A 72089-nucleotide genomic window follows, 5' to 3' on the forward strand; every position below is an offset into this window, starting at 1 on the left:
AACGATGATCTCCGAGCACAGCTGAGCTTGGCCGTCGTAGAAAGGGATGACCTCGGAAGAGAGTACGAGGCATTTAAGTCCAAATTGGACATAACCTCCACTGATGATGAGAAAATGATGGTCCAGTACAAGGCCGATGTGGAGGCATCCGAGACTCGCTTAAAGACAATGGTTGAATACATGAAGCGGCTGTCTCGAAGAGAGACCCTCAAATAGATTCACGCCCAAGGTTTTAACTTATCGGCCGAGATCGAGGAAGTTAAGAAGCTCGAGGCCGAGGCAAAGAAGCTCTACGAGCCGGAGGGTGCAAAAGGATCTGAGGGCTCCAATGGTTCCGGTGACGAGTCGGGCCCTAGTAAAGACTAGGCGTAGATGCCTTGGCATCTTTTCAATTTTTTGTTTTTCCGCGCGCGTGTGTGTGTGTATATATATAAATATATATATATATATATATATATTGTTATTTTTGTTTGTCTTGAGGCCGTTTTATCGAGCCTTTGTAAATATATTTTGGGATGAAATTTTCCCTTTCTGGCAACATTGCATATTCATTTTTTCAACGTATTTCTGCAATTTCTATTATTTTTTATGACTTAGCGTAAAATTAGATGTAGTTATGGGGCGGCTTTCTGGAGGTTCGAACGAAGCCCGACATCGCTTCAACTTCATTTTCTCATGGATTCGAAACCTCGGTGCGATCGGAAGTTTACAAGACGCTTAAGTGTTTTTAGATGATACTTCTGTCGAGGGTAACCTTTTAGCAGGTTTTGAGTTTTTGTAGAGGCCTTACTTTCAAGTTTCGAACTTCCGAAGTCTCCGAGCCATTTTCATGGTGGTCGTAGCCTTTGGGTATCACCTAATAAGTTTTGGTGCCTCCGGGATTCGATAGCCTGGGTCGTCCGAATTTTTTTTAGGCGGCAGTCCCCAAGTAGGAGTAGCTCGTGGGTTCGATAATCCCCGAATAGGGGTAGCCCATAGGCTTTTTGGATCCGGGATCAAAAAACGCGTAATGATAAAGTGTAAAGGAAGTGGAAATTTCTTTCATTTCTTGATATGCAAGGTACATGATTGAATATGGATAAAAACTTGTGGCATGCCTAGGACGAACTATGTGGGCACGGTTCAAACGACCATTTGACCCTTACAATAAATCATAATCGCCAAGCCTTAGCTTTTAGCACATTAAGTTTTCTTTTTCCCATGCTTAAGACCTTAATCCAAGGGTGATGGCCCCCAGTATTCGATTCAAACTCATGAGGGCTCGAATAATGTTGACCCGAATGCAAATAATCATCGATTTTGATTGTAAACCGATCTTAAAATCTATGTTAGCACGTTTTACTATTTCCTCATTAAAAATCTTGCTTAAAACCCATTTTGGGACAAAATCGGTTCAAGGGAAAAAGAGTGCAATGCGTGCTTTCATACCTATAGCCATATCCATCCTTGGTCGTTTACCTGCAAATGTTAGTTCGATTAATAACATGATTAAAGAATAATTGAGTTCGTACCTTAGTAGTAGTACCGCTTTAAGTGTGTCACATTCCAGTTGTTCGGTAGTTGCACACCGTTTCCTGCTTCGAGATTGTACGAGTCTTCGCCGGTAATTCTGATGACTCGATATGGTCCTTCCCAATTTGGTCCCAGATTCCCTTCGTTTGGGTTCCGAGTGTGTAATGTTTCTTTCCTCAACACCAAATCCCAAATTTAGAAATGTCGGAGGTTGGCTCTTCTGTTGTAATACCTTTCTATTTGCTGCTTATTCGCGGCCAACCAGACCAGGGAGGCCTCCAGCCTTTCATACAATAGTTCTAGGCTCGTCTCGCCGTTCGATATTCTATTGCATATTAGAACTGGAGGCTTGGTTCTCCCACTTTGATTGGTATTAAGGCTTCAGCGCCATAGATCAACAAAAATGAGGTGGCCCCAGTGCTAGACTTCGAGGTCGTACTGTATGCCCACAGAACTTTAGGCACGATTTCCTTCCATTTTCCTTTGGCATCGGTCGACCTATTTTTCATGTTTTGATGTATGGTCTTGTTTGCTAATTCTGCCTGCCAATTCCCAGTAGGGTGATAAGGCATCAATAGTATTTTCTTGATCTTGAGATCTTTGAAAAATTTATTTACCTTGTTGCCGATGAATTATTTCCCATTATGGCAAACGACCTCAGTCAGTATCTCAAATCGACATATTATGTGGTCTTATATGAAGTCAATGACTTATTTTTCCCGAACATTTTCGAACGCTTGAGCTTCGACCCATTTGGAAAAATAATCGGTCATGAACAGTATGAATTAAGCCTTACTCGGTGCCTATTGTAGGGGATCAACGATGTCTATTCCCCACTTCATAAATGGCCACGGAGACAAAATCGAGTGGAGTATTCCCCTCGGTTGATGTATCATCGGGGCATATTCCTGGCAGTCATCACACTTTTGTACGAAATCATTTGGATCTATCTCTATTTCTGTCAAGTAATAGCCGGCCCTAATTAATTTCCGAACCAAAGATTCTGCCCTTAAATGGTTCCCGCAAGTGCCTTAGTGAACTTCTCTCAAGGCATATTCGGTATCTCCCGACCCCAAGCATCTGGCTAGCGGGCTGTCGAATAATCTTCTGAAGAATGTCCCTTCGACCAAGCTAAATATGGTAGCCTTGGTACATAGGTCCCTCGATTTTGAGGATACGAGGGCAATTTTCTGGTCTTCAAGTAGTCTATATATTTTTTCCTCCAATCCTAAGTTAAACTTGTCGAATTTACTTCGGCGTGGACTTCTTTTATCACAGACTCATGAGTTGTACTACCATTCCTGAACTGAATTCATCGGCATCGACCGACGACCACAAGTTAGTCAGAGCATCGGCCTCACTATTCTGATCTCGGGGCACGTGCTGCAGGGTCCATTCCCTGAATTGATGCAGCGTTACTTGTAATTTGTCTAAGTATATTTGCATCCATTCCTCTTTCACTTTAAACGTCTTATTGACTTTATTTACCATAAGGAGGGAGTCGCACTTAGCTTCTGCAATCATGGCCTCATACTCGACCTCATTGTTAGTCAATTTTACAGTTCTAATACAATGCCTAACTACATTCCCTATAGGTTGTTTTATTACGATGTCGATCCCAGATCCCTTTGCGTTCAAGGCACCATCCATAAAAGGGGTCTAGATTCCCGAGGTAGTCCCCAAGGTTAACAATAATTCCCTTTCGACTTTGGGTATTAAGGCCCGCGTAAAGTCGGCCACGAAGTCTACCAAAATTTGAGATTTTATGGCGGTTCGTGGTCGATACTTGATATCGTACCTTACTGATTTTGACAGCCCATTTAGCCTACCGGCCCGAGAGCTCAGGTTTGTGCATGATGTTCCTTAGTGGTTAAGAGGTTACGACACATATGGGGTGATATTGAAAGTACGGTTTTCACTTTCTATAGGCGCTTAGCAAAGCGAGCGCCAATTTTTCCAGGTGAGGATACCTTATTTTGGCCTCGCCTAGAGTTCTACTGACATAGTAAATAGGAATTTGCATACCTTCCTCTTCCTTAACCAAGACTTCACTTACCGCTACGTCGGAAACTGTTAAGTAAAGGTATAGTTGTTCGTCCGCATTCGGAGTGTGCAGCTGGGGCATACTCGATAGGCATAGTTTGAGTTCTTCCAAAGATTATTGGCATTCAGGGGTACAAGAAAAGTTATTCTTCTTCTAGAAGAACCGACGCTTTTGTCCTAAGACCTTGATATGAACCGGCCTAGGGCGGTTATACGTCCGGTTAGCCTTTCAATGTCCTTGACGCTATCCACCACTGAGATATATTCTATGGATTTGATTTTGTCGAGATTGATATAGATCCCTCAATTTGTCACCATGAACCCAAGAAATTCTCCTGATCCGACCTTAAATGCGCACTTCTCCAAGTTCAGCTTCATATTGTATCTTTTCAATATGTCGAAGGTCTCCTGAAGATATTTCAAATGGTCTTCGACTCGTAGGGACTTGACTAACATGTTGTCAATATAAACTTCCATTGATTTCCCTATCTATTCTTCGAACATCCGGTTTCCTAGGCATTGATAGGTAGCGCCGACATTTTTTAATTCGAAAGACATTACATTGTAATAGTAAGTACCGAATTTAGTGATAAAATAACTCTTTTCTTGATCTGAATGACCTAGAAGGGGCTCCGAGTTGGTCATCCTCGACTCTGATTTTTGACTGGTATCTATGTTGGACGTCGGCCCAAGTTACTGTCGGGTACTTTACCAAATTTTGTTTTAGCTGCTGCGAATCCAAGGAGCTTCGGGGGTTATGTTCTTGAGTGAATTCCTGAACGACCCAATCATCGGCAACCGGAGGTAGGTCCATCTGTTCCATCTGGAACCTTGACACGAACTCCCTGAGCATCTCGTTATCTCTTTGTTCAACCTTGAAAAGGTCCGATTTTCTAGTTTCGACTTTGATGACCCTGGCATGGGCCTTCACAAAAACATCTACAAGCATATCAAACGAATCAATAGAATTTGGGGATAAGTTGTTTTACCATATGATTGCTCCTTTTGACAAAGTTTCCTCAAACTTCTTCAGCAACACTAACTTAATTTCGTCATCTTCCAAGTCATTCCCCTTGATGGCACATGTATACGAGGTTACATGCTCGTTTGGATCCATGGTTCCATTGTACTTTGGAATATCAGTCATACAAAACCTCTTCGGGGTCGTCTTTGGTGCCGCGCTCGGTGGGAAAGGCTTTTGGATAAAATTCTTGAAATCCGGTCCTTTCAAAATCGAGGGTGCTCCCAGTATTTGATCGACCCTAGAATTATATGACTCCACCTTCTTTTCGTTGGCCTCAATTTTCTTCTCACTTGATTCGGCCCGCTTCGTCAATGCTTCAAGCATTTTTATTATCTCAGGGTTGACCCCGGGCTCAGCTTCTCCCCATCACTCGGTGGTTTGTTCATTTTTTCGGGTGTTCTCTCGGGAACGTTCGGGCTCGACCCTGCTATGGGTTTGGCCATAACTCTATAACTACGCTATCGCCACCTGTTGAGTCTACAGCATTTTGAAAATTATCCGCAGGCTTACCCCATCACCTTCACCTTCGAGCATCTCTTGAAGTGTTGGTCGGGCACCTCCACGAACGTTGTTTTCGGGGTCAGTCGGCAGGTTGACGTCGATTGCAACCTGTGAATTGGTGTCGATTGGATCGGCAACTGGGACTTTGTTGGGATCAGCATGGGGCACCTTATTGCTAGGTACTAGATTGTTGTTTTTGCCATGATGGCCAGATTCAACCTCAATGTTCAAGTAGGCAGATTGAGAATTTGACATCTCTAAGATAATCTGAAATAGATACTTTAAACAACAAGCATAAAATAAAGTGTGTTATGAAGATTTTCAAACCACAACTATTATCTTTAGTCCCGCAGTGGGCACCAAACTATTTACTCTTAAAACGGATAACAATTAAATTTGTACATGATTTTAAGGATATGTTGATAGATTCAATACAAATAATCAAGAATGTTAGATAAATGAATTAAAGATACAATGAATAATCAAACCATTCATAACGTTATGGCCCGACTTGAACTTGGATTGGGCAATAGTTTCTGCCCTCGGTAGGGTCCTTGGTTCGAAGTCAATCAAGAACAAACAACAAAGGTAAAATAAGGACTTTGCAATAGCTAGAGAGCAAAGAAATGAATTTGTATTGCCTTGTTATGCGTTTTACCATCTCCCCTATTAAATAAAAAGATTTCCCTTATATAATACGAGAGTTTCATCTTTAGTACAATTCTAATAAAAGGTACAAATCCTCCTTTCTCGTTAATTACTGATATGTTACCTACATCGGGCGAGATCTGCACTGTGATATCCGGTTGGATGCGGATATCATGGTCCTCTGCTAGTCGTGTGCAGTCGTTCGCCATATTTTCCGAGGTCATGGAGCTTGTTCCGGGTTCGAGGAGTGTTGTCTTATCAGGCCCGATAGTGGGCACCCTGTGCGGGCATTGATACAAAGAGTTCCCAGCTTCGATTTCGATCTCATATATTCATACTCTTGCTTTGTTTGATCCACCGGGAAATCGGGGTGTGCGTTAGCCCCAATTCACCCTTATACAAATTTGATTGGCTATTTGTGTAACAATTGCAAAAGAAAAGGTGGATGTAACTGTCTATTTGTCTTATTTGACAGTGTCCTGAGATTCACAAAGTTTATCAAGAAGCGCCAAAGAGCAATTTTGGTGCTTTTTGCCTTTGAATGAAAGCACGAATTGACTAAAGTTGGCAGTCAGATACGTGGCACATTCAAGTGTATATCACAACTAATTAATATGGAGGTGAAAACGAAGCCTAGCTGCACCACTGAAAATATTAGTTGAGCTGAAGACCACTAGTGATCAAACATCAATATTCATTCATCCACCCAATGGTATAGACTTATTCCTAGATATATAATATTTACGGCTACAATATTTTTATTTAGATGTGATTAAGCAAATATAAGTATATATTTTTTTAAATTTAAATGATCACATAAGAATTAGGCTGAAACATGAGAGTACAGAATGCACCCCTCTAAAAGTAATGAGGTAATCATGTAATTCAACAATTTACGACAGCTTATACATGCTTTCGTGCAATTAAGTGCTTCGTAAGTAACAATATTACATTATCCAAATAATAGTGATAATAACAATAATCAAATACGCAATAATACTTAGGGTAATATATTGAACTAAAGAATATTAGCAAATATAACGGTAATAAATACAATAACAACACCAATAATAATGAGAATGCAACGATGGTTGTAATTGTAGATAGGGTTTGTCACAAGTATGCCTCATCAAGTCCATAACTTAAAATTTTGACAACGAAATCTAACAACGTTGCCGGTTATTAAATGCATCTAGTCGTTAGTTTTAAGAGGTAACGTACTTTGTGGCCAAAATGAAAAAAAATGTACGACTACTAAAATTGTACATTGATCTAGCTCCCATTCTCTAAAGTACCTTCAATATATGACTGTTGATGTTATAGACGTTCTTACAATTTTGACATTTATATGTTTAACTCACTTTTAAAATGCACGGGGATCACAAAAATGGATTGAGATGCAAAGGACCGTATATACAATGTACTTCAAAAATCCAAATAAGGAAAAAGAAATAGAAGATTAAATTAGCAAGGACCAGGTAATTATTTAACTCATTCACTTGTTACTACAGAAACATCTTGAAATTGATTAATTACGTAATGTCAGTGATGTACTTCACTTCTTATGTTGCACTTTGCTACTTTCTGTTCTATCTATTTCTTGAAATAGTCATTTATCGTTGTTATTCCTTCGGACCCTAACAGGCTCCGGCTTTAGTAATTAAACTGTGGGACGGTAAACCGATCAAAAAGGAAATGCAGTCACATCTCTCTCTATATATATAAAATTTAGTGAAGGATAGTTTAGTGTATGAAGAGAGGGTAATTTTATCATTTCACAGACCTTCTCCACTAACCACCGTGAAGTGGTTATATTAGTTAGCACTGTATATTCCTAAATACAGTTAATACATAGATTAGATCTTCTCCTCCTTCTCTCTACTTTCTCTCTCTACAATATTCTCCAATTTGTTAATTCTTCAATTGCATGTGTATGAATCTGAGTTTATGTGGATAGATCTCAGATTCTATCATGGTATCAGAACAATCGATCGAGATTTAGCACAAAAGATTCCAGCGTTTCAATAGAAAGCCATTGCTAAAGCTGAGCGGCCATGGGAGAAGTAGAAATTCCTCGAATTGATCACAATCTTTCTTTGTACTAGAGAATCAGATACACTTGGTGTGGAATTGATCAACGTAAAACTCATAGGTCCAGAAAATTATGGTATGTGGAGTCTAGCTATGCGAACAACAATGTTGGTGAAGAACAAATTAGGGTTCATAGAAGGAACTTGTGTAAAAGGCTCGTTCAAAGGTGGATAAGCAAATCAATGGGAAAGATGTAATGTTGTGGTGCTGTCGTGGATAGGAAAAATGTGGCAGTGGAATTGCAACCTAGCATCATTTATGCATCAAATGCGTCAAAGGTTTGGAGCGAGTTTAAGGAACGATTTAATAAATCAAATTTAATTCAAACATATTAGTTGTGGAAGATGATAGGATGATTAACTCAAGGCACAAATTCAGTCACAGTTCACTACTCCAAAATGAAGTATCTTTGGGATAAAATGGACTTGTCATTGGCAAGAGCTGGGTGTGATTGTGAGGAAATAAGGCCTTTCATTGAATAGTTCAAAAATCTGAGACTTTTACAGTTTTTAGTTGGCCTAAATGAAAGCTATACCATGTGAAGAGCCAGGTGTTACTCAATACACCTGTGTAGACAGTTAATCAGGCATATGCCTTGGTCATACAAGAAGAGAGCCAAAGAACCCTCAGAACAGGGGAATCTAATAGTGAGGTTTTGACCATGCTAGTTGGAAAAAATCAGGCATTCAATTAGGGATTCAAGGCAAATAAACCAGGATTGATTTGTGAATTTTACGGCTACAAAGGCCACTTGAAGAAGAACTGTTATAAGATCATAGGGTATCCCCCGAATTTCAAGAGTAAGAAGAAAATGCAAATACAAGGTATCAAACCTTATGCTATTGATGTTGATGCTGAGATCCAAAAAGGGAACATTGCTTAACCAAAGAAAGTATGCATTGGAGCTTATTTCTCACATTGGCTTGAGTGATGTAAACCTGCTAAGACACCTTTGGAACTTAATCAAAGGTTGATCAATGTTGATTATGACGCTCATGTAGGAAACACTATTGATTTATAACTTGAAGATGCCACAACATATCAACAATTAATTGGAAAGCTCATGTATCTCACCATCACTAGACTAGACATTAGCTTTGCAATTTAGAGCTTAATCCAATTCATGCAGAGACCTAAACAATCACACTTGGAGGCAACCTTTAGAGTGGTTCAATATATCAAAGGTTATCCTGGCTTGGGTGTGTTATTGACTACTGGTTCTATCACTAATTTGTCTTCCTATTGTGACTCAGAATGGGCCTCCTGCCCTAACACAAAGAGGTCAGTCACTGGATATGTTGTCAAGTTACGTGAGGCACTCATTTCTTGGAAGTCTAAGAAGCAGCATACTGTAAGGAGGAGCTCCACAAAAGCTGAATATTGGAGCATGGTAGCAGTAGTAGCTGAAGTTACTTGGGTAGTTGGTCTGTTACAGGAGTTGGGGTTCACTATATCCCAACCTATGTCCTTGTTCTGCGATAACAAGGCAGCTATCTAAATTGCTAGCAATCACATTTTTCATGAAGGCACTAAACACAATAAGCTTGATTGTCATTTTGTGCGTGAGAAAATCAAGTCTGGGCTCATTTTTCCTCATCATATTTCCTATGCTCAACAACTTGCTTACCTACTGACCAAAGGCTTACCTACTGCTCAACATCAACTTCTCTTATCCAAGCTTGGTGTGTTTGATATCTTTCACCCACCAGCTTGAGGGGGAGTATTGAGTGAGGGGTAGTTTAGTGTATAGTTTAGTGTATTAAGAGAGGGGTAATTTTGTCATTTCACAGACCTTCTCCACTAACCACCGTGAAGTGGTTATATTAGTTAGCACTGTATATTCCTAAATACAGTTAATACATAGATTAGATCTTCTCCTCCTTCTCTCTACTTTCTCTCTCTACAATATTCTCCAATTTGTTAATTCTTCAATTGCATGTGTATGAATCTGAGTTTATGTGGATAGATCTCAGATTCTATCATGGTATCAGAACAATCGATCGAGATTTAGCACAAAAGATTCCAGCGTTTCAATAGAAAGCCATTGCTAAAGCTGAGCGGCCATGGGAGAAGTAGAAATTCCTCGAATTGATCACAATCTTTCTTTGTACTAGAGTAAATGAAGAGCTCCACAAAATTAAGGTGGGAAAGACCTGGAGGCATGTTTAATATTGTCACGACCCCAAATACCCGGTCGTGATGGTGCCTATCACACTACTAGGCAAGCCAACCCAAACCATCAATCACATCAAATTTCTTCTATAAAACCATTTTTCCAACATAGGATTAAATACCAGTTTTCCTAAGAAGTGTTTAAAACAGCTAAATTAATGCGGAATCCAATAAAAACATAAGACAACACAGCCCCAAATATCTGGTGTCACGAGTCTAGAGTCTCTACTACATAACTGACTGTCTGATACAACAAAAGTCTAGCAAAAATGCGGAAGAAAAAAAGAACGAGATTAGAAGGAGATAATAGTGTTGCGCTGCCTAAACAACCTCCTCCAAACATTGCACAAACATCAAGGAACACAAATAACAACAAACAGCCGATGGATTACTCCAAATTTCTGAAACCTTGCACTTTAAATGCTGCAATGCAGGAGCAACAGGAAGTTGAGCCAATTCCTATTCGTCCACCTACAATACTGAATGGAGAACATGTTATTCAGTTCACAGAAGCAGAAGTAGAAAGGATGGATATCATCGAAGGATTACAATATGCAATAGTTGGTAAATGTTCTTATGGAAGCCCAGAAATTCAACAACTGCGTAAGTTAATACCAATTCAATGCGGAATTAAAGGTGAATGTAACATTGGTTTTCTAAGGGATAGACATATTTTAATTAGAATGACGTTAAGGCAGGACTATCTTCATTTCTCATCAAAAACTCATTACATAAAGGACAGGGATGGCTATCAATATCAGCTTAGGCCGTTGATTTATGACTCAAAGTTTAGAGCAGATGAAGAAACACCCAAGGCAATGGCTTGGATTCCATTCCCAGGTCTATTGCCAACCTTTTTTGTAAAGGAATGTCTATTTTATCTAGCTTCAGCAGTAGGTAAACCTATGCATCTAGACATGGCAACAATTAATAAAACTAGACCTAGTTGTGCTAGGGTGAAGGTACTAGTTGACTTACTTGCAGATCTGCCTAAAAAGGTGAGGATGGACATAGTCAACGAAGCTAAAGGAACAACAAGAACTGAATGGGTGAGAATTCAATATGACATGCTGCCTAAATATTGCAGACATTGTAAACTTCAAGGGCATGATCAATTTGAATGCTGGAGGATACACCCTGAACTATATGTGGAGAAGGAGAATGATAACCAAGCAGATACAGCTAAGAAACAGGACATAGGGAACTCACAGCCTATAATGATGTTATCTAGTGGAAAGGTCGTGGGTAATGTGAATGTTACAGCAAAAGAGCAATGGAAGGAAGTGAAGGACAACAGAGTTAGAAATGTAGTAAATCAAAATACTAGTCTCACTAATAATGGAATGGAGATGGCACCAGCTAAGCAGTTTGAAAACAATAAGAACAAGGAGGGTACAAGCACTGTAGGGAGACAAGTAGAAGCACATAGCAACAGTGGTAAGGATTTGGTGGCAGTAGACAATGAAGATAATGATCATGTTCAAGTAGCTAACAAGTTTGCAATATTACAAGGGATGGATGAAGAGGAAGAACCTGTTAATCAATTGGCAATGGTGGCAGCTAATGTAGCAACAAACAGTTCAACACTTCATAACCAAGCATCTCCAAAGCAAAAACCAAAAAATATGGTCAATAATGAGGGAAAGTTAAATCTAGCAGCACAAGCTTTTCATCTTAACTCATCGGGGATTATTTCGAGTAATGGTCTAGTCAATGGAAAGGAGGCATCAAAAGCAAAAAACGATACCGCACAATGGGTAGAAAGAAGCTTCAAGGATAAAACAGGAGAAGGAATAGTGAAGATCAATAAACCATGCCAGGAAATCCCATCACAAGATACATTAGTGAACAAGGTACTTAATAAAAATCCAAAGAAGGGTCAAAATCGTCTACATTTAAAGAAAGAATGCAAGAATGTGGAGGCAGGCTATGGGAGGCACAAAGGGAATACGATTCAGAGGAGAACGAAGTACCACTAGGAGCACAAGTTGATGAGGAACCCAATGAAAATGACAAAGAAGAAGATGAGCAAAGTGTAAATGGAGAGATCCATGCCAATGACAACAATACAACTGGTAATTATTTAATAAAGGAAGGATCAGAAAATGTTGAGCACATCAATAATTTTCAGACAGCAGAAGTCACTGAAATTAGTAACTATGAAGGAAGAGGCCCAAAGGTAAATGATCCTAGAGGAACAGAAGATGATCAACTTCAGAAATCACAAGAAGACCCACAAGGAAACAACACAACAGAGAAGGAGAAACAACCAAAACAAAAAATAGAAATAGTAAATATTACTGTTACATTGGAGAAAAACCAGTTGCAGCTGTTAAAAAGAGGAGAAGTGAAAGCCTTGGTCCCTAAAAAGAATGCATTTGGAGCTACATCAGGAGGGAAGGAAGACAATGAAGAAGGAGAAGAACCTGGTAAATCAGGATACGACATGGATCAAGAATCAACTACCCAACACCTTATGAATGCTGCAAGGAAAGGTGACTTAGCACCTACGCAAGTGGAAAAGGCAAAATCAGCAGCAAAAGGTAAGAAGAAGCAGCAAAAATATAATTTTGCAGCACCAAAAGCTGGGGTGCACACAAGGAGAACGCTAACTAAATCCAACAATCAGTGATGAATGCTCTCATTTGGAATATAAGGTCAGTCCACACACAGCAGGCCTTTGAAAGGTTGACAAAAATGCATAGGCAAAATCACTATGATTTTGTAGGATTAATGGAGCCAAAGCAACAAGCAAAAAAACTGGAAAGGTACAGAAACAAGATAGGACTTGCATATGCAATTTCAAATGTTTCCAACAAGATCTGGGCTTTTATAGATGAGGTATTTGAGGTAACTGTTATGTACAATATGGTGCAACAATTAACACTAAGATTGTTTCACACTGAATCGCATGTGGAGTTTGTCCTAACATTGATATACGCAAAATGTGATGCAATTAAGAGGATAGAATTATGGGATTCATTATATGCAATGGCAAGGGATATGGATGCACCATGGCTTGTAGGAGGTGATTTCAATGTAATATGGGACGAAGAAGAGAAGTTTGGTGGGTTACCTGTGTCATTGAATGAAATTGATGATTTTCGACACTGCATCAACACTTGCAATCTATTCGACCTTGGATTTAAAGGCAGCATATTTACATGGTGGAATGGGAGAGCAGAGGAAGACTGTATATTCAAAAGACTAGACAGATGTTTGGCCAATGTTGAGTTCCAACAAACATTTCCAGGAATAGAGGTGCAACATTTGTCAAAGACTAGCTCTGATCATAGTCCAATGTATCTGAAGTGTGATATTGAGACTCCACCTATAAAAAAACCTTTTAAGTTCTTGAATTTTTGGTTGGAAAATGCGACTTTTAAAGATGTGGTGAAAGAGAATTGGTCTGCTGATTTCAGTGCAAATCCTTTTATTCTTTTTAATCACAAGTTAAAAAAATTAAAGAAGGCCCTTTGATTATGGAGTAAGGCTACATTTGGAGATATTTTCCAAAAGATAGCAAGTATGGAAGAGGTAGTGATGGTTCATGAAGCAGAATTTGAAGCAAATCCTACAGGGATGAACAGGGAAAGACTACAAAAGGTTCAGGAAGAATTGATCAAATGTCTTGCACTAGAGGAGAAATATTGGCAACAAAAGGCAGGCATGACCTGGTTCAAGGAAGGGGATAGGAACACTAAGTTCTTCCACACACAAGTGAGAGGTAGGAGGAAGAGACTTCAGCTTAACAGAATTCAAAACAGTGGAGGAACCTGGATTGAAGAAGAACAAGAAATTGCAGAAAAGGCTATCAAATTCTACGAGGAACAGTTCACAGAAGCAGCTACTCCTTCATCATTTGATATCGTAGAGCATGTTCCTAATCTGATTAACACTGAGCATAATGCAGAATTGATTAAGCAACCAACAAAAGAGGAGGTTAAAGTGGCAGTACTTGGACTTAATGGTGATAGTGCTGGGGGGCCAGATGGTATGACAGGAAAATTTTATCATTCTTGTTGGGACTTAATAGGGGATGACATGTACGACATGGTGAGGGCTTTTTTCAATGGTCATGAGCTACCCAAGTGTGTAACACACACAAACTTAGTTCTTCTACAAAAGAAAAAATAAGTTACCACCTTTTCTGATTTAAGACCAATAAGCCTCAGTAATTTTTCTAATAAGGTTATATCAAGGGTGGTACATGAAAGGCTAGTGAAATTTCTCCCAAGTCTGATATCGGAGGAACATGCAGGTTTTGTTAAGGGAAGGAATATAGTAGAAAATATCCTTCTAACTCAGGAGATAGTGACTGACATTAGGCTTAGAACTAAGGCTGGACCTAATGTCATCCTGAAACTACATATGACCAAAGCTTATGATAGAATATCTTGGCTATTCCTAACCAAGGTACTGAGAAAGATGGGATTCACAGAAAGGTTGATAGGGATTGTCTTTGGATTAGTTTCAAACAATTGATATTCTATTCTAATAAATGGTCAAGCTAATGGGTTCTTTAAGTCCTCAAGGGGAATAAAACAAGGTGATCCTGTATCTCCAACTTTGTTTATATTGGCAGCAGAAGAATTATCTAGGGGTCTCAATGCACTATATACTAACCTGTATTTTTGTGGATTTGGGATGCCAAAGTGGAGTCCAAAGATCAATCATTTGGCGTATGCAGATGACATGATTATTTTCTCATCCTCAGATGAAACATCTCTGATGCTGATTATGCAAGTGCTGAAGGCATATGAAAATGCATCTGGGCAGCTTGTTAACAAGACCAAATCAGCTGTGTACCTGCATCATTTAACAGACATGGAAGTGGTCAGCAAGGTGGAAAGGATCACAGGCATTCATAGGAATGATTTTCCTATCATATATTTAGGTTGTCCGATATTTTATGCAAGGAGAAAGCTGGAATTCTATCAGCCCCTAATTACTAAGGTAATGGACAAATTGCAATCATGGCAGGGCAAGTTATTATCAGTAGGGGGCATGGCAGTTCTCATATCCCATGTATTGCAAAACATGCCTATGCATCTACTATCAGCTGTAAACCCTCCAAAGTATGTGATAAATATGTTGCACAAATTGTTTGCTCAGTTTTTCTGGAGCAGTACTGTAGGAGGAACTATTAGGCATTGGGCTTCATGGAATACCTTATGCATGCCAGCTGAGGAAGGAGGAATAGGTTTCAGGTCACTGCATGATGTAACAAAGGCATTATTCAGCAAGTTGTGGTGGAATTTCAGAACAAAACCAAGCCTATGGAGCTCTTTCGTATGTCAGAAATACTGTAAAAAATTAAATCCTGTAATTGTTCCGTGGAAAAGGGGGTCTCACATCTGGAGAAAAATGTTGGAGTGCAGAGATCTGATTGAACATCAAATCCTTTGGCAAACAAAAATGGGATCCTCACTATTTTGGTATGAAAACTGGACAGGTCTTGGGGCACTATATTTTTTAGTTCCTTAGGACTTTGGCATTGATGAAAATGTACATAATGTACATGATATTACCTTAGATGGTGAGTGGGATGTGGACAGGCTATTTGAAATGCTTCCTGAAGAGTTAGCAGTACACATTCTGGAGAAAATCAAACCACCTTCAACAATGCGGGTTCTTGACAGGCCTTTTTGGATGCTGGAAACAAGAGGATATGTCAGTGTTAAGTCAGCATGGGAGTATACGAGAAGAAGAGGCGAACCAAGAAAAGCTTATAGAATAATTTGGGTAAAGGGACTGCCTTTTAAAATAGCATTTTTCATGTGGAAAGTGTGGAAAGCAAAGCTACCTTTAGATGATTTCTTGAAAAGGGTAGGTTACTGCATGCCATCAAAATGTTGGTGTTGTGTACAGCCTGACGAGGAATCTCTTCAGCACTTGTTTATTAGATCAGAAACTGCAAAGACAACTTGGAAGTATTTTCTATCGAGGGCAGGAATAGATGTGGAGGGACTTACATTGCACCAAGCAATAACAAAATGTTGGACTGCAAATGTGTGCTTAAGGTTAAAACCAGTAATGCAAGCAATCCCCTCATGCTTAGTCTGGGAACTTTGGAAAAGAAGAAATAGTATGAAGTATGGGGAGGCGGTGACAACTAGCAGGGTGATTTATCAAGTTTCATCAAATCTACAGGCATTGGTGAAAGTGAGAAAGCCTGAGATGGACATGGTACCTCACAAATGGAAAGATCTATTAGCTATGATGGAAAACTTCACTCCTAAACTTAAGGTTACAAAAGTCATGTGGGAATTTCCAAGTGCAGGATGGCTAAAAGTTAATACGGATGGTGCATCGAGGGGAAATCCAGGCAGGAGCTCAATAGGTTTTTGTATAAGAAATGAAAATGGTGACATAGTCAAGTCAGTAGGGAAAGAGATTGAGGAGACAACAAACACAGTAGCTGAAGCGAAGGCCATGGTAGAAGCACTAAGGTTCTGCAGATTTCATCAATACTCACATGTATGGCTTCAAACTGACTCAATGTTATTAAAAAGATAATGGATGGGATCTGGAAACCATCGTGGATCATTTCTGAGCAGGTAGAGGAAATGATGCAACTAATGAAAGGGAGCAATTACACAGTTACTCATATTCATAGGGAGGGCAACAAGCTGGCAGACCACTTGGCTAATTATGCTTTAGATCATGGAGAAATAGAATGCCAACAATTCTGGCATTTATATGCACAGGGAAGGAGGTTGGTTAATGAAGATAAGCTGCAATGTCTAAATCTAAGGGTGAAGGTGAACAAGAGATATTAAGCAAAGAGAAAAGGAAGAGCAGGAGGCATGTCAACTTAATCGACCAATATATTCATATCCTAAGGGAGGAGGATATAATGGTTGGTATTTCTAACTATCTTTTCTCTAGTGCAGATGCCACTATGATGCTTATGGCAATCCATGCTGCAACTTTCGAGATAAATGATGCAAAAGAACAAAAACACATCAATAATCGAGCACAACAACAAAGACTAATGGCATTGGCAACCTAACCAGCATGGGCTGAAAGCGTGCTTTCAGTTCATTGGATATACAACCAGTATGGTGTAAAAGTGTTTAATACCACACGCATGGTTCAGTTACAAACAGGAACTGGGAATATAAAATTGATTATTCCTCATTTCGAGCACAACAAGAAGCAAATGGCATTGGAAACACAACTAGCATGTGCAGCAAATATGTTTTCGAGAAAAGCAGGCAACAAAGGCCAATGTCTTATATTAACGCATGCTTCAATCCACATTCGAATCAATAATCTTTTAATGTGCACACAAGGTTTAATGTGGAAGGCCTGACAGACAATACATGCTGGTGAGCAAAGGAATCAAATGGAAAAGTGGAATGCACATGGAAAGTTATCTAGGATACATAAAAGCATGCAATACTCTAGGATGAAGGTAATATGGGATATATTTCTTTATGATGCAGCTGTAGGTGGGGCTCACGTGCTTCCCACCACAAAGCTGTCTTCATCAGCTCAATCGATAAAGCAAAATGAACGCAACAAGGGGAAAAGATGCCATGCACGATAGTTTGCTGATTCAAATAGTTTGCTGAAATTGTGATTTTGGGAGTGGAAATTACAGCAGGAAAAACAACAACAACAATGGGAATTGGTGCATACGGATATCGACACTAACAGCAGTAATGAATGCACGCGCAAAGGATATTAAACACAGCAGCTAGAAAATGCTAAAGGACAACGAGCACGCAAAGGAGGCAGCTACATCTAACTGTGAATTATGGCTTTTTCGGAGTCTTAAAAATATTTTAATGTGCACACATGGTTTAATGTGGAAGGCATGGCAGATGACACATGTTGTTGAGCAAAGGGATCACATGGAAAAGGCTGTAGGTGGAGCTCACGTGCTTCCCACCACAAAGCTGTCTTGACTAAGTGCACTGGTATGTCACCAGCATATGTCGTGCATCGATGTCGGCTTCGTATCGATGTCGTGCAACAAGGACGAAGCAGATGTCGTGCACAAGGCATATATACAAGCTTAAGTGCACTGGTAGGTCACTAGCATGGACGAACGGATGTGGCAGCAGTGATCGAAAATGGAGGATCGACAATTGCAAATGGATTTGCACGCAAAGACTAATTGCTAAAGGTACCTCGAGGAGAGCATGTGAGTCTACTATGGATGATGGAGGGAACTCGATATGGAAACAAAGTACATCATGTGTTAAAGAAGGAACGTTGCATTGTACCTTTCACATGCACATTCTTGGATGCAGAATTGTATTTCAAAGTTTAATTGCATTAATGTGACATCAATGTTGAGTGCAACACTCAATTTTGATAATAGGATACTTGTTACGTCCAAACATCTGGTGTCACGAGTCTAGAGCCTCTAACATATACAATCTGACTGTCTGACACAAAACAAGTCTAAAATGCAAAAAAAACAAGGATAGAGGAAGAAAGTAGAGTTGCAGATGCCATGCAGCTACCTTGCAATCTTCGACAAACTCTGGATAAGCTGAGGAACCTCACTCTGCTGCTCGGGCACCTGGATCTGCACACAAGGTGCAGGGAGTAGCGTGAGTACGCCAACTCAGTAAGTAACTAAAGTAAATAAGGTCTGAAAGCAATGACGAGCAATTAAAAATCGTGTAAATGAATAATCAATAGGATAACATATCAAACTCTACAGTTTAAAACCAGTTTTGTCGTAAAATCATCAATTTTAGTTTAATTACTTGAAGTCATATACTTAGCAATTTTTCCAACAGAGGATTATTTAAAAGAAGAGTGAAATCAGTAAAAATATCATAACTGGGCCCCTCGGGAAAGGTATCACTCAGAATATGGCCTCTCGTGCAGCCTCTCAATCACTCGTGATTCAGCTCTCATCACCCAGTACTCACTCTCAGCACTCAGGCTCATTAATATCTCATAACAGTAATAATCATAGTAACTGCTACGGCGTGCAGCCCGATTCGTAATTTATAGTCGACTACGCTCACTGTGGATGTGCAGACTCCGGAGGGGCTCCTACAGCCCAGGCGTTATAACGCTGCGGCGCGCAACCCAATCCAATACATATATTGATGCGGCGTGCAGCCCGATCCATATAAGTATCGTTGCAGCGTTCAGCCCGATCCATAATACATAAATATAATATCCTCATTGTTAGGTTCTCAACCTCTCTCAGTCATTAACCTCACAGCCTCTCGAGCACAACAATAGAAATTAGGGAACTCAACCCAAACAGTCCTCACAATTAGAAGTGGAAAGATAAAACTAGTCTTAAACATTTAAACATGTAAAACATGACTGAGGATATGTTTCTAGCAAGTAAAGTGAGGAAAAATAGTCAAAATGCCCCTAAGGGTTTCTACAGGTCGGCACAAGACCCCAAATTTGGCATACAACCCATAATACAGTATAAATATCCAAAATACAGAATAATATAATATTTCCAAATCAAATGCGCAGCTTAGTAATCGCTACGGGACGGACCAAGTCACAATCCCTATCGGTGCACGCCCACGCGCTCGTCACCTAGTATGTGCGTAATCGCATTTATAAAAATAAGTCAAATACCAGGGTTTGTACCCTCAGTTCCAGATTACAATGGTTACTTACCTCAAACCGGTGAAAATACTACTCCGCGACGCCTTTGCTCCTCGAATTGTCCTCCACTCGCGTCGAATCTATCCAAAATCAGAATCACGGCGTCAAAATATGCTATGGGAACGAAGCCCAAGCGAAAACAATCATATAATACCAAGAGTCTTGAAATTACCAAAACTCGACCCTCGGGCCCACGTCTCGGAATTCAATAGTTTTTGCATCAATAGATTCCTTATCTCCCACGAATTTATACATATCAAAAGTTCTCAAATCCGACCCCAAATGGTCTTTCAAATCGTCAATTAAAGGTCTAAATTTCAAAGCCCTAGTTCTTCAATTTTTGGCTTAATTTCCATGACTTTCTAGGTGGAATTCACATAATAATCGAGTTTTAAGTTCGACAATCTTACCTCTAAGTGATTCCCCTTGAATCCCTCTTCAATCTCATTCAAAAAGTTATAAAAAGGACTAACTATGGAGGAAATAAACCTCACATTCGCGGACAAAATGACCTTTTAAACTTCTGCCCAGGCCTGAAAATCCTTCTTCGCGAATGCGGTCAAAGTCTTGCGTTCGTGAAGCATAAAAATAACTTTGACCAAAATCCTCTTATGCGAACGCGACGCGACAAGACCCTCGCGAATGCGATGCTTTACCCAGACGAAACTTCGCGAACGCGTTCCAGCCATCGCGAATGCGATGGGTTAATTCCACTGAAGCTTAGTCTCTCAATTCCTTCTATGCGAACGCGACTATACGCACGCGAACGCGATGCACAATCTCGTAGCCCTTCGCGAACGCATAACCTTCCTCGCGAACGCGAAGGCTAAATTTTTACATCCTCAACTGACTCTTCGCGAACGCGAGGGTCCACTTGCGGACGTGAAGAGTAAATACATGCAACTGCTGAACCTGCAATTTCTGCAACTTTCTTAACTTCAAAATGATCTGATTAACCACCCGAAACTCATCCGAGGCCCCCAGGACCACAACCAAAGGCACAAACACATCCTAATACCTTATTCAAACTTATTCTAATCATCAAAATACCTCAAATAACATCAAATCACCCAAAATACATCGGATTCAAGCCAAACTTTTCTAAAATCTTCTGAATTCCGCTTTTGATCAAAAACCCAACCAAACCACGTCCGAGTGACCTGAAATTTTGCACACACATCCCAAATGGCACAGCGGAACTACTGCAACTCTCGGAATTCCATTCCGACCCCTATATCAAAATCTCACCTATCAACCGGAAATCGTCAAAAATCTGATTTCGCCAATTCAAGCCTAAATTTACTTCGAACCTCAAAAACTCATTCTGATCACGCTCCTAAGTCCCAAATCACCTCCCGAAGCTAACCGAATCGTCGGAACTCACATCCGAGCCCTCTAACACATAAGTCAATATCCGGTTGACTTTTCCAACTTATAGCATGTTTGGCCAAGCTTCTTTTTGGCCAAAGTGCTTTTTTTTTTGGCCAAAAGCACTTTTGGCCAAAAATTGAGGTGTTTGGTCAAGCTTTTGGAAGGAAAAAAAGTACTTTTGAGGAGAAGCAGAAGCAGTTTTGGAGAAATAGAAAAAAGTAGCTTCTCTCCAAAAGCACTTTTTTGAAAAAACTTTTGAGAAAAATACACTTAGAAGCAGTTTTTTAAAGCTTGGCCAAACACTAATTTAACCTTCCTTAAAAGAGACTAAGTGTCTCAAACCTTACCAAATCCTTTCCTAATTCGATCCGACCAACCCGATACTACATAACACGAATAAATAAAGCATAAAGAAGCATAAATGGGGGAAACGGAACGGTAATTCATGAGGCAACTGGCCCGGTCATCACAAATATGGAAAAAGAAGTCAATGGTCACGACTCTAACTTACAACTACTCCAATTGCCAGTGAACACCTAGCTAAACCACATTTTTTTGTTCTCAAAAGAAACATCATTCTAATTCATGTTAAATTATGTTTTTTTTCTTTTAACATTTGCAAAAGTACCATAATACCTTCGTGTCGCATCGTTAAATTTATTGTTAGTTAAATTTTATTGTATCATTAAATTCGTTATTACGTAACGACGATCGATTTGGTGTGGTCGCGTCGTTACCTTGTCTTTTTCTCTCAACCTCTTCCTTCAATATAATTAAATAATTTTATTTTATCATTTATCCTTTATTTTTATATAGTAATTTTATTTCGTATCATAATTTTGTTTATAATATTGCAAGTTTATTCTTCATATTGCTGGTGCGTGATATCATAAAACAATATCAAACGATATAATATATCCAAACATTGTATTCATCAAACAATACAATACAATACAATACATTATAAAATAATATGTAACAACCCATCCTAACAAGCTGTAAAAAGAAATCCCTGGAACTACCCGCTAAATGAAAAAAGAAAATAAAACATACTAAAATATTTATATCAGCGGTGCTTTTCAGACGTACGCTATTGAATTTCTCAACGTATATGTTAAGTTATTGACAGGTTTCACGCCGAGGCTAGGCTTAAGTGATATGGACCTATAAATTTAAAGGGAGCAAGAAATTTCTTTAATTTTATTTTATATAATTAATAAATTAAGGTTATTTCATGACAGCCTTCATACTTTTATTTCCCTTTTTTAAAAATAAAATACTTCGATGCACGATGTATTATGCGTTTATGTAGGATCCAAGAAAGAACGACATTTCAAGAATATATGATGTATGGAGCATATCCTAACACAAACATAGTGAGTGTTTGTCACTTTCCTGTTGCTCCAAGTCTAACTTTGAAATTGGTAACAGTTCCCAACTTAAAGGACTATTCATTCTGGCTTAAGCTAATCTGCTTTGATAGAAAACTGATACTGATAGTTTACCAATCTACTATTTTATTACCCCTACCGTCCAACTTACGTGAACCTGTTTGATCGAACACGGAGTTTAAGAAAAAATCAAGACTTTTGAAATTTATGGTTCTAAACAAGTCAAAAAGGAGTACAGAGTATTTGTGTGGTTATAAAAGTTTCTCAATAAACGTAGAGTTGGAAGTTTAAGTTAAATTGTTTTCAAATATAAAAAGAGTTTCATTCTTTCTGAAACGGACCAAAAAGGAAATAAGTTCGTATAAACTGGAACAAATGGAGTAATATGTTTCTTATTTGTGGAGTTATTAATTTATGCGTGATTTTGGGTACGTACTCTCATATTATTATGAAGTAATCAGAACATGCATGTTCCATGCATCACCGTTACTGCTTGTAAATATTGATAAACAATTAATACTAAATGACCGAATTTTTATCGTGTTTTCATGGACAAAAGGTTCATGCATGATAATGACCATACATCATTGTAATATTTGTAAGTTTTTTCGTTTCTGAACTTGTAATTGTTTAGATTATCCTTCATACAGATGAACAGTTAGAATTCTCTAGTTGAAGTAAAATCCTTTTATTAATGTGCTTGTATTAGTGAAAATTAGACTCGTCATGTGGGTCTATTAAATGACGACACGTGTCAATAGAGTTTGAAGAAAAGTGAAGAATGACATGTAAAGATGATATGTGAAACACTCCCGGGACCGAACATACTCATACCGTGCCTGTTAGCCCCGAAACTGATCATCATGAAATAACTCAGATCAGGCGCGGGAGAATATCTCATAATTACAAATGAGGAAGGAATAAATTAATCCCGAATTATATGGGACTTACCATCATTACACCATCAGTTACAAATCAATTATTAATAAATGCAATAAATGATTGTAACGGTCAGAACAAGGCAATCAATTACGAGATTGACTCAACAGGCACGAGATTGACTCAACAGGAACGAGATTAATTCATCAATTATGGAATTAACTCATCAGTTACGGACTTCCAGCATTTACATAGCTGTTACAAGTCTTCCAAAAGTAATGGATGGATTGAGTAAATGCTCATAATGGACCCTTGATTCAAGGAGACTAGTTACTTAGATTTAGCTCTATAAATAGACATACTTTTACCACCATCAGGAAAATCTAATTTTCTTCTCTACAATTCTATACATTGTAATTCACAGCATCTTGCTCCCAAGTTAGCCATAGTTCGGCCCTTCATGCTCTGTTCGGCTCATTATCCTATCAAGGATCATTCAATAAGAATTCTTTCTTCTCTGCTTTATTTTTATTATATTATCTGTCATTGAATTTATTTTCCACTTCTCTGTCACGTTGTATTAACGAAATTTTATATCTTTCGGATTGAATCGGTTGCTTGTGGCCCGTCATATAAAATTATTGCTTTGACCTTGAAAACTATTTTTTAGGTTAAACAGTTTGGTTCCGTTACCGGGAACTCAAGCAAATTTGCTATTCATCCAAATATAGTAACAATTATTGTTAATATTCGCTTATTTTCAGCTTAAACCTTCATCATGGCCGAAATTTACCAATCAACACAGTTGAGGACAACCAAGTTGAAGATGGCGTACCATGAAAAATAAAAAGGGAAGAATAGCCATGATAATGATATGTAAGTAACAAGCAGAGAAAAATAGAAAATGTACATCGATATATTGGTACCGCAACTATGTGTACCAGAACTGATTATAACGGATTTGTATGAAACAGTTCCGGAACAGGAGGTTCAAATACACCAGGTTTCGAAAACCAAACCGAGGTGATTCCGGATATGATTGAAGGAGTCAGAAGAATAATGCCGGATCTTCCCGGAATTGAGGAGTAAAATTTACATTCGATATAATACAAAGCTTCGAATAGAGGAAGACACGTTCATTCAATTGAAAGTCAAAAATAGGTCTGGAGATCAAGTGGATGTGATTCTTGGGTGATTCGAATCTAAATGCAAAAATCTAAAAAACAGGTCCGAGCGAAGAGATACGAGATTTTCTTCATGGGCTGGAAAAGATCTGGCTCTACCCGAATAGGTAAGGAATTACCTTGCTAAATTGTAAAATTTCATAGGAGAAGAATGAAGATTAGGAGGAACATGGGTAAAACAGCCACAAGATTGCTTACAAAGATACCACACCTAACAACTGAAAAAGAAGAGATAGTTGCGGGATGGAATAGACCACGAGAAAGGAAGGTTCATTAATAACCTTGGACAATTATACAAATATTTTTGAAAGCAATCATTGAACCGAAGGCATCAGAAGCCACGAGGTCAAATGCCGAAGAACTAGAAAATATCATTGACTTCCCAAATAGGAAGGTTTAAGTTGGTCGAGACTCGATACCGAATATAAAGGTAAGTTGATTAAACTTTTACATGTTAACAAAAATTGCTTTGCTTGCCTCCATGCTAACATAACAGGTGTACCACCGGAGGTAAAGGCTTATATGCTCAATATTGACCCGCGGTATAATCCGGTCAAGCAAAAGAAAAAACTAGAGTCAAATAATAAAAAATAAAGTTATAGAACTTTGAAAAATCGGTTTAGTCCGAAAAGTCGAATCATTCAAACATGATATCTAACAACAACGCATCATTACCTTCAAAATTCCGAGGAGAAAGATGATTGTCGGTATACCAAATTATCTCGGATGTCTCGGTAAATGCAATTTTAATTCAAGAAGATAAAAGTACACATTCTCCTATCTATTATAAAAAGCTCTTAGATACAGAAACTACATATCTACATTTTAATAAGTTGGCATTAATTGTAGTTGCCCTAAATCTAAGGCTTTATTTCAATGTCATTCAATTCCCATAGTCACTATATTTTAATTACGCAATATTTTGCATAAACATGAACTATCAGGAAGGCTAGCTAAATGAGTAGTCGAACTAAGTGAATATTATATTGTTTATCAGCCACGTACGACTATAAAATCACAAATTTAGCAGATTTCATGATTAATTTTAGCTCGAACATATTACCCGAGCATGTTATTTCTGGGATAATTCTCGGGATCTGGACCTTCTACACAATTAGGTCCACAAGTACTAAACTTCCCAAGTTAGGTGCAATGCTTAATGCCTATCAGGGAAAGTAGTTAGATAATTCATAAAAATTATTTTATTACTAACAACAAAGCCGAGTATGAAGCATATGATACAGGGCTTAAATTAGCTCGGGGACTCAGAGCAAAAATATTGATTTAACGATTGATCAAATCCAAGAAAACTATGCAGCCCAAGAAAATCGAGCCAGATATGTTAGTCTCAGATCTACTGCTGATATCACTGACTTAGAAAGCAACTCCGGGCACTTATTGAGAAATATCGTTTCTGGATCAAACAGTCTCGGGATCGAGCCATCTCTTATTTAAGCGATTCCTGATCTGTCATCAATTAGAATGAAAATGAGGTAAGCCTGACTAATTTAATTTGGAATTGGCATAATAAATTCATTTATTACTTGCAGAATGGGACTTTACCCAAAGATAAGCATGCTCTCGATAACTCTGAGTGCGTCTCATCCCGTACTACATGTCTTGTTGGAGGAGAATTATATTTAGGAATATTCAAGGCTCCAAAATCTAAAATGCCACATGGACCAAACAAACAAAATATATGATGCGAGAAATTTATAAAGAAAGCAGTGAAAATTACTCCGGTAATAAGGCTTCAAATCAAAAACTCATCAAAGTTAGTATGAATAGCTCAAATCAAGATATGGCATGATCCTCGACAACATTTTGGAACCTCCGTAGTTCCCGGCCAGAGTACAAAATATTTGATAAAAAGAGCTTCAGTACCGTCCCTATGTTGGAACTGGACCATTTGAAAGTCCAACAATATCAAAACTAACTATCCTACTGGGGAGTATTAGACCGCGAACTGTCAAATTATGATTCCAGTGTTTGAGTTCTCATACCTCAAAACTCAAACACTAGGGAGATTACTCATACTTCAAGATTAGTCAATTTGACCTGACATTATTTACCAGCTCAACTCAGTTAGTTGTATTACTCATATCAAGCATAAACACATCAAATAGTGTTGAATGAGTTCTTCAAAAATACATATACTACACGTACACAAAAAGGATCAAGAACTCCATGTTAGAGTCAAGAATCCCATGATAAAAAATGAGAGTGTTACATCTAAGTCAAGATAAATGTATGCAAATAAGCCACCAGAATAAAGTTCACTTTGAACAAACACGCGATTTATATTCGGTCCAACAACGACCATTCAAGCTAAATATCTATGCCTTTCTTAATGGCTAATTGTATTATGGCTCGGATCGATTATCCCGTAAATCTCAAATATTATTTCGGACATGTGTTCCTCTCTATTTGGAAGTATGTTCATATACTCTAATTTAGATTCAAAATCCAATCAGATTAAATGTCTTTTCAGGACAAATCTACTAAGATATATATTTATTTGGGATCAATACTCCCTCAAACTCAATGTCTTACCGGGGTCAATACTCCATTAATTGTAATGGGGTCAATACTCTTATAAATCCTACCGGGATTAATATTCCCTCAAACTAAAAGTCTACTCGGATCAATCGATCCTATTTTATGCCTGAATAAAAAGGAGACGTCCTCTTCATAACGTTTAAAGTATATAAAAGAGCCCTCTTTCATATAAAAGTTAGACACCCAAAGGTGCAACATTAAGACATCACACATGTAACGATGCATCCAAATATATATTTTAAGTCTAAAAGACTAAGTATGAGCACTCAAATAATTTTTTAAAGTGCCAAGAAAAATTAGTACTCGGATAAATTCTCTAAAATACAAAATGATGATATTAGACCCGAAAGACACGAGGAACACTGTATTAATCTAGGTCTAGGTTACAACCCTTTTGGTAAAAAAAAGGGTTAAGCAGTCATCATCTAAATATATACCTCAGAGTCCCGTATGTTTTTCCTTTTCAGGAAATGGACCACGTGGAAGGAATAATCAAATGCTCGAGACTTCATACTTCAAAGCTCTAACACTTGGGGACTATATATATGGAAGGCAAAGAAGACTAGAAAAATCAAAATACAAGTCAAGCCTAAGGTCTACCCAACAAATCAAAAGTTAAGAGCAAAGTCACGAGCCAAAAACATAAGCATGACTCGAAAACCTTTGAAAACATATTCGTAATATAAACGAATGTTTCAAAAAAGGTTAAAGGCAGAATATTAGTTATGAGTAAAAATGCACTTCTTTGTACTTACTCAAAAACTGTTGTAACTGAAAATAGTTACGGATGAAAAAGTATTACCCTTGTATTCATTTGAAAACTGTTATCAATAAAAATAGTCATGGGTAAAAATTCATACCCTTATATTTAAAACTGTTGTAAACAAAAATAGTTTTCTCCTTGTACTAATTAAAAAAACTGTTGCAAAAGAAAAACAGTTATGAGTGCAAGCTTATATTGAATCTGTTAAAAGAAAAAACAGTTGCAAAGTGAGTTATAGACGATACACAAACACATGTGAAATGTTATGAAAGTTAAATATAAAAACTTTCTTCAAAACATTGTTAAAGAAAAATATGTGAAAATTCCTATCTCTCTTTTGTATATTTACACCATTATGAAGTTGAGACGTCTTCTTCATTAAGTGTCGTTCATAAAAGGGCCCTCTTTTATAATTCGTGCTTATTCAGAAAAAGTCACGGAGCATTGAAGCATTTTTAATGCAAAGTTAAAGGGTGAAACAAAAACTCAAATATTAAAATAAGTAAAAAATAAAGCCGAAATATATATATATATATCAAACTTTGCAAACATAAGGTAATGATTTGTCTTCAAACCCCGAAACAAGACAGGGGTAAACCAACCAATTATTGACGAAAGGAACATAAGCGGTGGAGTTATCATCTGAATATCTAAGTTCTGCACTCTCTTTTCCTTCGTCCGGTTTTGGTCCCTATTGGATTTTTCTGACAAGGTTTTTAATGATGCAACAACAAGGATGAAAAGGATAAAATCTTCCACTTTCCGGTCACATCATAGTGAGTAACCGGAAAGTGGGGGGACTATCTGTATTAGTGAAAATTAGACTCGTCATGTGGGTCTATTAAATGACGACACGTGTTAGTAGAGTTTGAAGAAAATTGAAGAATGACATGTAAAGATGATATTGAAACACCCCCAGGACCGAACATACTCATACCGTACCTGTTAGCCCCGAAACTGATCATCATGAAATAGCTCAGATCAGGCGCGGGAGAATATCTCATAATTACAAATGAGGAAGGAATAAATTAATCCCGAATTATATGGAATTTACCATCATTACACCATCAGTTACAAATCAATTATTAATAAATGCAATAAATGATTGTAACGGTCAGAACAAGACAATCAATTACGAGATTGACTCAACAGGCACGAGATTGACTCAACAGGCACGAGATTAATTCATCAGTTATGGAATTAACTCATCAGTTACGGACTTCCAGCGTTTACATAGCTGTTACAAGTCTTCCAAAAGTAATGGATGGATTGAGTAAATGCTCATAATGGACCCTTAATTCAAGGAGACTAGTTACTTAGATTTAGCTCTATAAATAGACATACTTTTACCACCATCAGGAAAATCTAATTTTCTTTTCTACAATTCTATACATTGTAATTCATAGCATCTTGCTCCCAAGTTAGCCATAGTTCGGCCCTTCATGCTCTGTTCGGCTCATTATCCTATCAAGGATCATTCAATAAGAATTCTTTCTTCTCTGCTTTATTTTTATTATATTATCTGTCATTGAATTTATTTCTCACTTCTCTATCACGTTGTATTAACGAAATTTTATATCTTTCGGATTGAATCGGTTGCTTGTGGCCCGTCATATAAAATTATTGTTTTGACCTTGAAACCCATTTTTTTAGGTTAAACAGTGCTGGTGTATAAACTCCTTGTATTAATGTATTTGCGCATAGATTTGACGCTACATGGATAGAGAACTGCGTTATAATATTGAAAACATAATGTGGTTTCAAAGTAGGGACAGTTACAATTTGAATAAAATAATAATCTTATAAAGACTTTTATGTTTTATTTACCAATATTCTGTACTCCACTATTATGTTTTATATCAATCTCCGATAAAAAAAAAGATCATATAGTTAAAAGAATATTTGTAATGAGTCGTAAAATTGATCTACTAGTAATTTGATCTTAACAAGATAGTAACCAAATTGACAAATATATAAATTAAAAAAGTAGAGTGGTTGGAAGATTAATGATCAAAAGGATGTTAGGACACAAAAGAAAAAAAAAACTCCAGCTAAGAGAGCGTTGCTTCATTTAATCCTCTCATCTGCCCTCCATTAATTATTTCCCTTTCGCTCTACTCTTTAAATCTCCACAATCTTCCCCTTCTTCTCTTAGCTCCATCACCAATAATATTCATCTTCACTTGTTTTGTTTCCAAAATCTCCTAGTTAAAGACAAAATGGCAGAAGTAGTCCCAAGTTTCTCTAATTCAGTGAAGCTCAAATATGTCAAACTTGGTTATCAATACCTTGTTAATCATATTCTAACATTTTTGCTTGTGCCTATTATGGTTGGTGTTACTATAGAGGTATTAAGACTTGGCCCTGAAGAATTGCTAAGCATATGGAATTCACTCCACTTTGATCTTCTTCAAATCCTTTGCTCTTCTTTTCCCATCATCTTCATAGCCACTGTTTACTTCATGTCCAAACCTCGATCAATTTACCTTGTAGATTATTCATGTTACAAAGCTCCGGTTACCTGCCGAGTCCCATTTTCAACTTTCATGGAACACTCTAGGCTCATTTTGAAGGATAATCCCAAGAGTGTCGAGTTCCAAATGCGTATTCTTGAAAGGTATTATTAGATAGTTTGTAATACAGCCTCTCTTGTTCCGGTTTTTTTTTTTTTACTGCTATAGTGAAGTGTTGTTATAGCAAATATATATTATAACATACTATAAAAATCGGTTCCGAGAAAAAATTGACTTTTATAGGGAATAACGGTTATATAGGGATACTGTTATAGAGATGTCTGACTATATGAAGTGAGATTATATATCCAGCAAAAATTAGCTTGAAGACTTTATATATTATAAACGATACTTTAAATCAAGGGTCACGAGTTCAAGCCATGGAAGCAGCCACTAATACTTGTATTAGGGTAGGCTGTCTAAATCACACGCGTTGGAACGGCCCTTCCCGGACCCTACATAAATGTAGGATGCTTTGTGCACCTGGAAAAAAAAACGATATTTTAAATCTTATTTGAAACTTGAATTTAAATATACATATAAATTTAGGTTTTACGTTTGAGAAAACATGTCTGTTCATGAAATAACACTTCTTTTCTGGTTAGTTTTCTTTCAACTCTACAAGTCCATGCCTTTCTTTGAAAAGAGGTTAAGTCTATTGTTGGGTGTGCGAACAAAGCGCCACATTGATAATCGAAAAAATTGTGAGCCTACATATAGGTGTAGGGATCTCTTAATGGTGTGAGGCATTTTGGAAAAAATTGTGCGGGCTTGGCCCAAAGCGAATAATATCACACAATGTTAAGAGTATCTTTGAGCCGTTTTAGCCCAACATCTATTTTGTTGTATCATGACTTTATTGTATCCTGGTTTGTCTTTATTTTCCCGATAGACAATATCTCTTTAAAGTTATTCTCACGTCTCAAAGCCTTTCTTCTTACTTTGTAAATTTTCCATTCTTTTTTTCTAACAGGTCTGGCCTTGGAGAAGAAACGTGCTTGCCTCCTGCTATTCATTATATCCCTCCAACACCAACTATGGAAGCTGCTAGAGGTGAAGCAGAAGTGGTCATATTCTCAGCAATTGATGACCTAATGAAGAAAACAGGACTCAAGCCAAAGGATATTGACATTCTTATTGTCAACTGCAGCTTGTTTTCTCCAACTCCATCTTTATCAGCTATGGTAGTGAACAAATACAAGTTGAGAAGTAACATAAAAAGTTACAATCTTTCTGGTATGGGATGTAGTGCTGGTTTAATATCAATTGATTTAGCTAGGGATCTTCTTCAAGTCCATCCAAATTCAAATGCTTTAGTTGTAAGCACTGAGATTATCACACCTAATTATTACAAAGGTTCAGAGAGAGCAATGCTTCTACCAAATTGTTTGTTCCGTATGGGTGGTGCAGCCATACTCTTGTCCAACAAAAGGCGCGATAGATACAGAGCAAAGTACAGATTAATGCACGTGGTCCGAACACATAAGGGTGCAGATGATAAGGCATTTAAATGTGTATTTGAACAAGAAGATCCACAAGGGAAAGTTGGTATTAATTTATCAAAAGACCTTATGGTTATAGCAGGAGAAGCTTTAAAATCCAACATTACTACAATTGGTCCTTTAGTTCTTCCAGCATCAGAGCAACTCCTTTTTCTCCTCACACTTATTAGTCGGAAATTTTTTAATCCCAAGTTGAAACCTTATATTCCGGATTTTAAACAAGCGTTTGAACATTTTTGTATTCATGCGGGTGGTCGGGCTGTTATTGATGAACTTCAAAAGAACCTACAATTGTCTGCTGAACATGTTGAGGCATCAAGAATGACATTGCATAGATTTGGTAACACTTCATCTTCTTCACTATGGTATGAGATGAGTTATATTGAGGCTAAAGGTAGGATGAAGAAAGGTGACAGGATTTGGCAGATTGCATTTGGGAGTGGATTTAAGTGTAACAGTGCTGTTTGGAAGTGTAACAAGACAATCAAGAATCTAAGTGATGGACCATGGCAAGATTGCATTGATAGGTATCCAGTCCACATTCCAGAGATTGTCAAGCTCTAAAAACAAAACCTATATATATTATTCAAAGAAAATATATCAGGATCTTCATAGACCTTGGTCTCTGTTAGTAGTTTCCATACAATAAATATGCTATATATGGTGGTTTTCTCTTTCTTCTTCTTCATCTTCTTCTTTTTTATTTTTTCATCGTAACATGTTAATTGAAAGAGAAATGTTCGGACAAAATAACATCAATATAATTCAGTTTATTTACAAAAAAAAAAAACATCAATACAGTTAGTTTAGGGTGTTATTAGGGTTTTCTACTACTATATGTCTCTAAAGGTTGTAGTTTTTATTATTATTCCTAAGGTACTATTCTCTCTCATAATTTTTTATTTGTGTTTAAGGTTTTTGCATATCAATTAAGAAAATCATTTAAAATAATTAATCATAAGGGTATTTGATTAAACTGTCCTTATTTTTATTCCTAAAATGGGTAATTAAAGTTAAATGCCTTTGCAGCGGTAAGCGTAAAATGGGGAAAAGGTAACTTGTTGGGTTTTGGCACACCGACTGTAACTTTCTTCCGGAAGTAGCTTAAATCAATCGTTCAAAGTAAATGCCTGCGTTGAGCCTGCCAAATAGTTGGAAAGGTGAAATTCTGAAAACGTACAAATATTTGGTAACAGAATTAATGGATAAAAAACAAACCCCTGTACAAGAGATTGAGACAGCAAGCTTTCAGCTAAGGCCTAAGGGCATATGAACATGTTTACTGCTAAGGGAGGAAGATTTAGATGGTTTAACCCTTCCTTTCCTTGCTTGAGTTTGTATGTGTTGGTAAATTATGATCAAATCATGATGCACTTGCTAGTTTTGGAGGCTTACGATAGTTCTCCAAGGCGGAAGCGAATCGAGTGCAATAACCTGACTCGAATTATTCATCGTCGGAAATCCTCACCGCTGATGCCACAGCCTAAAATCCTCTTGATTTTGATACAAAGCACTACTAACCCTAGCCCCCTTTGTTGTGTGTATAGTCTCCAAATACTCATAATGATAATTATATAGACTATACCTAGGGTTAGGGTTAGACTGCCTAATGGGTCATCTTATTAGCTAGCATCCCTTATGGTGTACTAGCCCCACAAAAATATTTTTTCTAACATCTGCGCCTCACATAGATAAGGGGATGCTTAAGCTCCATCACGCTAAGATTCCGAAACTGAAATAATGGTTTTTTGGACATAAAATACGTTTATACAATTAAAAAAAAGTTACATTTCTAAATAATACTGTGTTTTACTTTAATAGAAAGTTAGTCGTTAAAGTAAAATACAGTATTATACTACGTTTTATTTAATTATTTGTTATCTTAGAGGAAAACACAGTGTAGTACTACGTTTACCTTCAATTTGGGCCCACCAATAATAAGTGTTATGCAGGACTGACATAAATAATTTTTTTTTAGTGTAAAACATATTATAATACTACATTTTACTGAAACGTAGTATTATACTGCATTTTACACTAATTTTTGGGCCCACCAATAAGTGTTCTGTGGATAACTGACATAACAATAATTCAAATACATAAAACGTGGTAGTATATTGCGTTTTACATAAAAAAAATCTGCACCACAAGCTAGGACTTGCCTTATTTAAAGGCGTTAAAATTTTATGAAAATCCATTCAAAACTTTTCTTCAAACTTCCGTTCATACTTCTCTTGTTCTTATCAAGAATTTTTTTATAATGTCTGAAGAGCCAAAAATAAGGATTTAATTATATTGGGGCGGGGGGGAGGTTGTAATGGAGAATAACTCTGTGAGGTATAGTTCACCTTCACAGTGTCATGTTAAATTGCCGCTTACAATAGAGTACTATAAATTAGTATCGTTGTTACGTAAAAAATGAGTGGGAGGAAACGTTCGGTGAACCTTAAAGTAACCGGTAGATTTCCGTATTTTGTGACTCCGCAGGGATTTGCTTATTATTCTGAGTTTAACATCGAATATGATGAAACTCTTAGAGATTTTTTGCGGATTTCGGATGAGTACACGGAATTTATTGTAATAAAATTATTGGAAATGTACGTCAAGGTTGAAGACGTTCCCAATAATGAGGGTGTGCATAGTGGGGATAACCCCCAGTCATCGGGTGGTTATTCTGGAGTAGTTTTTGCCGGATAGATTCCTGATAAAAGAGCTTGCCATGATTTAAACTTGTCACCACCGACGAATGAGCAGCCACAAAATAATTTTTTGACTTTATATAATCCACAAGACCACTGGTAAACTTTAATTTTTCTATGCTTTAGCTATGTTTATTTTAAGTCTTTTGAATTGGATTTATATTAACACTCATATTTTTCATAGGGGGTCCATCCGAATATGAATTTTACAAGTTATAACCCCGCTCCTAGTTAGAATATGCGTAGTTATGGCGTGTTGGACCACAGTGGTACATCCGGGAGTTATCACCAACAAGAAAATGTCCATCATGGAACGTCAACACAGTACGACTTGTAAGTAAAGTGATATAGCTATATGTAAATTATTTATCTAGTTGAGTAGCTTATCATTTTGTTCTTTTTGTGCAGTGAAAACGAGCAACTTGATGTTCCTGACCTCACATAGTTGCCCATAGACGACGTATTGACTCGTGATTTGGCAGATGTGCAGAGTCAGGAAGATTATAGTGATTATGCCAACAATGCGGATGAGTCTGGAGATGACACACCCTTCCCTAACGAGGGTGCTGACGAGGAGGAAGTGGATGCCGAACCTGAGCTGACGAGGGAGCATGCTCCCCCACCTCCGGTTATACCAAGAGTGTACGAGTCTCACGTGCCGTTTCATGAGCGGAATATTCCCTAACTTGATAATTTTCCAAGTATACCGGACGTGGATGCCTTACAAGGGATGATGATGAATTTTGGTCAGCAATGTGGGACGAGTCTAGACCAGCGGTGCTGGAAAAGGGCATGTATTTCCCCGATAAAGCTCGCCTAATTAGGGCTATAAAAATCTACAGCCTAAGAGAGTGCCGTGAGATGACGGTAAGGGAGTCAACTACGGAGGTATACAAGGTTGTATGCCGTAGATATTTTATGGGTTGTCGCTGGATATTGCGTGCCAGCAAGAAGAAATCAGGGTTGTGGAAAGTGAGTAAATTTATTAGCACCCACAGATGTGAAATGGACACATTCAATGAGAATCACTTTAACCTAGATGTAGACTTGATTTCTCTTGTCTTGATTCCATACTTGGAAGTGTCCATTTGGTTCAAGATTAAAGAATGAATTACAACCGTCCACCAGGAGTATGGTTGTACTATAACCAAAAGAAAGGCATATCTCGGTCGCAAACGTGGATTTGAACTTATTTATAGCAATTGGGATAAGTCTTTTTCATCTCTGCCCAGGTACATGGCCGCATTGCAACACTTCAACCCCAGTACTGTTGTTGAATAGAGGCGTGAGCGGAGTTCGGACAGACCCGAATATATTTTCAACTATGTGTTCTGGTCATTTAAACCAACAATTGATGGTTTTATGCATTGTCATCCTATAATTTCCATAGACGGTACTCATGTCTATGGAAAGTATGATATTAAGCTTTTGATTGCAGTTGCAGTAGATGCTAACAGACAAATATTTCCACTAGCTTTTGCCATTTGTGCCAACTAAAGCGAAGAGACATGGACGTTTTTTTAAACCACTTGAAGCAGCACATTGTCAAATAGCGTTCAGGTATTTGTCTAATATCTTATCGACATGATGGTATTTTAAGTTCTGTACGGCATTTGCCTAAATTGCAGGAACCCTATGCATACCATTGTTACTGTGTAAGGCACCTGAAGGCCAATTTCTAGAAGAAATATCCTGACAAGGCCTTGCATGATTTAATGTGGATAGCTGCAACTAAGCACAAGTAGTGCAAATTCATGAGGCACATGGAAGCGATCCGACAGTTAGATCCACGAGCCTAAACTTGGCTGATGGGACATGAGCTTCACATGTGGACATTGCATGCTGATGGCGGCAGACGGTGGGGAGCCCTAACTACAAATGTGTCGGAGTCATTCAACGGTTTGTTGAAGTCTGCCCGTGGATTGCGTGTCACTAACATAGTCCGCATGATATTTGTGAGCACGTGATTTTTTCCCTATATGAATTACTCCCATAAATTCAAAATAAAATAATTTTCCATTGTTTGCAATTTTGTGAATTTATGAGGCATTTTCTGTTAATTGTTTGCATATTGTCTAGGCATGTTTATTTTATTTAATTAATAAGAAATATAAAAATACACTGCATTTGCATTTAGGATCTAATTTTGCATTCTTGAATTAGTTATTAATCTAGTGTTTTATAAAAATGAAAAAAAAATCACAAAATAGTTATTGTTGCACTTTTAATTCTAATTTTTGAACTTTGGTAGTTTTTCCTTTAATTAGTTTTGTAATTAATTGTGGTAATTTTTACTTGGATTTAATTAGTTCACTTTGGTAGGTCAATTTGATGTTTAATTTTAATTTAGGGTTTCATGTTTAATTTTGAGAAAAGAATTAAAAAGGAAATTGAAACAAGAGGAGGAATTCTGATTTGGGTCATGTTTAATTTTCAAACCCATCTCAAATAATTTCCATCCCCCAAGCACGTCCGGTCCAGCCCAAAACCCGCCCCTGATACCCGGTCCATCCCCCCCTCCAAAATGACGTCGTTTTGGATTGTGGAATCTGAGCCATTGATCTCCCCTGATAAAATGGCTCAGAACTGAAGCTTCATATATATATTAGTGTCCAAACGCACCCCCTACCCCCTCTCATCATCCTCACACCCTCAAAAAATCCCTCGTCGCCTCCGCCGTGAGCCGCCTGCCGGAAATCGTCTCTGCCGGTGGCGTTGGTCCAATCACTGCCAGATTAACACCATCAATTCTTCTCCTTCTCCTCTTTCCAAATCCCCAAATCCCCTCTCTCAGATCTCAGCCTAGCCTCTCGAATCTTCAATCAAATGTCAGACTAAAAACCTAACTTCTCCCAAACCGCCTCAAAATCACACCATAGAACCACCCTACCCCCTCTTCCCAAATCCCGGATCAATTTCCCTCGAACATGTCCCGAGCTCGTCGAATATTAAGTTGAAGATGAAACCTAAAAAATATCGAGCTCCAGAATCGGTAGATTTGGTGCCGATTAAGACCAGAACGGGCCATGTTCAGGTGTTTTCATTTGAAAACACGTGATTGAGACCCTTTTTGGTCAAAATCGAAAGTTTGAAGAAGAACTTCGCGGCTTGGCCAGTCCGTTTAGGTATTTTTACATTTTGGTTGTTTCTTTCTTTGTATTTTTCTGTGTTCTAAAGTCATCTTTCTTCATCGCGTTTTTGTGTTTGTGTTTTCATAGTATGTTTGTTGTTATTCATGCATGATTTGTATGATAATCAGCTTAATTATCTTGTTGTCTGTTTAGAATTAGGTAAATCATTCTCGTTTTCTGTTTTGATTTTGGGCTTTGGTTTAAAGTTCCCGTCTCTTTTTTCTCTTGGTTAATTTTAGGTTAGTTTTGTTTAGAATATTGAATCTTTGATTGATCTCAAGCGATGCTTAAAGACCATCCCAAGAAGGATTTGAATTGGGTCTAGTTCAGACCCATTCACTTGGGTCATTTGGACCCGGGATCTGCTAGGCTGGGAGGGTAAATAATCAGGGCTCGAAGGGTAGTTTAGGAAATTGGGGAAGGCAATATTTGTGTAACTGAATGGGAAGTTTCTAGGAAGCTGGGGAAGGGAACTTATTTGAACTTCTGAATTTTCAACTAGGGGTATCTAGGGTAAAATGGAAATTTGAGAAGGGCCTAAGTGCAAAAATTATTTCCTTGAGGTTGCCCTACTTTCTTGCCTATAAAGGCAACATTTCTTGCCTTTCAAGGGAGACCGAAGATTGAAGAAAATTTTCTGGAAATTTGGAAAGACTAACTCCAAAAATAATACTGAATTCCCTGCATTTTTGGTTTAAAATTGTTAAAAGTTGGGTTTGTTTTGCTGGATTTCTGGTCTTGCCCTTAGCTAGAGCCTTTGAAAACCAACAACTCCTGTATCCGAGTAAAAATGGTCTGAGTTTTCTGGGATTTCAAAGCTTATTTTGACGGCTGTCTGGTTTTGGGTCTACTGTGCCATTGAATCTGATTTTGCTATGATTTTATCCTCTACTTTGAGTCTATTGTTGTTGTTGTTTCTGTTCTGATCTCAATTCAGCTTTCCTTTCTTTTGTCTTTCCATTTGTTACCAGGTACATATCCCTGACCTTGAACACGTAAGGACTAGCTCATGTGGTGTCTTGAGGAAAAGGAAGACTGATATTGTTTTTTATCAAATGTTTCTTTCTTATTTCTTTTCTTTCTTAGCTTGTTGGTTCAATTTTCTTGTATTAACATGTCTAAAGTAAGGCTATGTTGCAAGTGTTGAAATCTACGTTGAATTGCAATATGATTGTTATCCAATATGTGATGATTCCCATTTGTTTTAATTCCCTAGGGTTTACCATTGCTAGGAGAGTTGATTAATGTTAAGTTCCAGGATGTGTTTGTAAATCCGGAGTACACGGGCATTTCAATAGTTACACAATCAGTATTGTTAAGGTTGAGTAGGAATTTGAAATTTATGTACGCTTCAATCGTTGGGAATGGAAAAATTAGCAAGTTAAATATAATTAGCATTTTTTGCTGTTGGTATGGACTCGAACTCGAGTCTGATCCTTTGATCGAACTTCAGGGCTCCCAAGTCCAAGCTTTTAGGCCTTTTGTAGAGTAGGGTAGAATGCCATGGCTATTTGGGCTCGTCCATTAAGCCTGGGAGTTTAATTGAATTAAATGCTTTGTGTAACTTCATATTTTCATATTGTTTTGGTTAATTGTTGCTTAATTGATTTTGCATAAGTTTAAAATTCTGAGGATTTAGCCTAAAAACTAGCCCAGTTATGGAGTTCAAAAATCAGATTTGGTTTGTGTGTTATTCGTTATGGAATGTCTTTGTCATCGCCCAATTGGGCCCAGAACCTGGAAAGCATTAGAAAGATAAGAAATGGCAGGCTGTGCCACGTGAATTTTCTCGCTGTTGGTTGTAGCTGGGCCAACTCGTTCTGATAGCTGGCCCAATTCCTCATCATCGAATTAGTTTAAGCTGGTTTTGCGAATTTGACTCGATAATTTCCTACGCCTTTCAGCCAATTAGCCAAGCCCTTTAATAATCAAGGCAAGCCATATTATGTAACTTGGATAGTTCACGGACCTCCAAAGTTTAGTGCGAATTCCCTTTTAAAAATAATATAGGTGAGCCGCGCCAAATAAAATTCCAAATACGTGGCCATCGCTTAACTATTTTTTTTGAATTCTTAGAAATCGAGGCGCGCCATTTAGCAAATTTCCATGGCCCTCGCAAAGTTGCTAACGCGTAGTTGCTTTAGGCGCGTATTTTAATAATTTACCTTCCTAAATTGGGGTGCGCATTTATGTGACCCAAATCCAAGATATTAAAATAAGTCAAGAACCGCGGGTGCATTTATGTGACGTGGTTCAAATCGTGTTTTAATAACGTTGCAATTTTCTTTAAAAATTAAATAAAAGCGATTATAAAATTAAAACTGAACCATAGGTTAAAACATGTATCTAAATCAGATAATTAAGCCGAATATAATAGTTTAGTGACCGTGCTAGAACCACAGAACTCTGAAATGCCTAACACCTTCTCCCGGGTTAACAGAATTCCTTACCCGGATTTCTGGTTTGTGGACTGTTAAACAGAGTCAAGCTTTTCCTCGATTCGGGATTGGAACCAGTGACTTAGGACACCATAAATCTCCCAAGTGGCGACTCTGATTCTTTTAATAATAAATCCCGTTTCGATTGTCCTTTAATTGGAAAAACTCCTTATATACTCCCTTCCGGGGGTGTAGGAAAAAAGGCGGTGTGACAGCTCTGGCAACTCTGCTGGGGACCGAACCTAGAATCTCTGGTTCAGGGTTCAGAATTCGAGCTTAGATAAATTGTTATATTTGGCTTTATCTGATTTTGTTACATGTTTAGGCCTAATGTGCTAAGTGATGCTTTTTACCGCTTTGATATTATTTGAATTGTATATAAACTACTACGAAACCCTTCTCTTCTCATCTTCGGGGATGTGCTCGCTGGTCGAGACTCCCTATTCTGTTAGTGTCATACCTTGAAATAAGAAAGAGGCTCGGACAAGTTACTAAGCCGGATGGCCTTTTGGTTCCCGGTACGTAGCCCCCTCCTCGGCTCGAGTTGTCCGCTCGGGTACACAGTCTAGAACATATACCCAGGTTTTGAACCTAGAATAACTCAGCCTCATGCCGGATCCCTAGTAGGAACGTTTGTTTGCATCATGTGCATTTTGACTTTGGAGACTCAACATAGGGGTTGGGTCTGTCTAGGACAGGTGTACCCGAAATTTAAAGACCATTATGATGCATCTTACTTGCTACTTGTGCATTCATTTGCTTCGGATTTGCATGTTGAGCGGCTTATAAGGAAAAATTATAAGGGTTAATGAGATGGTTGAGAGAGATAAGAGTCTCTTTTGAAAAACCAATGTCCCAAAACATACCGAAACTCTCCGAAATTTTGAAAAAAAAAAGAGAAAAAAGGAATTTTGTAGTTTTTAAAGAAAAGAAAAAAAATAAAAAGGAAAATCTTTGTGTTTTTGGAAAAGAAAAAAAAAAGAAGTTGGTTTGTTTTTTTTTTAAAAAAAAAAATTGCCCGAACTACGCCAGTTTGATTCTCACAAGGCGTGCGATACGTAAGCAACCCCCATCGGGTCCAACTTCCTTTTTGCGAAAATAGACAAAAGAACAAAAATTTTACTTTTATTTGAAAATAATTAGGGTGATGCCATTCTTGTCAAAAATAGCCGGAAGGCTGATTTTGCAAGAACAGCTGCCTATGGCCATTATTCAAGGTTTTCACTGGTTAGCCAACACAGCCTTAAAATCCTCGTCTCCGAGGGGCTAAAAGGTCGTATTTGCAAAACCAGATTTTATTTAATTTGAAAAAAGTGTCAATTTGTTTTTGAGTCAATTGAATCGTGATTTTTGCTTAACCACCCTAATAAATGTGCAGAATGAGCACAAGTCAGAATTTGCCAATAACAATCATGAACAAGATCCCTTTGGAGTTTCATATGTGGTGGGATGATCTGGGTAAATCGGGACAAGACACGGTCAATCTATACTTGGGAGGCCTCACTGGGTTGCTGAAGATTAATCCTAGGGGAGACATCATAAAGGCGTTGGTTACATTTTGGGACCTGGCCCACAACATATTTTATTTCTCAGATTTTGAACTTACCCCAGCATTGGAAGAAATAGCCGGATATATTGGGAATCCCAAAGTTCCCCTAAGACACCAGTACCTGATTGCTCCAAGGGCCGTAGCCGTACACAGGTTCTTAGACTTTTTGAAAATAAGCAGGGGGGTCCACAACCCAGACTTAGCAGCTGGTTTTTGTACTTTGCAGTTTATATAAAACAGATATGGTCATGTAGGAGGGTTCAACAAGCCGTAAAATAAAATCTGCAGCAAAGAAAAGCACCTTAAGTAGGAAGAACACAGGTGTTTCGCATTTATGGTGGTCTTTTTGGGACTTTTGGTGTTTCCTAGAAAAGATGGGAATATTGACATACGAGTAGCCGGAGTTGTCAGCACTTTGCTTACTCAAGCCAACAGCACCCTCGCACCCATGATAGTAGCTGAAATCTTCCGCGCTCTCATAGCCTGCAAAGCCGGAGGAGATTTTTTCGAGGGGTGCAACGTGTTGTTGCAGATGTGGATGATCGAACACTTTTGCCATCGTCCTCAATTTATGAGCTATGGGTTGACAGAGAAAACATGCGTAGAAGAATTTTACATAAGGGTTAACGGGATCAGCCTGCCGGAGGAGGTCACAGAGTGGGTAGCATGCCTCCATTCCATCACTACAAACCAAATAGAATGGGCGTTTGGATGGCTGTCTGTGGATGAAGTCATATACATGCCAGCCACCGGGCCTCATTTCCTCTTGATGGGACTCGGGAGTATCCAGCCTTATGCTCCATATCAAGTTTTGAGGCAGCTGGGAAGATGCCAGATAGTTCCGAGAGATGAAGATCTTAGTGCCCAAGTAGTCGAGATCGAACTTATCGGTCAGTTTTATGAAGCAGCAGTCTGCCAAATTTTGAGCGAATGTCAATACTTAATAGCAAGTACTTGTGTACGTGATCGATCCAAAGGTGAGGCTTCACCAGGGTACCTTGCTTGGTATAGGAGAGAAATTAAGTTTGGGAGGCCGGCCAAAAGACCCCATCTTCAGGAATTCGTCGAGGCATCACAAGAACAATGAGCTTGGTTGGATAAGGAGAATGAGTACAGGGCCACAATAGGAAGGTTGGAAAAACAAGTTAAAGAACTTCAATTCGAGAATAGCTTGCAAACAGCGGCAGACGAAGGTTAAAAGAAAAAGCTAGCCAAAGAAAATGAGGCCCTTCGAGCCCAAATTCAAAAAATGAAAATAGAGGCAGAGAACCCCGCCCGAAGTGCCAAAGATGAAAAACTCATAAATAACCTGAGGCAAAAAGTGAGTGATTATAGTTTTGATTTGAACAAAACAAAAAGTAAAATAGTCAGAGTTTGAAAGCAATTGGCTAAAAACGCGGATGAACGAGCATGCCTGGTTAAACAGTTGAAAGAAAAGTACGACAATGAGGTCGCGGGATTAAAGAAAAGGGTTATCGCCACGGAACACAAAATGATCAAACATGCTAAAGACTTCAAGGTTGAAAGAGAGCATTGTTATACAGCATTGGCACAATTAGAAATAGATTTGCAACAACTTCAGGAGCAGAATCAAGTGGCCGAGCAAACTTTGGAGGCCAAGGCCCAGCAAATCGGGCGTTTGTTACAAGAAAAAGGTGTCATAAGAGAGAGAATTAGAAACATCGCCGATTACATTGTTATGAAGTGCCAAGTTTGTGAGGATATGACTCGCACCACCTTCTACGCGGCAGTGATGACATTTGTAAAGCATTTAATTAGTGACTTGAATTGACTTCAAAGGTATCTTGCATATAGGCCCGCGGCGAGACCGAATGATGTCCCGTAGGTACCAGAAGCATTGATGTATTCATGATTTTTCATTTGAGTCTGTATTTCCTTTTCCATTAGAGTCTGTCATTTATGTTAAGTCTGTATTTCCTTTCTGCTGGAGTCTGTCATTTATTTTCGAGTCTGCATTTTCTTCTTTTGAGTATGATAGTTTATTTTCGGAGTCTGTATTTCGTCTTTTCATCAGCGTTTATTATTTTCCCTTGGAGTCTTTGTAATCAAAGCATTTGCTTTTACGAAAATTGAAAATTCCAGAAAATGTTTACTTTCACACTTATCTCCCAGAACTACGCTCGTTCTGATTCATGCGGGTTCATGATACGTAGGCAATCTCCATAGGTTTCGACCATAACCAAAAAAAAAAGAGAAAAAGAAGAAAAACGAAAAGAGAGAGGAAAAACAAGAGAGGAAAAGAAAGGAAAAAGAAGAAGAATAAAAAATCAAGAGATATAAGCAATAGAAAAACAAGAGGGAAATGAGAAAATAAAACAAAGAGAAAGCAAGGGCAAGAGTAAAAACATGAAAAGAAAAAAAGAGAAGAAAAGTCGGGATGATGCAAGCAGCCGATCAAATGCATAATAGAAACGGTTAACTGCTTAGGTGCATTCATTCCCCAAAATGTGCGGCTACCAATTTGTTGAAGCCCTAATCACTAACAATGTTGTTGTTGATATATTGAGTCCAGGCAGGTGGTTAGTTGATTAGCATTCTGGCAAAAGACAGGCTGAATATGGCCAACCAGGAACCAAAGACAAGTATTGTCGACCCGTCAAAAGAAGTGGAAGAATTGGATGTTAATGCGATGAGGGAAGAGATGTATAAGTTAAAGCAATAAATGGCTGAAATGTACCAAGCCTGGGCAAAGGGGCATCCACCACCGGTTTATCCTGCCAACCCTGCTTATATCCCACCATTGGCTCAACCTCAAGAACCTCCCACTGTGAACTCATCTCCAGCCTTTCCCCTCCACCAACAATGCCAGGACACCACTTCCCATACATCACAAGCTCCTCCACTCAGACAAGTCCCGCACCCTCCCCTACCCATCACATCTATTTTTGTGGCACCTCCACCTGATGCATTACACTAATCTTCTAGTGAACCTCTGTTCCAAACTCACGACAACCAGTATTATCCCCCTGAACCCACCTTTAAAGTTCCAGAACCACTTTCTTACACCCCTCATCTTGATCTCACGGCAGAAACTGAGAAGCCACACAAGAATCCCGAACACGAGGAGATGATCAGAAAGGTCAAAAGCTTAGAACAATCGTTCAGAGATATGAGGGGGTTAGGAGGTCAAGTAAGTGTGGCCTACAAGGATTTATGTATGTTCCCAGATGTTCAGTTACCCGCAGGGTTCAAAATGCCCAAGTTCGATCTGTACGATGGGCATGGTGACCTAGTAGCACACTTAAGAGGATTCTGCAGTAAGATGAGAGGAGCATGCGGAAGAGATGAATTGTCGATGACATATTTCAGCCAAAGTTAGAGTGGATCGGCATTAGAATGGTATACCAGACAAGATCACAGCAGGTGGTACACATGGGATGATTTGGCCCAAGCCTTCACCTGCCATTTTTAGTACAATCTTGAAATTATCCTAGACCGTCTGTCATTGACAAAAATTGAGAAGAAGCCTGGCGAGAGTTTCAGAGAATATAGGTTCCGTTAGAGAGAGCAAGCAGCGAGGGTTGACCCTCCGGTGAAAGTAAGTGAGATGGTTGATTATTTCTTGCAGGCTTCGGAGCCCACTTATTTTGGTCACTTGGTGTCAGCAGTGGGCAAGTCCTTCAATGAGGTTGTAAAAATGGGAGGGATGGTTGAGGAGGGACTCAAGTCCAACAAAATCATGAGTTATTCAGCAATCAAAGCGACCACCTAGGCCATTCAATACGGTACTGGGGGTGTACTCGGGAAGAAGAAGAAAGAGGATGTTGCGACAATATAGTCGAGAGCTTCGGTCTGATCCAAGAACCTTCCATGTTACTATAACCCGCTTCGACCCTATCACCAAACTTACCCTCACACCCCATATAGCCCACCACAACACTACTACCCACCGCCAAATCCCCATTTTTACGTCCTTCACGCACAAACCTATACCCAAAATCCTGCTCATGCATAATGGCGTGCACCAGTTCCACAAAATCCGTACCCAGCTCCACAAAATACCCATCCACCCCCAAAAGCCTACAAAAATACCCTTGGAATAGGTTTTTGGCTGAATCAAGCCTTTAAGAATGAGAGGTTGCAGAAACAGAAGACTTTCACTCCATTGGTAGAATCATATACTAGTCTATTCCACAGATTGAGATAGTTGGGTATGTTGAGTCCGGTCGAGGCTAAATTGCCAAATCCCCCTCCCAGAAATCTTGACCGCTCGGTGAGTTGTGAGTATTGTTCAGGGACCCTAGGTCATGACACAGAGAAATGCTAGAAATTGAAAACAACTATTTAGGAGCTCATTGATACTAATCGGATTGAGGTACAAGCTCCGAAGGCACCCAATATCAACCAGAACCCGCTACAGGCCTATCATAAGACAAATATGATTGAGATAGTGCATAAGGGAGGGGAGCCTAAAAAGCCTTCACAAACTGTCATGATGATTCGGGCCAGTGAAGCCAAGCCATTTGAAAAGTCAACAAGTGAGAAGTCTGTGATCAACTTGAATGGGGAAAATAATGAACTGTCTGTGGTGGCCAAGAAGGGGTCCTCAAGTGACGTTGCAGGAAAACATGAAAGAGCAAAAGTGGTTGTGCCAGGAGTGACGAACAAGCATGTGGTAATTATGAAGGGCACCTGCACAGATCCTGTCATTATCAAACCGATAACTCAATTACCGATAGTCAACAGCAAGGCAGTCCCATGGAATTATGAATGAGTGACAATGACTTAAAAGGGGAAAGAGGTTAAAGAAGAAGTGTGTGAGACCCATAGTTTGACTCGATCGGGGAGATACTTTGCCCCCAAAGAGTTGAGAAAAGCTAAGATCTCCAAAAATAACCCAGTGTTGGGGAAGAAAACTGTGATCGAGGAAGAAGCAGAGGAATTATTGAGAAAGATGAAAGTGCAGGACTATTACATTGTGGAGCAGTTAAGGAAGACACCGACTTAGATCTCGTTATTATCATTATTGATCCATTCAGACGAGCACCGTCAGGCTATGATGAAGATCTTGAATGAGGCCCACGTTCCTGACAAAATCTCAATAAACCACTTGGAAAAGATAGCTAACAAGATATTGAGGTAAACAGAGTAACTTTTTCTGAAGATGAATTTACCATGGAGGGTACTGAGCACAATAGAGCCCTCTATCTGACGGTGAAATGTGAAGATTCTGTGGATACTCGGGTACTGGTTGACAATGGTTCCAGTGCAAATATTTTCCCTCTTTCCACTCTGAACAAGTTAAAGGTGGATGATGAAAGAATTCACAAGAACAGTATCTGCGTTCGGGGATTCTACGGTAGAGGGAAAGATTCAGTCGGGTACATAGTGCTCAAGATTACAATAGGACCAGTTGAATTTACTATGGAATTCCAGGTGATCGATGTGGCTGTTTCTTACAATCGGTTGTTAGGTCGACCTTGGATTCATGCTGCCAAAGCGGTCCCGTCCACTCTGCATCAAATGGTTAAGTTTGAATGGGATAGACAGGAAATTGTTGTGCATGGCGAAGACAATTTATGTGTTCCCAGTGATGCCATTGTTCCGTTTATAGAGTTTGAAGACGACAAGGGGCCATGGGTTTATAAGATTTTTGACACGGTATCGGTAGAGAAAATTCCTGAAGGGAAGTGTGTGCCGACTCCAAGGGTAGATGCTGCATCAGTCATGGTAGCCGTTGAAATGTTGAAAAATGATTTTGTGCCGGGCAAGGGTTTGGGTGCATCTCTGCAAGGTATCGTACAACCGGTTTCTCTTCCTAAAAACTTGGATACATTTGGTCTGGGGTTCAAGCCCATAGTCGCAGACGTGAGAAGAGCCAGAAAAATGAAATAGAGATCATGGGCCCTTCCAAAGCCAGTCCCGTGTCTTTCTAGATCATTTGTCAGGATTGGTACCAGAAAGCGCCCAGTGACGACGGTTCCCAATTCGGTGGTTGATATGGATGGAGATTTGATGGAAAAGTTTGAGATGATATTCGACGAAGTGAATACGGTGGAAGCTGGAGAGGGTTCTAGCAAGGCGGGTGTGCAATTTGTTGGGCCCAGTGCAAAGATTAAAAATTGAGAAGCTACTCCTCTCCCCACCAGAAAGGAGTTTTGGTAGTTTGCTTTGATTTTCTTTCAGTTTATCTAGATTATCCCAAGGTTGTAGTTCATATTCTACGTTCCGTCCGTTTGGATGTATAAACCTTGTTATCTCTAATTTCAATGAAGTGCAATTCTTTTTCTTCTCCATTCCTGATGGTTTTATTTTTGTTTTTCTTTCTTTCCTTGAACAATTCTTTTTATGCTGGCTTCAATTATATGACATGCATGCAGAATCTCCAGCCCAGTCTTAAAAGCCGATCTAATTCTGAAATAGTAATTCAAGAAATAGAGTGTTATGTTGAATCGGAATATGACGAAGATGAAGCCTTAGAAGAGATTAGTAAAGAATTAAGCCATTTTGAAGAAAAACCCAAGCCTAACCTAAGTGATACAGAAGCAATCAATTTAGGGGACCACGATAATGTCCGGGAAACTAAAATAAGTGTCCATCTTGAACCACAACTCAGAGAGGAGATAATTAAAACATTGTTCGAGTATAAAGATGTTTTTGCATGGTCCTATGACGACATGCCAGGTCAAAGCACTGGCTTGGTGGTTCACAAATTGCCCACTGATCCGGTATTGCCCCTCTCAAGCAGAAGCTGAGGAAATTTAAAACTGATATGAGTGTGAAAATTAAGGAAGAGGTCACCAAACAGTTTGAGGCCAAAGTCATTCGGGTCACCCGGTATCCCACATGGTTAGCCAATATTGAGCCTGTGCCGAAGAAGGATGGTAAGACTAGGGTGTGTGTTGATTATCAAGATCTCAACAAGGCAAGTCCCAAGGATAACGTCCCATTGCCGAACATCCATATATTGATCGACAATTGTGCCAAACATGAAATTGGTTCTTTTGTGGATTGTTATACGGGTTACCACCAGATCTTAATGGATGAGGACGACGCACAAAAGATAGCATTCATCACGCCATGGGGAATGTACTGCTATCGGGTCATGCCATTTGGTTTGAAAAATACTAGGGCAACCTATATGAGGGCAATGCCGACCATATTCCATGACATGATACACAAGGAGATCGAGGATTATGTGGATGATTTGATTGTAAAGTCTAGAAAGCAGTCTGATCATGTCAGAGATCTGAGAAAGTTCTTCCAAAGGCTTCGCAGGTACAATCTCAAGCTCAACTTTGCAAAATGCGCATTCGGTGTCCCGTCAAGAAAGTTGTTGGGATTCATAGTCAGCCGTCAAGGTATTGAATTAGACCCATCAAAGATCAAAGCTATCCAGGAGTTGCCACCCCCAAAGAACAAGACTGAGGTGATGAGACTATTGGGAAGATTGAATTACATCAGCAATTTTATTGCTCAGCTCATGACAACTTGTGAGCCCATCTTCAAACTGTTAAAGAAAGATGTTGCGGTTAAGTGGACAAATGAATGTCAGGAAGCATTTGATAGGATAAAGGGGTACTTGTCAAACCCATATGTGTTGGTCCCGTCAGAACCAGGGAGACCTTTGATTCTGTATTTGACAGTCTTGGACAATTCATTTGGATGTGTGCTGGGACAACATGACATCACTGGTAGGAAGGAGAAGGCCATATATTATCTCAGCAAGAAATTCACATCTTACGACGTTAACACTCATCTTGAGAGGATGTGTTGCGCCCTAACTTGGGTAGCCCAGAAGCTGAAACATTATTTGTCATCTTATACTACTTACCTCATGTCTCGCTTGGATCCATTGAAGTATATCTTCCAGAAGTCTATGCCCACGGGAAGGCTCGCAAAGTGGCAGATCTTGCTCACAGAATTTGACATTGTCTATATGACCCAGACTGCGATGAAAGCATAAGCGTTGACCGAACATTTGGCTGAGAATCCGGTGGATGAAGAATACGAACCTTTGAAGACGTATTTCCCTGATGAAGAGTTAATGCACATTGAAGAGTTGGAACAGAGTGAAAGGCCAGGATGGAAACTTTTTTTTGATGGGGCCGCCAACTTGAAAGGCGTTTGGATAGTAGCGGTACTTGTTTCTGAAACAGGGCATCATTACCCTGTTACGGCTCAGCTTCGGTTCTACTGTACTAACAACATGGCTGAGTACGAGGCATGCATTTTGGGTTTGAGGATGGCTGTGGATATGGGTGTCCAGGAAGTCTTGGTCTTGGGTGACTCGGACCTTCTGGTCCACCAGATTCAGGGATAGTGGGAAACACGGAATTTAAAACTCATACCGTATCGACAATGTTTACATGATCTTTGTCAGCGATTCCAATCAATAGAGTTCATGCATATTATGAGGATTCATAATGAGATTGCTGATTCTTTGGCTACTCTGGTGTCAATGTTACATCACCCAGATAAGGCTTATGTGGACTCTTTGCATATTTAAGTCCACGATTAGCATGCTTATTGTAATGTGGTGGAAGAAGAGCTCGATGGGTGTCCTTGGTGTCACGATATCAAGGAGTACATCAGGATGGGAGTGTATCCCGTACAAGCCACAGGTGATCAAAAGAGAACAATTCGATAGTTGGCAAGTGGATTTTTCTTCACTGGAGGAGTGTTGTACAAAAGAACTCCAAATCTTGGATTGCTGAGATGCATAGATGCTAGGCAGGCCACAACTATTATGACTTAAATACATTCTAGAGTCTGTGGACCGCACATGAGTGGGTATGTGCTGGAAAAAAAGATTTTTCGGGCAGGTTATTATTGGCTCACTATGGAGCGAGATTGTATCAGTTTCGTGCATAAATGTCATCAGTGCCAAGTGCATGGAGATTTGATTCATTCTCCACCATCTGAATTACACACGATGTCTGCACCGTGGCCTTTTTTTGCATGGGGCATGGATGTCACTGGGCCAATTGAGCCATCAGCATCGAACGAGCACAGGTTCATTTTGGTGGCCATAGATTATTTCACCAAGTGGGTTAAGGCTAAAACATTCAAGTCTGTAACCAAGAAGGCGGTGGTTGATTTTGTGCACTCAAATATCATTTGCCGGTTCGGGATACAGAAGGTGATCATTACAGACAATGGAGCTAATGTCAATAGTCATATGATGAAAGAGGTATGTCAGCAGTTCAAGATTACACATTGCAATTCTACCCTGTATCGCCCCAAGGCAAACAGAGAAGTTGAGGCGCCCAACAAGAATATAAAGAAGATACTTCAAAAAATGGTGGAAGGTTCCAGGCAGTGGCATGAAAAGCTGTCGTTTGCATTGCTGGGTTATCACACTACTGTCCGTACTTCAATAGGGGTGACTCCTTATTTGTTAGTGTATGGAACCGAAGTAGTGATACCCGCAGAAATGGAAATCCCATCCCTTCGAATTGTCACGGAGGCTGATATCGATGATGATGAATGGGTCAAAACCCGCTGGGAACAATTGAGTTTGATCGATAAGAAGAGACTGGCAGCAGTGTGTCATGACCAGTTGTATCAACAGAGAATGGCAAGAGCATACAATAAGAAGGTGCATCCACGGAAGTTTGAAGTGGGTCAGTTAGTATTGAAATGCATTCTTCCTCATCCGGTTGAAGCAAAAGGAAAATTCGCCCCAAATTAGCAAGGGTCGTTGGTTGTAACTAGAGTGTTGTCCAATAGTGAATTGTATTTGACAGATGTAGAAGGCAAATGTGTAGAAATGGTTATCAATTATGATGCAGTCAAGAGATACTATGTATGATTTCTTTCCTTGATTGTACTTGTTTGTATTTGGCATGTCTTGAATATTGAAATGACGAAGGTATTTTGTTCTACTATCTAAACACTTTATCCCTCGTTACCCCTTTGAGCCTCATTTATTTTCTTTCATACCCCTCTTTTGGAATCAGTAGATAAGTTGAGAAACGCAATCGCAAAATATAAGTAAAGGAAGAGAAAAAAAAGGAAAGAAAAGAGAAAGGAGAATGAAAAGAATCAAAAGCGAAAGAAAAAATGGAAAGAGAGAGAAAAAAAAGAGAAGAAAAAACAACAAAAGAGAAAAAGAAAGCAAAAAGAGAAAGAAAAGAAAGAGAAAAGAGAAAATCACAACAATAAAGTAATTTCTATGACATGAACTACGTTCGACCTGATTCCTTTTTAGGATACGTAGGCAGCCTCACGGTTCGGTCCCGTCAAAATAAAAATCCAAAAGTCCCCAAACAAGAAATTGGGGCAGAAGTTGTGGTTATTATCAGAAATCTGATTCCGAAAGTTGTAATTTTGAACCCATTCGAATTGTTTTGAGCTTTTTATACCCTTTCTTTATAAACCCATCCAAAAGCCACATTACGGTCCAAAGAAAGACCTTCTGATCAGTCTTCAAGAAATGCCAAGGCGAGCAGGTAGCGGTGATTCACATCAGGGGCAACACTCTGGTCCAAAGAGAGAAAAATAAAAAATAAGAGAGTCTTATTGGTGAAAACCCTCATGGGAACCATAAGGCAATGAGAGTTGAGAGAAATGAAAATGAGAGAGTCTTATTGGTGAAAACCCTTATGGGCACCGTAAGGCAGCGGGAGCTGAGAGAAATAAAAATGAGAGAGTCTTATTAGTGAAAACCCTCAAGGGCACCTTAAGGCGAAAGTGAGTTGACGGATGAACATATAAGAGAGGTCTTCTGGTGGAAACCTTCCAAGGTACCGCAGGATGAACAAGGTCAGGATTTGGTTGAAGAAATCAGGTTATGGAAATTCTGGGGCATCAAAGTGTGGCAATTGGAAGTTTATTGGTGGGACAGATTGGGCCGAGTAATCCAAAATGCGTGTCATGATCATTGGTGCCGGCTGCTCCACTCAGATAAGTCCTTTTTCTTTTTCCTCTTTAGATAGTCTTCCAATTTTGGATTTTCTTATCCTTAACTTTGAAACTCACTGCATTTCATTTCTTTTGGGTTTATTTCTCTAAGATGTTCTCGATGTCAGTTCTGTTTAAGTAAATAAGAAGGAATTTCAAAGCTCACTACCAGCTTCAAGATTGCAAAGCACAGTGCGGCCAGAGCATACCAAAGATAGCATGATGTAAATTGGGGTAAAGTGCCAACAAGAGTTCCATTGGAAAAATGATTTGGTAATTTCATGGGAGATGTAGAGGTTCCGTTAAAGGGATCAGAGGTGTGAAATAACGGTTCAAGTATAGAACACTCGGGTCATTCAGGGTCATAGGGTTTTGACAGTCAGTCGGAAAGTCAAGCGGTTTAGGGCCAGTTCGGGGAAGCCAGTCAAAATAAAACAATGCATCGGAGAGACCTTCAGCAAAGAATGCCATCAACCAACCACCACATTTTAAACTGACAAGATTTTTCTTTGATTAAAACAGGGGCAAGAAATGTCGGTTGTTTCGGAGAAACCCTCCGTGGAGAAAGGCAGTCACCAAACAGGTTTGATTTTTGATTTTCAGAACCCTCCTGGAAAATGGGACTTAGCGTAAAGTTTAGAAATAGCGTAATCTAGCATAAATGTATCCTAAAGGAGTATAAGCAGGTTTAGAATTTTGCATGTTCGAGATAAGATTCAATTAGGAGTTTCCAGGACCCTCCTGAATAATGGGACTTAGCTTTAAGATTTCGATTAGATAACAACATTTAGCGTAAATTCTGCTATAGGATAGTATAATTCAGCCATAAAAGTTGTCACTCTTAAGATAAAATTTGACATTTGAGTTTCAGGACCCTCCTGGATAATAAGGGGTAGTTTAAAGATCCTCTTAGATAGCAAGATTTAGCAGAAGTCATACCTGTAGAAGATATAACTTAGATTTAAAATTGTCGTTTAGCTAAGAGTTGTCAGGAACCCCTGAATAATGGGATCTAGCATTCAAATCCTTAGTAATACTTGATAATATGATTTAATTTTACACTCACATCTGTGCCCAGCCACCAAACTGGGGCGGAAAATTTCCTTTGTTTTTGTCATTTTGTTGAAGTCAGGAGCCCGCTTGGAAAGCAAGGAATACATTTCAAGTTAGCAGCCAGGAGCCCGCCTGGAGAGCAGGGAATGCGTTCAAGTTTAGTAATCAGGAGCCTGCCTGAAGAGCAGGGAATACATTTCAAGTCAGCAATCAGGAGCCCGCCTGGAGAACAAGGGAGTACAATTCAAGTTTTAGCTTTCAAGTTCTTATTGATATTTGGTAATATGATCCATTTACACTTACATATGTTCCCAGATACCCAAATTGGGGCAGAAAATTTCCTCTGTTTTTGTCATTTTGTTGAAGTTAGGAGCCCCCCTAGAGAGCATGGAATACATTTCAAGTTAGAAGTCAGGAGCCTGCTTGAAGAGCAGGGAATACATTTCAAGTTAGAAGTCAGGAGCCCGCCTGGAGAGCAGGGAATACATTTCCAGTCAGCAGTCAGGAGCCCGCCTGGAGAGCAGGGAATACATTTCAAGTTCAGCAGTCAGGAGCTTCACATATGGACATTGCATGTTGATGGCGGCAGACGGTGGGGAGCCCAGACTACAAATGTGTCGGAGTCATTCAACGACTTGTTGAAGTCTGCCCGTGGATTGCTTGTTACTGACATAGTCCGCATGACATTTGTGAGCACGTGATTTTTGCCCTATATGAATTACTGCCATAAATTCAAAATAAAATAATTTTTCCATTGTTTGCAATTTTGTGAATTTTTGAGGCATTTTCTATTAATTGTTTACATATTGCCTCGACATGTTTATTTTATTTAATTAATGAAAAATACAAAAATACACTGCATTTGCATTTAGGATCTAATTTTGCATTCTTGAATTAATTATTAATCTAGTGTTTTATAAAAATGAAAACAAATCACAAAATAGTTATTGTTGCACTTTTAATTCTAATTTTTGAACTTTGGTAGTTTTTCCTTTAATTAGTTTTGTAATTACTTGTGATAATTATTACTTGTATTTAATTAGTTCACTTTGGTAGGCCAATTTGATGTTTAATTTTAATTTAGGGTTTCATGTTTCATTTTGAGGAAAAAAAAAGAAGAAAGAAAGAAAGAATTTAAAAGAGAAAATAATTAAAAAGGAAATTGAAACAAGAGGAGGAATTCTGATTTGGGACATGTTTAATTCCCAAACCCTAGCCCAAATAATTTGCATCCCCCAAGCACGTCCGGTCCAGCTCAAAACCCGCCCCTGATACCCGGTCCATCCTTCCCAAAACGACGCCGTTTTGGATTGTGGAATCTGAGCCGTTGATCTCCCCTTGATCAAACGGCTCAGAACTGAAGCTTCATATGTATATTAGTGTCCAAACGCAACCCCTACCCCCTCTCATCGTCCCCACACCCTCAGAAAATCCCTCGTCACCTCCGTCGTGAGCCGCCTACCGGAAATCGTCTCCGCTGGCGGCGTTGGTCTAATCACTGCCAGATTAACACCATCGATTCTTCTCCTTATCCTCTTTCCAAATCTCCACTCTCGAATCTTAGCCTAGCCTCTCAAATCTTCAATCAAAAGTCAAACCAAAAACCTAACTTCTCCCAAACCGCCTCAAAACCACACCACAGAACCACCCTGACCCCCTCGAACAAGTCTCGAGCTCATCGAATCTTAAGTTGAAGATGAAACCTATAAAATATCGAGCTCTAGAATTGGTAGATTTGGTGTCGATTAAGACCAAAACGGGCCTTGTTCAGGTGTTTTCATTTGAAAACACGTGATTGAGACCCTTTTCGGTCAAAATCGAGAGTTTGAAGAAGAACTCCGCGGCTTGGCCAGTCCGTTTAGGCATCTTTACATTTTGGTTGTTTCTTTCTTTGTATTTTTCTGTCTTCTAAAGTCATCTTTCTTCATCGCGTTTCTGTGTTTGTGTTTTCATAATATGATTGTTGTTATTCATGCATGATTTGTCTGATAATCAGCTTAATTATCTTGTTGTCTGTTTAGAATTAAGTAAATCATTCTCATTTTCTGTTTTGGTTTTGGGCTTTGGTTTAAAGTTTCCGTCTCTTTTTTCTCCTGGTTAATTTTAGGTCAGTTTTGTTTAGAATGTTGAATCTTTGATTGATCTCAAAGGATTCTTAAAGACCAGCCCAAGAAGGATTTGAATTGGGTCTAGTTTAGACCCATTGACTTGGGTCATTTGGACCCGGGATCTCCTAGGCTGGGAGGGTAAATAATCATGGCTCGAGGGAGAGTTTAGGAAATTGGGGAAGGGAATATTTGTGTAACTGAATGGGAAGCTTCTAGAAAGCTGGGGAAGGGATTATTTGAATTTCTGAATTTTCAACTAGGGGTATCTAGGTTAAAATGGAAATTTGAGAAGGGACTAAGTGCAAAATTATTTCCTTGAGGCTGCCCTACTTTCTTGCCTATATAGGTATCATTTATTTCCTTTCAAGGGAGACCGAAGATTGAAGAAAATTTTATGGAAATTTAAAAAGACTAACTCCAAAAATAACACTGAATTCCCTGCATTTTTGGTTTAAAATTGTTAATAGTTGGGGTTGTATTGCTAGATTTCTGGTCTTCCCATTAGCTAGAGCCTTTGAAAACCAACAACTATTGTATCCAAGTAAAAATGGTCTGAGTTTTTTTGGGATTTCAAAGCTTATTTTGAGGGTTGTCTGGTATTGGGTCTACTGTGCCATTGAATCTGATTTTGCTGTGATTTTATCCTCTACTTTGAGTCTCCTGTTGCTGTTGTTTCTATTCTGATCTCAATTCAGCTTTCCTTTCTTTTGTCTTGCCATTTGATACCAGGTACATATCCCTGACCTTGAACACGTAAGGACTAGCTCATGTGGTGTGTTGAGGAAAAGGAAAACTGATATTGTTTTTTATCAGATGTTTCCTTCTTATTTATTTTCTTGCTTAACTTGTTGGTTCAATTTTCTTGTATTAACATGTCTAAAGTAAGGCTATGCTGCAAGTTTTGAAATCTACGTTGAATTGCAATAGGACTGTTATCCAATATGTGATGATTCCCATTTGTTTTAATTCCCTAGGGTTTACCATTGCTAGGGGAGTTGATTAATGTTAAGTTCCAGGATGTGTTTGTAAATCTAGAGTACACGGTCATTTTAGTAATTACACAATCAGTATTGTTAAGGTTGGGTAGGCATTTGAAATTTCTGTACGCTCCAGTTACTGGGAATGAAAAATTAGCAAGTTAAATGTAATTAGCATTTTTGCTATTGGTATGCACTCGAACTCGAGTCTGATCCTTTGATCGAACCTCAGGGCTCCCAAGTCCAAGCTTTGAGGCCTTTGGTAGAGTAGGGTAGAATGTCATGGCTATTTGGGCTCGTCCCTTAAGCCTGGGAGTTTGATTGAATTAAATGCTTTGTGTAACTTCATATTTTCATATGGTTTTGGTTAATTGTTGCTTAATTGATTTTGCATAAGTTTAATATTCTGAGGATTTGGCCTAAAAACTGGCCCAGTTATGGAGTTCAAAAATCGGATTTGGTTTGTGTGTTTTTAGTTCTGGGATGTCCTTGTCATCGCCCAATTGGGCCCAGAACCCGGAAAGCATTAGAAAGATAAGAAATGGGAGGCTGTGCCACGTGAATTTTCTCGCTGTTGGTTGTTGCTGGGCCAACTCGTTCTGATAGCTGGCCCAGTTCCTCATCCTCGAATTAGTTTAAGCTGGTTTTCCGAATTTGACTCGATAATTTCCTATGCCTTTTAGCCAATTAGCCAAGCCCTTTAATAATCAAGGCAAGCCATATTATGTAACATGGATAGTTCACGGACCTCCAAAGTTTAGTGCGAATTCCCTTTTAAAAATAATTGAGGTGAGCCGCGCCAAATAAAATTCCAAATACGTGGCCATCGTTTAACTATTTCTTTTGAATCCTTAGAAATCGAGGCGCGTCATTTAGCAAATTTCCATGGCCCTCGCAAAGTTGCTAACGCGTAGTTCCTTTAGGCGCGTATTTTAATAATTTACGTTCCTAAACTCGGGTGCGCATTTATGTGACCCAAATCTAAGTCTCAACGATATTAAAATATGTCAAGAACCGCGGGTGAATTTATGTGACGTGGTTCGAAACGTGTTTTAATAACATTGCAATTTTCTTTAAAAATTAAATAAAAGTATAAAATTAAAACTGTACCATAGGTTAAAACATGTATCAAAATAAGATAATTAAGCCAAATATAATAGTTGAGCGACCCTGCTAGAACCACGAAACTCGGGAATAACTAACACCTTCTCCCGGGTTAACAGAATTCCTTACCTGGATTTCTGGTTTGCGGGCTGTTAAACAGAGTCAAGATTTTCCTCGATTCGGGATTGGAACCGGTGACTTGGGACACCATAAATCTCCCAAGTGGAGACTCTGAATCTTTTAACAATAAATTCCGTTTCGATTGTCCTTTAATTGGAAAAACTCCTTATATACTCCCTTCCGTGGGTGTAGGAAAAAAGGAGGTGTGACAACATTCAAACAGATTGCAGAGAGGTTTGTTGAAAGGCATTGAGCTGCATCGACATTGATCGACATGGGTGTTCAATTTATGCCAATACCGATGAGAAGATTTGAAAAGTACAGGAGGCGAGCACATTGGCATTCATTTTTACAGTACGATCACGACCGAGGTGTTTTTGAAGTTAAGACCGCTATCCGCAGACACCTGGGGAATAATATACAGATGGTGAATGAAGCCAGCAGGTTATGTTCATATGGTAAATGGACCATCTACCACATGTCGTGCGCACATGCCTTGAAGTTCTTTCAACAAGTTGGTTTAGGGGCAACCAACTATATTGATAGGCAATACAATATTGCTGCATACGTAGACACGTATAGTGGGTAGTTGCAGCCATTGGGTGCTGAGCATTATTGGCTGCTAGAACCTTTTAAAATGGTGTGTAACAAGGACTATTTGCGCAAGCTGCAAATGCAAAAGAGAACGCGTATACGGAACCAAATGGATTTTAGTGACACCGTTTATGCGCGTAAATGTGGCATATGCTCGCAAACAGGACACGACCGTCGTAAATGTCCTTCAGGTGGTGTGCGTGGCGGTGGTAATCAAGCTCTTGGTGCAAGTTCGTCGAATGTACCCAACTATCAAGGATACACCTAGTCTTTTGTTTTCGTATTATTTTTTGTTATACATGTCTGTACTTGTGTATGTTGCAATATATATCAAATAAAATTATGTTCGACAATCTTGTTACATCTTATTTTTTAACATGACCTTTTGAATTGGGATGCTGATATGGTTGTTCAAATATTCAACTTATTGGTGTTAGTAAAGAAGACCAATCTAATTTTTTTTAAAAAAAACCTATAAAATCAAGGCATCCTTTATTATCCTTCTTAAAATTTAATATGTAAATCGTACTATAATACTATATTTTGTGTGTTGCCTTATCAGTCTGAAAAATGCTGAACCGATTGCGAAAAAGCTGTTTCATTTCAGAAAAAATTATTATGTAACGCGTGGTATAATACTATGATTTGTTTGTTTTCTGGTCGTTCTAAAAAAAGCTGAACCGACTGCGAAAAATCTGTTTTGTTTCTTAAAAATTTATTATGTAAAGCGTGGTATAATACTACGTTTTGTATATTGTCTTGTTGTTCTTAAAAAAGCTGAACCGACTGCGAAAAAGCTATTTCATTTCTTAAAAATTTATTATGTAAAGCGTGATATAATACTACGTTTTGTGTGTTGTCTTGTAGTTCTGAAAAAAGCTGAACCAACTGCAAAAAAGCTGTTTCGTTTCAGCCAAATTTATTATGTAAAGCGTGGTATAATACTACGTTTTGTGTGTTGTCTTTCTGAAAAAAATTGAACCGACTGCGAAAAAACTGTTTCGTTTCAGAAAAATTTATTTTGTAAAGCGTGGTATAATACTACGTTTTGTGTGAAATCTTGCCAATAAATAACTGGCGCATTCTAGTTATTTTTTGCGCTTAACAATAACCAATAGCAAATATTTCCATAAAACCAAGGTTTCTCTTTATGCTTTAAAAAATGTCTCAACAACCCCTTTATGTCCCAAGGTGCGAGTGCGGCAAAAAATGCATGATGCACAATTGTTGGGAAGAAGCGGGACGCCGCTACTGGGCATCTATGAACAAGTTTTATAGGCAACCCGACGAGCCGACATGCAATTTTGATGTATGGATTGATGAACCATGTGAGCAGGAATACTTCAAAGACAAGTTGTATAATCTTCATAGTTTGTGTTTGAAGCATTGGGAAAGAGAGCGACAATCCAAACAAGAAGTTAAGAGTTAAAGGCGAAACTCAAGGAGGTCAAAGAAAAAAAAAACTAGATGACCATTTCAAGTGGTTGGAGTAGAGATTACTAGGCGGTGTTGACTAAACACTGAAATGTACGTGTTGAGCGTAGTAGTGTATCTTTATGTTTCCCTTGTCATGTGTTTTTATTAGTTATACCGAATTTATGTTTTTTTATATTTGCTATTGTACTATTAAAATAAAATTGTTGTTCAAATGCTGTTAAAATACAATTCTTGCTATTATTTACATAATGTAGTATTTACACAAAATACAAACAAAAATAAATCAATGAGTCCCACAGCCTGTGTGCTTCAGTGCAGCCCCTGGCCTAAGTCGCATCCCCTGTCGCCCGGGTACACTATCAGGATCATCATCATCAAATCGCCCCTTTATGTGAGGATGCGCAACAGCATCGACAGTACAGCTGGCAGGATCGGTAGAAGGGGCCGTTGGGATGACAACAACCCACAAAACAATTAGTAATATTAGCATATAAAAATGTATATTAGTAATGTACGTGTTAAGTCAAAAACATTTTCTCACCATGGTCTCGTCGGCTTCCTAAGTATAAGCATTCATGGTGTCCTCATCATCGCATACAGTGGTCACCGTGATGGGCTGGGACGAAGCCTTAATCAGAAAATTAAAAATTAATTTGTGGCAAATCATTAAGGAAAAGAAAACAAATTGAAATTTTACAGTAATACAAACATACATGTGCCTGTGATAGATCGACATCAACCACCGGGGATGAGGCATAACTCAACCTGCGCCTGCCATCCACGTCTCGGGTCGGCCGATCCTTAACTGCGGTAGATGGGCCTGAAAAGAAATAGTTTACGTCTCCGTCCAATGTACCCGTGATCAACAATGGATATGACGGGGTGACCTGCGATGCTGGCAGAGACAACTGAAGGCTGTACGATGGCATGTTGCTGGAAGGCTCGTCTAGTTGAGGGAAATAACCCGGTTGATCATCTCCAAGATCCTCATCAGGTGCCTCAACAGGTGGGTCGAAATCCAATTCCCCGCGACCCCGTGGGGCACCCCTGCCTCGTGAGACAGCCCTGCCTTGTGGGGCAGCCCTGGCTCATGCCCGACCCTTGCCTCATGAGATAGGCCTACCCCGATGGTACTCCTCTGGCACCACATACTTAACCTCGTGATCCAACCTCGCGCCCTCTCTGGCTCACTGCAGGGTTCGGAGAGCCAGCTCTTCCACCCGCCAGCCATACTCAATGACTACAACATTGTCGGCGTGCTGCTGCATCTCCTGTTCAAACTGGTAGAACATGTGATGCCCAATATCCTGCACAATATTTAAAATATTAATTAAATAATGCTATATCACAATTATAAGACTTATCCGACAAAAACATAACAGTGCCTCGTGCCTCCCAGCGTATGGTCTAAATCGATCGCCAGGTACCTCAACAGGGTTCCCGATCATCAATCAGGTGTGACGGCGGTACCATGACGTATAGAGCTCAATAATCGCCTCCTTGATCTGTGTAGGTGGTGGCGGAATCAAGTCCTCTCGCTGGTCCTAAATATGGACCTGCGCTTCTAGCCATCCTACAAATGCATCATCCACCCTCGTACAATCATCCCGCTGATAATGTATAGCCACCCATGTAGGCTCCCTCGATGTAGTATGGGGAAGGTCAAACTGGCGAAGTACACGCTCGTGGCATGATACTCCACAACATCGAGGCACATCATCGGGACGAAAGTGCTCCAAAGCAGTCGGTCGACCGAGCAATAATCAGGCAGATCTGCTAGCAACTCATCATTGTATGGCGTCCAGATGAACTATAAAATAATAACATAAAAGTGAGTATGCGCAATACAAGTGAATTTATAACAAGTAAGTTTAGGTACATATTTACCTGTGCGGCCTCCAGCATATCCAAGACATCCCTGACAAGGGGGAGATTATGATGAGCATTAGTGCCGCGGTAGTTCCCGTGCCGGAGAACCCACTTCCTAGCTAGAGGGAGAAACAGAGGTGCTACACCCGGCTCTAATGGTGGTAGAGGTGGCTGCAACGTCAGGACCCGCTGCCAGGCCCAAACCTAAGATAAAAGGTTGACGTAAAATTTAAAAGTCATTTTGACTATATAGAATTCAAGATAATGAACAGAGTATTCGAATATGTTATCACATGTAGAAGCAGCAGAAAACCACATATGTCTACCTGGGTGCCCATGGTAGCCCGATACATACTCCTGTACAGGTAGGCGAGTACAACACCACCCCAACTGTACTAGGGTAACTCTTCTAGCTGCTGGAGATGATGTAGAAAACGCATACTCACTAGATTTCCCGAAATGTTCGGGAACAAGACACCCCCAAAAAGAAGGAACAACGCCAACCTCGTGTACCAGTGAATAAGGAGATCCTCTGTCTCGCCGGTAATGTTGGGGTTCAATACCTCCATATGCTCTCTGATAGCTGTCATAGAAATGCGACTGCCCCCTCTAACTGCAGCCTCACCTTGTGGCCTAAAACTAGTATACTGCCCCAGCAAATCCAAATATGGGTCTGTGTCATAGCTCTCATATACAGGGGCAGTGCAACGGCCATACCATCAACACGCAACCCGTATAAAACCTGAACATCCTGAAGCGTGATGGTGGCCTCTCCAGTGGGCAGGTGAAAAGTATAGTGTCTCCGGTCACCACCGCTCTATGAATGTCGTGATGAGAGACCAGTCGAGTTGCATCCGCCCAATCTCAAAAATCCTAAGGAAGCACGTAGCACGCAGGTGATCGACTACGCGGGGATGGAAATCTCCCTCCCTCAAAAAGTCCCACAAGTCGTCCGGTCTCCTAGCGCGGAGAGTCTGATCCAATAAATGTCCCTCCCATACATAGGCGGATCTATGGTCGCCCTGTAACACTAATATCTTATCCGCGGCTGGTCCAGGATGCACATGCGGAAAGTCCATGTCGTCTACTGTAATTTAAAAATTATTAATTGTGTGTTTGGGTTCTAATAAATTAAATAATTAATTATTTAATTGGATAGAATAACTATTTATGGGTTCTAGGCTCGATATTTAAGGCCTAGTAGCACCAAGCTATCATTAATTATTATGTGTGTCAATTTCAATATTTTTAAAATTTTGTTAGGTTAATAAATTAAATACTTAATTATTTAATTGGACAGAGTAATTAACTATGGGTTTCAGGCTCAATATTTGAGGCCTAGTAGCACCAAGCTATCCTTAATTCTTTTGTGTGTCAATTTTAATATTTTTAGAATTTTGTTAGTTTTATAAATTAAATAATTAATTTTTAATTGGACAGGGTATACAACTATGAGTTCCATGCTCGATATTTAATTTGACAACATATATTAATTTATTAGTTCTGTAAGTTATTTTATAAATTAAATAATTAATTTTGTAAAGTGTAATTGGATAGAGTTAGTAGTTAGTACATACTTAAACTATAGAGACTCTACTGTAAAATGCTCTATATTTTACTATGCTAAAAGGTTCTATATTTTACTACGCTAAAAGGCTCTATATTTTACTACGCTAAAATGGCACTATTCTTTAAGCAAATAAATAATCTAAACTAAATAAAAATAACAATCATATGAACATAACATTCAATAAATTACATATAAAACAGTAAAGATATTTGTGAACAATTTCATTAACAATAAAAGTTATTTCTCAAGTTTTAACTTTTTTTTTAAAACACTAATAATTTAATCCGGGTAAAAATAACATACATATTTAATCGCAAACATAACACAGATCAACGTGAAAACACATTCAAGAAAACAAATATGCATATGCTCTACGAGTTTCGACATAAACTAAATCGGAATACCTCGATTTATGTTTTTTGAAATATTGAAAATTTAAAATTTTGACCCCAAAAGAAGGAATCCAAGACTTGGGTTGTATGCGGGACCTACACTCTTCACTTTTTGTGTGACGGGTGGGGCCCAAGAATTTTTTTAAATCGAAAGGGGGACCAGCGGAAATGGTGGGGTTTTTTTTTTAAATTGTCGACTGGTTCTGTCGTGGGGAAGAAGGAAGGGTTTTATTTTTTTTATAGGAAAATGCAATATAATACTACGTTTTCCTATAAAAAAACAAATAATTAAATAAAACGTAGTATAATACTGCATTTTACTTTAACGGCTAAGTTTCCATTAAAGTAAAACGCAGTATTATACTGCGTTTTATTTAGAAATATAACTTTTTTTAACTGTATAAACGTATTTTATGTCCAAAAAGTCATTATTTCAGTTTCGGACTCTCAAGCCAAGGGAAAATATATTTTCCTTTCTTTCTCTTGCATTATTCATACCAGATAAATAGGCTGTGCGACCAACACACTATGAGAGTACATTGCTATACATCTGTTAGGAATATATAACCTCTCTTCGCTGTCATAAAAAAACTTCAAATGGATCATACTAAGTGTGCTTGGTTCCTTAGATCATTTGAATCACATTGATACATCTTGCTAGATCTCATGTATCATAATTTCTTGTGTTCACAATCATGACTCATATACCAGCAAACATAAAATGAATGAGATATCATCAATGATTCACCTCTTCTCACGAGTCTGTCAACTTCAATTCAATTCGCTTTTTTAGTCATGTTCCGCCAAATCGAATCTTCCATGGTCATTTGGTAACATACTAAGATAGCAAACATCGAACCAAGCTTTGAAGCACTGATAGGAGTCGTAAGGGTACTCAATTTGGGATTCTCACACAACCATAAATTAAGATAAAACTTACCCTAACCTATTTGGTCGATATTTGCATACATGAAATATGAAAACTTGTGCTATAATATTTTCTCCTTTCCCATGGAGCCTATGTTTTTATCGCACAAGATAATGTTATATAGATGATACTCAGACACCATATATATTTGAACGGGTTTCCTTGATCTACTCAATAAACGCAAACTCCCATCTGGCCTCACAAGGTAGATTAGGTGAAACCTATTTTCATAAAACACTAAATGACCTTTGTCATTCCTTTATCTGACGCTGAAGATTTTTAAGTCGTGCGCTATGAAATGATTGGAAGCGGTCACCTTTGTGTGAAGGTTGACATCTATCTACTCGACATGCATTTCAATAATATGTAAAAAAAAAGCACAATAAGCATTTATAATACGAACGTACAATAAACATTCATAATCAGAATGTACACAAATATTCAAATAATAAGTGTATGCAAAATTAAAATTTTATTTTATTAAAAAATAATAAACATCTATGAACGTTTGAGAAAGTAAAACAATAAACCAATAACAACATATCAAAGCCTACATAATCCTTGAGATCTGGCATGTACAATAAACACATATCTAGGAATTGGCTAAGTCAATAGATTTGCAACCATTCTTTTTCTGCAAATATATTATACGTTTACTTTCGCACGTGCTACCATATCTGATATAATTAAATTTGATATCAATTTGTTTGGTTTTAGAGTGATATTTCGGATCCTTGGTGCTTGCAATCGCAGCTTGACTATCACAATAAACAGTCTGTTGATCAGCACTTATTACATCACCAATCAAATGCACCAAGAATTTTTTTTAACCAAATAGCTTCTTAAGCGGCTGGGGGTAGAGCAGAAAATTCAGTTTTCATCATGGATAAGGACACGCATGATTGATTTTTATTACTCAATGATATACCACTATTATTAAGCAGAAAAACATATCTAGAGGTAGATTTTTTCTCGTCCAAATCTCCCCCATAATCGACATCAATGAATCCTTTAAGCACATATCATTACCCGTATAGCAAGCATAGTCAGAAGTTCCCATGAGGTACCTCATGGGAACTCTTAATTGCTTTTTAGTGTGTTGGGCCAAATTTGGATTGATATCAGCTTACCAAGTCAATTGCAAAACATATATCAGGTCTAGTGCATAATATTGCATACATTGGACTACCAACTGCACTGACATAAGAAACTCGGCTCATTTGTTCTTCTTTTTCTGGAGTCTTAGGATATATTTTAGCACTCAAGGCATTACCTTTGTTGATTGGAGTATCAATAGAGTTACTATTATGCATATTGGGTCATTCAAGAACCTTTCTAATGTAATTTTCTTGAGAAAGAGACAACAAATTTCCTTGAACATTCTCTCGAAATCTTTACTTAGATAATATATATTGTTTCACCCAAATCTTTTATTTTAAAATGGGATGACAATCCGGTCTTAACCTCGTTTAAATACTCCATATCGTTTCTGGCTATTAATATGTCATCAAAGTATAATGACAAAATTACAAATTTTCTCTTAGATCTTCTGATATAAATGCAATGATCTTCATGAGTTATTGTGAATCCACTAGAAGTGCTAATACTATGAAAGCGTACATACCACCGCCTAGAAGAATGTTTAAGACCATAAGTAGACTTCAAAAGTCTACAAATCTTATATCCGTGGTCTTTTTAAATAAAATCATCAAGTTGTTCCATATAAATCTCTTCACTCAGTGCTCCATTGAGTAATGTAATTTTTACATCCATTTGATGTAACTCAAGATCCAAGCTAGCAACAATAAGTAGAATAAGGCGAGTAGAGGTAAATCATACAATAGGTGAGAAAGTTTCATCGTAGTCAATCCCTTCTTGTTGTGTATATCGCTTAGTAACTAATTGAGCCTTATATCTCTCAACTGTGCCAACAATCTTGTGCTTAATTTTGAAAACTCATTTGGTTCCAATAGCTTTGCGTCCTTTTGGGAGACCAACTAGTTTTCAAACTTGGCTGATTCTCATGTACTCCATTTCTTCTTCCATTGTATTTATCCATTTATCCTTCGAATGGCATGAAGGATCCTCTTTCATATTTTTTCGCTCATTTTTCTCTTGTAGAAGCATTGTGAAAAGTTCTCCCCTTTTAATGTCAAAATGATAATGAGGAATTGTTTTATTTGTTACTACGTCTTATTTGAGATTCCTCAAATCTCAAGTTGTCCCCGTCTGGAATAACTTGGCTCCTATTTGGACCAAAATTATTTGTCTTGCTCCCACTTGGAGCAAGATTATGTTCACTCCCGTATGGAGCATATTTCATTTGCATTAAGTGATAAAGATGGATCTTTATGAGAAACTAATTCTTCGTCACCCAAAATTATCCCACTCTAATAAAAGGATTTTGTGTGATCTAGGTCATCATTTTCATAAAGAGATAAGACTTGACCTATCTCGGTCCTCTTTGAATAATTATTTTCTAAGAATGTGATATCTCTAGATTCAAGTTCAGTTGCACTCTCACTATCTTGTAGCTCCGTGAACACCTAACCTTTTGAGGTCTCAAAATATCTAATAAAAATACTCTTTATTCCCCTCAGACCTAATTTGCCATATTTATAAGAAGAATCGTGAATATAAGCTACAGATCCCTAAGATCTTAAGATACTTAGGTCGAGTTTTCTATTTGTCCACAACCCATGTGGCATCAATGTAACTGGTTTCATTGGCACACAGTTAAGAACATAGCCAACAATCTATAATGCATCTCCCCAAAAGGAAATAGGCAACTTTGCGTGCGCCATAATCAACCTAACCATTTCACGAAGCATTTTATTTCTTCTCTCTGCAATAACATTTTGTTGTGGACTATTAGGAATAGTCAATTGATGAACATTTCTTTTTTAATCAAAGAACTCATTGATTAAGACGAAAATTATTCACGGTCATGATCAATTCTCAATACTTATATTGATTTGTCTAATTGATTTCAATCATGCTCACATATTTCTTAAAACAACTTATTGCCACAGATTTATGAGAAATCAGAACGACATGATCGAAATGAGTAAAATTATTAGTGAAAGTGATAAAATAAGAAGCTACATGCCTTGCCTTAACATTCATAGCACCACAAATATCTGAATGAACTAATTACAATTGAAATTCTACCCTGGTGCCTTTTCCAAATGGTTTTCTTGTAGCTTTTCCTGCTATACAATGCTCCATGTTGACATATCCTATGTTAAATATTAGCGAGATAACCTTCTTTTGCTAGTCTTTTTATATGATGTTGGCCAATATGACTAAGTCTAGAATGCCATACATTTATATCATCATTATAATACGAAGAGGCAAACATGGGAAAATTGTCACAACCCCAAACACCCCGGTTGTGATGGCGCCTATCATAGTACTAGGTCAGCCGAAACAACGCCAACAATATAAAGGTCTTTTTATAAATTCATTTTCTAATCAGATATAATATCAAATATTTCATTTTAATATATATCAAAAATACGCGAAAAAACAAATATGTAAGTACATCAACCCAGCCCGATCCTGATGTCACTGGTCATGAGCCACTAAATACAACCCATTATTGTCTGCTTAATACAAGATAAGACTGAAAGATAAAATATTAAGGATATGAAGGAGAAAGGAAGGTCTGCCAACGTCGTGCAGCTACCTTGCAAATCTCCGGATAATACTCTGAAGGCAACGATCAGCTCTCACTTGGAGGCTCTGGCACCTGGATCTGCACACAAGGTGCATGGAATAACGTGAGTACACCAACTCAGTAAGTAACTAAAGTAAATAAAGGCGGAGTGCAGTGACGAGCATTTAAAATCATATACATACTCTAACACAAATCTCAATAGCAATATCAAAGTTAAAATCTGTAGTTCAATTACTGAATATCTCGTAAAAACTCCAGTTTTAATGGAAGTTCTTTAAAAATATTTGTTCAACATTTTTCGATAGAGGCTCAGTATAAAAGAAGAGTGAAAATAGAAATTTCATAAACAAGCCCCTCGGGCAAAGTATCACTCATAAGTATAGCCCCTCGGGAAAGTATCTCAGTCACTCGTGACTTAGCTCTCATCAATCAGTACTCACACTCAGCACTCCCGCTCAATAGATATCTCATAATAATAACTGATGCGGTGTGCATCTCGATTCATAAATCACACTGGGTACTCGCGCTCACTAGGGGTGTTCAGACTCCGGAGAGGCTTCTACAGCCCAAGCGCTATAACAAGCCATCTCGTGGCATAATCAATTAGGCCCTCGGCCTCACATAACAAGCTATATATAGTTGCGGTGTGTAGCCCGATCTATAAATGTAAATAATCCTCACCATCAGGTCCTCGACCTCTCTCAGTCATTAACCTCACAGCCACAAGGGCATTTCAGTGAAAATCAGGGAACTCAGCTCAAACAGTTTTCATATATTTGAAAGTAGAGTAATGAAACTAAATAAAACAATAAACATGTAAAAATTGTGACTGAGGATATGCTTTCGAATCAAAACAGTGTGAAGAACGTAGTAAAATACCCCTAAGGGTCCAAACGGTTCGACACAAGGGCCCAAACATGGCATTCAACCCAAGTTAAGAGATTCATTTCTAAAACATATGGATATCATATAAAGTTTATCAAAATATGCAACTCTACAGCCACCACGGGACGGATCAAGTCACAATCCCTATGGGTGCACGCCCACACGCCCGTCACCTAGCATGTGCATCACTTCATTTATCAAAACAGTACAAAATTCTGGGGTTTCATACCCTCAGGTTTAGATTTACAATCATTACTTACCTCAAACCGGACGAAAATCTACTCCGCAATACCCTTGCCTCTCGACTCGGACCTAAATCATCCCGAATTTATCCAAAATCAGAATCATAACATCAATACAAGCCAAAAGGACAAAGCCCACGCAAAAATTATCAAATTAAACTCAAAATCCTAAAATTGGTCAAACCCGACTCCCAGGCCCACGTCTCGGAATTTGATAAAAATCACAACACTAGAATCATTATCCTCTCACGAGTCTATACATACCAAAAACATCAAAACCGGACCTCATATATCTTCTCAAATTCCCAATTTTAACTCTCCAATTTCAAACCCTAATTTCCCAATTTTCACCCCTAATCTCTTCAATTTCCATGTTTAATCAACTGAAATTCACCATATATATGTGTATTAAGTTCAAAAATCTTGCCTCAACAAGAATCCCCTTGATTTCCCCTTCAAAACCCTCCAAAAGCGCCAATCCCATCTCAAAAATGTTGGAAATGGGCACAAATTCGCGAAGGGATACTTATATAGTTTCTGCCCAGTAATTTCCGCACCTGCGGTTAAATTAACCGCATCTGCGATTTTTTATTAGTTCCTCAGACACCGCACTTACGACCCAGGTCTCGCACCTGCGGGCTCGCTGATGCGGTCCAGACCTTGTTCCTGCGATTCTTTCTGCTTCTGCAATCTACTTTCCACTTCTGCGGCTCGCACCTGTGGTCCCCAATCCGCAGGTGCGGTTATGACAGAAAACAGCAGCTGAAGTTGATCAACTTCAATTCTAAACTTTCCGATAACCTTCAGAATTCATCCCGAAGCCCCCGGGGCCTCAACCAAAAATACAAACAAGTCACATATCATCATTCAAACTCATACCAACCCTCAGAACACTCAAAACAACATCGAAACACCAAATCACCCTCAGATTCAAGCCTTAGGATTTCCAAACTTCCAAATTTCGCAACCGATCCAAAATCCTATCAAACCTCAACCGAATGACCTGAAATTTTGCACACACATTACAATTGACACATCAGACCTACTCCAATTTCTGAAATTTCATTCCGACCTCGATATCAAGATTTCCACTGCCGATCGAAAAATGCCAAATTTCCAATTTTGCCAATTCAAGCCTAAATCTACCACGGACCTCCAAATGACATTCCGAACAAGCTTATAAGTCCAAACTTCACCTAACAAAGCTATACAAACTATCAGAATTCACACCCGAGAACTTTCACACATAAGTCAACATCCAATTGACATTTTCAACTCAAACTTCCAAATAAGATACTAAGTGTCTCATTTCACAGCATGACTATTCCGAACACCAAACGACCAACACGATATGATGAAACACAGCTAAACAACACATAAAGAAGCAAAAATGGGGAGAACAGGAATGCGACTCATGAAACGGCCGGTCGGGTGAGGCAGCCGAGTTGTGCTTCGCGTTCGTGATGATGCTTCCACGTTCGCGAAGGTGTGGACCCTTTAGCCTTCACATTTGCAACATGGTCATCGCGTTCGCCTAGGTTCTGCCAGTGTAAGTTATGTGTTCGCAAGTGGACCTTCGTGTTCACGAAGGAGGAAAGTTGGCCAGTGATTTTTGTGCATCGCGTTTGCGAAGAAGAACGCATCTCGGCAGAAACTAATTCCAAAATCGAGGGTTTGAGTTCATAATTCAAAAACTGGATTAAGAGCTCGGTAGGAAGCAAAATTTGGAGAAATTTTCGGAGGAAGTTTATGGAAAATGATTTCTAACTCCATTTTGCCTATAACCCATTAATCTAAACATGATTTTATCATCTACTTTCGGATTTGGGGTGAAGAATTGGGGAAAATTTGAGAAAATTTATTAGGCCTAATTTTGGAATTTTGATCGAGATTTTGGTATCCGATTAGAGTGATTTTGGTATGGTTAGACTCGTGAGTGAATGAGTGTTCATAATTCTTAATTTTTACCCGATTCCGAGACATGGGCCCGGGGAGGATTTTTGGGTGTTTTTCTATTTTCTTACCTTAGCTTCGATTCATTAAGCTAAACTCGTTGTTGTAGTTATATTTACATTATGATATTGATTTGATTAGATTTGGGTCACTCAGAGTTGGATACTTGTGGCAAGAGCGTGAGTTCAGATTGATTTTGAGCTGGTTAGAGGTAAGTGGCTTATCTAACCTTGTGTGGGGAAACTCCCCTGAGGATTTTGGTACTGTGGTTATATAAGTGCTGTGTACGTGAGGTGACGATTGCATACACATGATAATTGTTAAAAAATCCCGTTTTCATTAAGTAAATATCTATGTTTTTATTGTAATTGAGCAGTACTTGTACTCGAAGCCTCCTGTTTAGCATAGGAAAAGCATGTTTATGTGACCTAGTTGTCTTACCTATTTTGACTACTTACGTGGATTATGTGCAACATATTTAGAGTATAAATTCCTATTTATTTTTGAATAAAACTGTAGGTTTCCTTCTTATGACTGTTGTGTGTTTACTTTGGGACTACGAATCAGTATTCCGGGAAATTACCCTGCATTTTTACTTTGGGACTACGAATTGATATTCCGGGAGATCCCCCTTACACATTTATATTTGGGACTACAGGAAGACATCCATGGAGATTTCCCCTATATTGGATATTTAATTTGGGACTACGGATTGGAATTCCGGGATATTCCCCTG

The 72089-nt window shown here is 38.6% G+C and overlaps 2 protein-coding genes across 2 annotated transcripts; both read left to right on the forward strand.

Moving 5' to 3' along the window:
* Positions 1 to 12622: 12622 nt before the first annotated feature.
* Positions 12623 to 13471, forward strand: LOC107763742 (uncharacterized). The gene has a single exon (XM_016582234.2). The coding sequence runs from the start codon at positions 12623 to 12625 to the stop codon at positions 13469 to 13471; it is 849 nt and encodes a 282-aa protein (XP_016437720.2).
* Positions 13472 to 29749: 16278 nt separating this feature from the next.
* Positions 29750 to 32437, forward strand: LOC107763740 (3-ketoacyl-CoA synthase 6). Its single transcript, XM_016582231.2, has 2 exons — positions 29750 to 30361; positions 31231 to 32437. Exons 1-2 carry the CDS (start codon positions 29964 to 29966, stop codon positions 32321 to 32323), a joined length of 1491 nt encoding a protein of 496 aa, XP_016437717.2. The 5' UTR covers positions 29750 to 29963; the 3' UTR covers positions 32324 to 32437.
* The last annotated feature ends 39652 nt before the right edge of the window (positions 32438 to 72089 follow it).

The sequence above is a fragment of the Nicotiana tabacum genome, chromosome 3 (genome assembly GCF_000715075.1).
Source record: "Nicotiana tabacum cultivar K326 chromosome 3, ASM71507v2, whole genome shotgun sequence".
NCBI classification, from domain to species: domain Eukaryota; kingdom Viridiplantae; phylum Streptophyta; class Magnoliopsida; order Solanales; family Solanaceae; genus Nicotiana; species Nicotiana tabacum.

Coding starts and splice junctions, on each gene's coding strand:
- LOC107763742 (XM_016582234.2), top strand. CDS start 12,623: ATGAATGCTCTCATTTGGAATATAAGGTCAGTCCACACACAGCAGGCC.
- LOC107763740 (XM_016582231.2), top strand. CDS start 29,964: ATGGCAGAAGTAGTCCCAAGTTTCTCTAATTCAGTGAAGCTCAAATAT. Junction 30,362..31,230: donor CAAATGCGTATTCTTGAAAG/GTATTATTAGAT, acceptor TTTTTCTAACAG/GTCTGGCCTTGGAGAAGAAA.